Raw genomic sequence first — 71378 nt, forward strand, 5'->3', positions numbered from 1 at the left:
GCTCTCAATCTTAGTGGCCTCCTCCTTGCCCTGTCCTCAGAGCACATACCTCTGTGACACTGAACGGGGCTCCCCACAGTTTCACGGTGTGGGAGGTGGTTGGCTCCTTCTCATTTGCTAGTTTCTCTGTCTGAGAACAAAGAGAAAAGGCCACAGTGGGTTCCCTGAGGTGGTGGGAGCAGGGGACAGACTGGGACGTCACAGCTCCAGAAGCAGCTGCAGCCAGGGTGGCGGGAAGTGTTGGCGCCTGTGCCTGCCAGACTCAGGGTCTGGTCAGTGTGGACGAAGCAGATGCAGGGTCCCCATTTGCCTCTGAAGTGAGAACTGCAGCCAGGTCAGCACATCATGGGCAGGCGAGAAGGCCCCTGACCAGCAGAGGGCCAGGGCAGAGGGAGGAGTCGAGGCACACACCCCGCAGCTGCTGATTTTCAGCTGGCTCCATGCTACACGCAGAGGTCAGCCTCCTACTGAGCCTCTAATTCCACATGGATTCTGAATTTGGCACCTTTTCCTGTAATTCTGGACTCCAGATAGCTCTCACAACCTAAGATTTTGGTAGATCCTGTGGTGCTAAAACCTGCCCAGCTAGCACTCACTCCCCAGCAGAGCCTGCCGTGAGCCAACAGGTGCAGAACAAGGTCATTTCTAGTCCCACCAGAGAAACACTGATGTGCTGGGAGGGTTGCTGCCCCAAGCCTGATGGACATGGTGACCCCCAGGGCCAGCCTGAGTACAGGGGTTCAGGAGATGGCTGGAAGGATGGGCACTGCCAGGATGTCCTCTGCAGACGAGGATCAGAGAGGCCTGTGGGCTGAAGCATCCCCCCAGGCTCAGCAGCCCCCAAGGGTCAGAGCAGAGACTGGGCCTCGAACTCCCAGACTCCCTGCAGGGCACGGTAATTAGGAAGGAGGGAGGAGGAAGAGGAAAGAGAAGAGGAGGCAGAGGGAACCCCTCCCTCTCGTTGGGAAGCGAAAGACTGGTTGCTTCCTATTCAAGAATAGGCTCACACACATGTCCAAGTGCCCTGTGTCTGGAGCAGAGGACTCCCTGTTTGGGGACAATGTGGCCATCCTCAAGGGTCGTGTCCACCTGTATACTCTCAAGTTCAAAGCCTGGAATACCCGGGCTACAGCCTGAACCCATCACGGGAGCCTGCCACTTCCCTTCTCTGGGCCTCAGTTTCCTCACCTATGAAATGGAAGAACAACAGCCCTAGAGACGGTGATGACATTCCGTGATGGCAGGTGCATCACCAGGCATGTAGGCAGGACTTGTCTAAACTCACCTATCAACGACGGCTTGTTCAAGTCCGTCTGCCTTGTTACTCGACACCATGTGCGAAGCGGCCACCACCCTCACTCCTCCCAGAGGCCTGACAGGTGGCAGGCGGCCCCTCAAGGTGTGGCAGGCAGTCTGCAGTGAGAGGAGAACCCAGCAGAGGTGGTGGAGCTACACAGTCACACAGCCAAAGGGCCAGGTCTCATCAGGTGTGAAGAACAGGGTTCAGAGGAACAGCAACCTCTGTGGAAGACTGAAGAAAACTGAAAGCATTTTGCTCACATCTTCAGTGAGAATGCACAGAAAACAGGCTGCAGGGAACCAAGAGAAGGGATGGGGTAAAGAGGAAGACTGCCCAGAAGGCACCTGGGTAAGGACTGGCAGGGAACAGGAAGTTGGGACACAGGGGGATTCAGAGAAACCACAAAGCAAGCTGGGGACTGAGGTCTTCATGGAAGCAAGCAGAGCCCACTGGTAGTAGGAAAGCTCACTATAGACCTGGGATCCCATCGTGGGGCCTGCTGAAGGCCAGGGAAATTCAGAGAGAAGCTCTGTTAGACGTATGAAGAGCAGAAAGTGCAGAGAGCTCCCACAGTAACCAGAAGTCCTGCACGACTCACACAGCATGGGGAGGCTCCCCAGCAGGTGCTGGAGCATTCAGGGTAAACTGCATGTCAGCTGAAATGGAGGGTCACCAGACTGTCACTGAGGCACATGAACCAAAGCCTGAGATGCATGGACCCAGCTCTGAGGAGGTGAGTGTGGGTGCAGCCTGTGGTACAGGACCCTGTGCCAGACACGAAGCACTGAGAAAGACAGCAAGGCCTTTCTAACAGTCACAGAGTGCCACCATGAACCCACAGGACCTGAATGAGGGACACAGCAGGGGTGCTCCTAGCACAGGTGTGCAACCGTACATGCAGTTTCACCACTGATGGAAAAGCTTCCCCTGATGCCGAGGAACCCCCACTGGTTCTTTACTGCTGTGAAGCCTCAGACCTCACTTGACATGTTCTAGAGCATTTCCAGTGAGGGAGTATGGTCCTCCCTGGTCTTGCACAGTGAGAGCTATTCCTGCTGTTGGCAGAGAACTCCAGCAGAGCTCAGATCTTAGAAACACCAAGTACGGCCACCAGAGAAACCAGATTTCAAATTTACACATTTCAAGTCCTAGAGTGAAAATACATATGCATTTAGCGATAGAGAAATGCCAGAAGAATGTCGAGGAGTACTGGTGAGCCATGGCTGGAAAGTCCAGTGGAGGTGGACAGAAACCAAATATGTATTTAAAATTTTACCAGTACTGGGTGCGATGGCACATGCCTGCAATCCCAGCAACTTGGGAGGCTGAGGCAAGAGGATTACAAGTTCAGGGAGACCCTGCCTCAAAATCAAAGGGCTGGGGATGTGGCTCAGTGGTAGAGCACCCCCGGGTTCAATACTGGTACCCAAAACCACCAAACTTCACAAGGGACCTGTGTCCCAGATGGAGAATCAGTGGCCAGTGCTTCCCTAGCTTTGTGGGCACCTTGCAAAGAGCAAAGTCAGCATGTGACCCTCATTCCTGTCACACACCCTCATTTGGCACCGGAGGAGTTGGAAAGAAGAGCCACAACTGTTGTTATTTTCAACAGTAAGGTTTTCTCCTCTGCCCCTATCTCAAACAGCAAATCACAAAGAGCCAAGAAATGTGAACTCTGGTGTCAAGGTAGACAGCAGCAAATAACAATATTATGAATATAATGAATTTCTATACATCAGCAATAATTAAAAAGCTGTTGAGAATAACCACATGACATAAAAATAAAAGTCAATAAACATGATGAAAAATACCCTCTATCCAGCAATATGTTTACTGAGGAAACAAATGAAATAAAAGCACTTTCTATTCCTAGATGAACAATTCTGACATATACTGTAAGGATGTCAGTTCACCCCAAATTGACTAGCAAACCAAATGAAATTCCCATACACACACAAAAATCTTCCTGCATAGTTTTGTGAACTTCACTAATGTATATGAAGTGGGATGTGGAAGTTTCACATGGTTAAGGAAATAGGAAGGCTGATTCAATGCCAGAGACAAGGCAGAGTTCAACGGAGCAGGCAAAGATAAAGCCAAACTTTGCTGCCCTTTAGGCCACTTGCACCTTTAATCAGTGGAGACAGCCTGAACCAGAATAACTGCTCAACTGTAAACAGACAAATACATTGGACACGTAGAACACCACATATCTATACAGAATCCAGATGAATTATTACAACAGCAAAGTCATAAGAGACTAAGGAAAGAATATTTTATACATACATATCTGGTGTGGAGATGGATTTCTATAAACATGATATCAACATAGGAACACTAAGGAAAAATTTGATGGATTTCACAACCTAAAATTCTCATACCATTTTCATGTTAATAAAATAGGAGAAAATGATAAATTGGGGAAAATACTTAAAACATGCAGTATTCAAAGGCTGTTAATTCTCTCAATATGTAAAGAGTACTTGCAAATCAATAGAAAAAAGGTATCTCCATGGAAGAAAGGACTATGGATACAAATAGGCAATTCAGAAAAAATTAATAAGCAGTCCGTCACCATATAAGAACTATTCAACCTCACCAGCTGCCAAGAGAACACAACCTAAACCAGGTACAATTCTTTAAATGGTCAAAAAAGCAGATTTTCCAAAACAAAAAACTTAGGTTGTCAGCTCTGCTAGGAATTAAGCATCATTTCCATACCTCTCTGATGAGTGTGTCCTTTTGTGTGAAATCTAAGAAGAGCTGATCTTCCATGTCTCAGACGTGTCCTAGACCTTTACCTCCTTTGGATCAGTAATTCTAACTCCTGACTTTTGTCCTGAGGAAACAATCAAACAGACAAACACTAAGATTTGGACCACAAAGAATGTTAATCGTAAGTTTTAAAATCAAACCTGGGGAAAACAATGGAATCCTCATCAAGACAGTGGTTTTAAGTGAGTCGATTTAAAAGTAGTGACTACATTTACGTAAAGGGCCTCTGTATAAATCCAAAGTCCTTTTAGTAAAGCATCTAATGACATGGGAACATGCTCACGACATAATGCTAATTGAAATAGGCAGGACTCGAATTCACAGACGTTGTGATCTCCATGTCATCTTGTAAAAATGAACTTTGTCTTAGAGCCACCCTGCACTTCCTCTTCCAAGTTAATAAGTCATTTCTAACCTGGTCTGAACAAAGAATATAACGGAGGCTGCACAGAAGCATCCAGACCAGGGACAGTCTGAGAGGTGGCTCAGCTTGAGAGCCAAGTGCAGAGGAAGTTTTTCCCTCCCAGCTGACCTTGCCGGCGTGGTGCTGGGCACCTGGGCCTTCTACTGTCTGTTCACCTACATGTGCTAAATAAAACTCACTCTTCAGAATGAGGCCTGAGATCATGCCTAGCAAAGCAGCCCACAGAGGGTGGTCAGCAAGCATCAGGAGGGATGTACTTTGATGATGGCTGAAGAGTTTTAAGATGCGTAGGCACAGAGGAGGAGCCCACGCAAAGGGGGGACGTCTGGGCAGTGGGGCCACAGGAGTCCTAGTGTCCATGGGCAGGCAGGAGCTTCAGGGAGGGGTGGATCACCTGCCAGAGATTGCTGGGACCCTCTACTGAGCCAGCCGGAGCCCAAGGCGGTGCCCAGATGGCTTCTTCTGAGCTGAGGCTGAGGTCCTGCATTGAGCCCCCTGGCATATCCCAGTGTGGGTGAACATAGGTCTCTCCACCTTCCCTGGTAGAGAGCTCATATGCTCACAGGTGGGAGTGACCATGTGGCTATTGCTGTCCAGCAGTGAGGTAAGTGCTGATTTCCCCATCACCACAGGGATCTGGCTGGACACCTCCCCGGGCCATCACTGTGCGTCCGTCATTTCTGATCTCAGCACAAACTCAGCATTTCCCAGAGGCCCAGCTGCTTCTTCCACCCACACAGAGGGCATAGCTCACAACTCTGGAGGACAGAGATGCCAGCCATGGCTGGTTCAAGGGCAGGTGCTCCCCAAGGTCCCTGGCGACACCAGCTCCCTGCGCCGGTGTTGGGCACACTCTGTGCCTCCCTGCCCATCAGTTCTGGGGCTTGTGGTCTTGGCAAGGCTTGTCTTCTCTGGGCAGGAGGGTTGGCCAACACTCCTCCTCTCTTCTTCACCTGCCCGTCTGATCTCCCATTTCCCACCTGGCCCCATCTGGGGCCAGATCAGGCCTGCCACAGGTCCAGGTCCTGGCAGGGGCTGAGGTCCAGCAGAGAGGGGAAGACCCCTGCCAAAGGCAGCCAGCAGTCAGTAGGGATTGTCCAGGAACAGGAGTGGCTTTGGCTGCTTTATGCCTCCATCAACAGAGGCCCTCCAGACAGGGCCCAGGGCCCCAGCACCCCTAGTGTACTTCTGTGGCCTTGGGTCCATGGCTTTGTGCTCCAGGGAGCTCCTGGACAGCATGCCCAGTGAGGGACAGAGCAGGGTGGACTGGGGTTGTTGGACATTTTCAGCTGGCCACCCACGTCCCGTGGGCACTCTCCCTCCCACTCCCACCTGACACCCACCATCCGCTTTCTTCGGTTTGCTTCCCATCTTCTTTAAAGCTCTATAAGCTTAAAGAATCACCACATGGGGAAAGGTTTCCTGCGAGTGGATTAAACAGGAGTAACTCTGGAAACCAGGTGCCTGTGCCCCTGCACAGGTGTGGCCTGCTTCTCTCTCTTCCCTCCGCCTGTCTCCCATGGTTCATCAGTGGGCACCTTGTCCAGAAAGTGGCTTGCAGTCTCACACCTTCTCCCTGGAAGCAGTCTTCCACTCTTCTCGCAGACTGAGTGGGGTATGGTGGCTGAGGACTGAAAGCTGAGTCCTGGCTGGGGACACGCATGGGTCAAGAGCAGCCACAGACAACCTACAGAGTCCTGCAGCGCTCCCTGAGCTGGGTGAGAAGGAAGCCCAGGAGGTCTGCTGCTGTTCAACAGAGCGTGGAGGCTCCACGGGGCAGCACATCCAAGGCCTTGGAGATGGAACCGCAGGCTTCTCTTGCGAAGCTATCTCAAGGATTTTTTTATGTGAATACTTTCTTTTTTCTTGCAAGGGAATCTACATTGCGTAAGCTTGAGGCCTTCCCAAACACTTCTCTCCACTCACTATACAATTCTAGCAACAATTACACAAACACAGATCCAGACCCAGGCAACATTCTAAGGCCTGCCTGGTACAAACACCCTTTCCTCACTGGCTCTAGGCACTCTGTGCTCTTCAAGACACAGGAGTGGCAGGGTGTGGCTCAGTGCCCAGTGCCTTGAACTGCAGTTTGCTTTCTATGACATGCAGTCAGCAAGCCACATTCCTCCTAGGGCACAGGGAAGTGCTGGCTGGGTCCTGGTGCTGACAGGCGCACACTGTGATGGTTCTCTACCCTCATCTTCCTCAGGAGGAAGGTGGGTGGTGGCCGGGCTCCCTACCCTTCTGGTGGCTAAAGAGTTTCCCTCCCCATCCTGTAGCACGAGATGAAAACAAGTAAGCAGGGGCCTGTATGATGGCCACTCAGCTCAGGAGTTCCAAGGAAAAAGGTCCTTGAAACAGGTCAGCCTCCACAGCCAGCAGGGAACCCTGGTCAAACTGTGACTGGCTTACCAACCCATGACACACATTTGCTGTGTCCTTTGTGCTTCTCTTCAGTCTGAAGGAAACAAGAGCTCACAGAGGAATTGCTAACCGAGGCTGAGCACACAGAGGCCTTGCTCAGAGAGGTTGTTCTCACAGAGGTTAAGCTCACAGAGGCTGATCTCACAGTCTGTGCTAACAGAGGCCTTGCTCACAGACAACAAGCTCAAGAGAACTTGCTCACAGATACTGAGCTCACAGAGGCCTTCCACACAAAGATTGTGCTCACAAAGGCCTTGCTCACAGAGGCGGTGCTCATAGAGCCCTCCCTCAAATAGGCTGAGGTCACAGGGATCAGGCACACAGAGGCTGATATCACAGGGATCGGGCTCACAGAGACCTTGCTCACAGAGTCCAAGCTCATAGAAACCAAACTCACAGAGGATGCACTCACAGAGGCCATGCTAAGGAAGAACTTGCTCAGAGAGGCCATGCTCATAGAGGCCGTGCTAAGGAAGAACTTGCTCACAGAGGTCTTGCCCACATAAGACTAGCTCACAGAGGCCATTGTCACAGAGGCCAAGTTCACAAAGGACTACATCACATAGGGCTTTGTCACAGAGGTCAAGCTCACAGAGGGCTTGGTCACAGAGGCCATGCTCACAGAGAATGAGATCACAAAGGCCTTGCTGATAGAGGCCTTGCTCAAGATGCCTGGCTCACAGAGACTTTGCTCACAGAGAACTTTTTCACAGAGTCTGAATTCACAGAGGCCGAGCTCAGAGAGGACTAACTCACAGAGGCTTTGCTAACATAGGCCTTGCTCAGAGGCCATGTTCACAGAGGCCTTGTTCACAGAGTCCAATACTCACAGAATCAGAGCTCACAGAGCTGTGCTCAGAGAGGCTGTGCTTTCAGAGGCCTATCTAAGAGGCCTTGCTCACATAGGCCTTGCTAACAAAGGCCGTGCTCACAGAGGCCTTGCTCACAGAAACTGAACTCACACAGGAGGTGCTCACAGAGGCCATTCTCGCAGAGGCCTTTCTCACAGAGACCTTGCTCAGAGAGGCTCTGCTCACAAAGGCCGTGCTCACAGAGTCCGTGCTCACAGAGGCAAAGCTCAGAGAGGATGAGCTCACAGAGGGCTTGCTCACAGAGGCTGTGATCACAGAGTTCATTCTCACAGTCTCCAAGGTCACAGAGGCTATGCTCACAGAGGCCTTGATCATAGAGGCCTAGCTTACAGAGGCCATGCTCACAAAATTCTTGCTCACAGAGGCCTTGCTCACAGAGGCCTGGTCACAGAGAACTTGTTCAAAAAGGGCTTACTCAGAGAGGCCATGCTCAGAGATGCCAAGCTCAGAGAGGCTGAGTTCACAGAGGATGAGATCACAGAGGACTTTGTCACAGAGGCCATGATCACAGAAGCCAAGCTGAAAGAGGATGAGATCGCAGAGGCCTTGGTGATAGAGGCCTTGCTCAAAGAGACATTGCTCACAGAGGCCGAGTTCACAGAGGCTGAGCTCACAGAGGACTATTTCACAGATGTCTTGTTCACAGAGGCTGTGCTCACAGAGGCAGTGCTGTCAGAACTAGCTCACAGAGAACTAGCTGACAAAGGCCTTGCTCACATAGGCCATGCTCACAGAGGCCATGATCTCAGAGTCCATACACACACAGTGTCAGAACTCACAGAGGCCATGCTCATAGAGGAATGATCAAAGAGGCCTTGCTCACAGAGACCTTGTGCACAGAGTCCTTGCTCATAGAGGCTGTGCTAACAGATGCCACGTTCTCAAAGGCCTAGCTCACAGAGGACTAGATCACAGAGGCCTTGATCGCACAGGCCATGCTCACGGACACCTCGCTCACAGAGTCCATGCTCACAGAGGCCATGCTCTCAGAGGCCTAGCTCATGGAGGTCTTGATCACAGAGGCCTTGCTCACAGATGGCGTTCTCACAGAGTCATTGTTCACAGAGGACATATTCACAAAGGCCTTGCTCACAGAGGCCTTGCTCACAGAGGCCAAGCTCAGAGAGGCTGAGTTCAGAGAGGATGAACTCAAAGAGTCCTTGCTCAGAGAGGCCTTGCTCACAGAGGCTATGTTCACAGAGGCCTTGCACAGAGAGACCATACTCACAGAGTCAGAGTTCACAGAGGCTGTGCTCTCAGAGGCCTAGCTCACAGAGGACTACTTCACAGAGGCCTAGCTCACAGAGACCTTGCTAATATAGGCCATGTTCACAGAGGCCTTGCTCACTTAGAACTTGCTCACAGATGCCTTACTCACAGAGGCCCTCCTCACAGAGGCTGTGCTCACAGAGGCCGTGCTTACAGAGGCCCACTGACAGAGACCTTGCTCACAGAGGCCTAGCTCGGAGAGGACTAGTTCACAAATGCCTTGCTCACAGAGGCTTTGTCTCAGGCCAAGCACAGAAAGGAGAAGCTCACAGATTCCATGCTCACAGAGAACTTGCTCAGAGAGGATTTGCTCACAGATAGTGTGCTCACAGAGGACTTGCTCACAGAAGTCATGCTCACAGAGGTCATGCTCACAGAGGCTGTGCTCACAGAGGCAGTGCTCTCAGAGGTCTAGCTCACAGAGGACTAGCTCACAAAGGCCTTGCTCGCACAGACCTTGCTAACATAGGCTGTGATCACAGAGTCCTTCCTCACAGAGGCCAAGCTCAGAGAGGCCAAGCTCACAGAGGCGTTGTTCACAGAGGCTGTGATCACAGAGGCCTTGATCATAGAGGCCTAGCTCACAGAGGCCGTGCTCACAGAGGCCTGGTCACTGAGAGCTTGTTCACAGAGGGCTTACTCACAGAGGTGAAATCTCAGAGGAATTTGTCACAGAGGCCAAGCTCACAGAGGGCTTTGTCCCAGAAGCCATGCTCACAGAGGCCAATCTCAAAGATGATGAGATCCAGAGGCCTTGTTGATAGAGTCCTTGCTTACAGAGACCTTCCTCACAGAGGTCTTGCTCAGAGTCCATACTCACAGACTCAGAGCTCAGAGAGGCTAAGCTTAGAGTCTAAGCTCACAGAGTCCACGCTCACATAGGCTGTGCTCATAGAGGCCTTGCTCAGAGATGATGTGCTAACAAAACCTTGCTCACAAAGCCTTGTTCACAGAGACCAAGCTCAGAGAGGATGAGCTCACAGAGGCCTTGCTACAGAGGCCTTGTCTCAAGCCAAGCTCTCACAGATTCCATGCTCACACAGAACTTGCTCAGAGAGGACTTGCTCACAAATACTGTGCTCACATAGGCCTTGCTCACAGAGACTGTGCTCATGGAGAGCTTGTTCACAGAGTCCATGCTCACAAAGTCCATGCTCACAGAGGCCATGGTCTATCAGGCCGTGCTCACAAAGGACTAGATCACAGAAGCCTTAATCATGGAGGCTGTACTCACAAAGACCTTGCTAACAGAATCTGTGCTCACAGAGGCTGTGCTCTCAGAGGCCTAGCTCACAGAGGACTAGATCATAGAGGCCTTGCTCACATAGGCCTTCCTCACATAGGTCTTGCTCACAGAGGCCTTACAGCTGCCTTGCTCAAAAAGGCCATGCTCAGAGAGGACTTGCTCACAGATGATGTGCTCACAGAAGCCTTTCTCACAGAGGCTGTGTTCACAGAGGCTTTCATCACATTGGCTGAGCTCAGAGAGGATGAGCTAACAGAGGCCTTGCTCACAGAGGCCATGTCTCAGGCCGATCTCAAAAAGGATGAGCTCACAGATTCCATGCTCACAGACACCTTACTCCCAAAGCCCATGCTCACAGTTGCTGTGCTTATACAGTCCATCCTCACAGAGGACATGCTCACAGAGACCTTGATCACAGAGGCCTAGCTCACAGAGGACAAGCTCAGAGAGGGCTAGCTCTCATTTGAGTTGTTCACAAAGGCCTTGCTCACATCACAGTCTGTGCTCACAGATTGCGTGCTCACAGAGGCCTTTCTCAGAGAGACCTTGATCTCAGAGTCCATGCTCACAGTTGCGTGCTCATAGAGGCCATCCTCACAGAAGCCTTGCTCACAGAGGCTCTGATCACAGAGGCTATGCTCACAGAGGACTTCCTCACAGAAGCTGAGCTCACTGAGGCCGAATTCACAGAGACCGTGCTCACAGAGGCCATTCTCATAGAGGCAGAATTCATAGAGACCCTGCTGACAGAGGCCATTCTCACAGAGGCCGAGCTCACAGTGGCGGTTCTCACAGAGGATGAGCTGGCAGAGGCCGAGCTCAAAGAGGCCAAGCTCACAGAGGCCAAGCTCACAGAAGTCATGCAGAGGGGTAGGGAGTGCAGCCATGGAAGGGCGTTCCCCAAGATGGTGGGGTGAGAGCCAGGCAGTGACCAGTGTTCACAGAGACCCAGCCTCCAAATGCTCCCTGAACCCTGTGACACTTTGACCTTTACAGCATTCAAGAGCACAGGCGCAGCCACTGTTTAATAGCATCTGAAGTTTCAGGGGCCTTTCTGGTGTGGCTTGCAGAGAGAGCTTGCTATCTAGTCTGCAGCTCCCCAAATCCCTGGCCTAGACCCCTGCACCTAAAGCAGTTGTCCCTGGGGGTGTAGCTGGCGTCTGAGTGAAATACACCAAAAGTCCCTCCAACCTCCCAGGAAATACAGCCAGGTGGTTCTGCATAAGCAATCCTTGGTGGCCACAGGCATGCACGTGCACACGGCTGGGGCTGAGCAGTGTGCTGTCTGAATGATGCAGTTGAACTGAACCTTGACCTGAGTGCAAGAGGAAGATGACCACAGGGTCTGAGGAGCCATGTCTGAGCTGACAGCACGCACTGGGAGTTCTGGTGTCTAACCAAAGACCAGGAAGTGCTCTGCCCTGTTCCATGCCTTGGCAGGGCCTGGCACGTGGGCCTCAGTGAGGTAGCTGTGGTCACTGCCAGTGAGATCAGCTCCTTGGGGGTGGTACAGAACTCTAGCCATGTGCTCCCTGCAGCAATGGCTCCCTTCTCCTGCTAAGGGTCCTATTTATCCCCGGACATAGGTCTCAGCAGGAAGGCTGTCTCCTCCATCTGCACCAGATGTTCAATCTACATTCAAATACTCTCCTGCCCCTCCCACCAAGTTTGCTGCCCATCTCTGGCCCATGCTCCTGTTTTCTGACCACTGAGCTTTTCCTGTCCAACCTCCTTCCATCTCATCTCCACACAGGGACTGGAAATTGTCCTGGAGGACAAATAAGACCCTTCCCCATGTGCTGCCAGCCCTCCGACAGTCTCGCCAGACTTCAGACTGACATCCAATCCTTTAAGTGACCTTCAAATCTTGTCCTAAACACCTCCGCCTCCCCTGATATCTGCAACACACTGCACTGCCAGCTGCCCTCAGAGGCTTATACCCCCGACTCCCTCAAGTTCCACACGCAGGCCATTTGCACATGCTGTCCTCTGCTCCTAGATGGCTTTTCCTACAGTTCTCTGTGCAGGTGACTTCATGTGGGCAAATGTCAGCTCAGTCATCTGCTCCTCAGGGTCTCTTCTTAGGCCACTCAGCCCAAGGCAGCCCCGCTTTGGAAGTCATGTGAGTGTTCGGCATGATCTTGTCTTGTCTTAATTCATGGCTCCATTGCCCGTCGCCCCACTAAAGAGAGGAAGGGTCACCCCAGGCCTACCACAGTGAGTTCACAAACTAACCCCATGACACAAGCGTGTGGGTGGAAGAAGTGAATGAAAGTGGCTGTGGGGGCTCAGATGGGTCTTCCTTGCTTGGAAAACTGTTAAAAGGTCGGGCCCAGCAGGACAGATCAGGGATTGCCCCCAGTTTCTGAGGTGAAGGGCACAGAGCATGGACCCTGGTTCATGGCCTGCTTAGCTGAAGCTGCTTGAGGGCTTTCTGGGCCTACTCTGGCTTCCAGTATTCCACGAATCCAAACCCCATGGAAAGCAGCGCTCCTGGAACAGGGGGCCCACTGTGAGAGGGAGCACAGAGTGAGCCAGGGCTTGGCTTTGGATCCTTTCCAGTTCCCTTTCCAGCCCCCACGTGGCCTCAGCTCCAGGCTTCCGTTTACAACTACCTGCCCCAGCAAATTCGCCACCAAGTTTCACTATTAATTACCAGATGATTGATGTGATAAATAAATTCCTAATATGATCCTGGCTTCATGAGGGAGAAGAACTAACTCAGGACTGACCACTGTTCTCCAGCAGGAGCCTCTACCTGGACAGCCCTGCCTCCATGTGGCGTCGCCTCTGGGGCATTTCTGACACTTGGATCTGGCTCCTGGATTTCGGGTCTAAAGTTCTGACAGGGAGGTGAAGGTGTCCTGGCTCTGCCTGGTTCCCCACTCCAAGGCATCAGGAGGTCAGAGGGCAAGATCAATATCAGCCTCTCCAGGGGTGCTGCTTCCTGACAGTGTGTGTGTATTAGTCTTAGAGGGGTAACACTGGGGATTCCCATGGGGCACCCAAAAGCACAAGGTCTCTAACTACACCTATACCTCCCCTGAAGAACCCTGCATGCTAGGGAACCTTGTGAACAGCCCAAACGTGGCTCAGAACTGCAGGGGACAGGCAGTCCTGTCCCATGGTGACTGTCAGTTTGCTCTCTGAGCAGAGAGCTTTTGTTTGGGGGCGTAAGGTTGTGGGCAGTGGGCTGGTGGCGTCTGCACCTGAGTGTCAAACATACTCCTGAGAAAGAGGAGCTCACCCAGCCTCCAACACTGCGGGGCCATACTGCCTGGGAGGCCAGTCTCTGCCAAGAGCAGCACCTGGCTCCCGGCCTCTGAGCCCGTGGGATCAGCCCACAGAAAATGCTGACCTGGGACTGTGGGAGAGGGGCACATGCTGGTGCCAAGGATCCAGCCCTGGTGACCCCCATGTGCCAGTTCTGCATGAGCTCTGCCCACCATCTCTCCTTGTGCCCCTCAAGGGTTAGCAGTATGACCTGCTGCTGCACAGCCGCCTGTGCACAGCTGTCCTTCATGCCAGCCCCAGGCCGAGCACAGCCTCTTTCTGCTGCTCCTAGCTGACCAGATACCACCTAGCTCTCCACGGTAACTGACTGGATGGCAGGCTCCCGAAAGGACAGTGGACACCCCAAGAGCTGCTTCCGACACCGAAGATGGGGTGGCAAGGTGCTGCTGAGTGCTCTCAGGGGCGAGGGCAGGCTCCCAGAGGGGTAGTGTCCCTGTGGCTTGGTTTATTTGCTGCCACAGCAGCCTGAGCAGACAGAGGCAAGGGACCTCTAACTTCACACACAGAAGCGTCTGCTTAAAACTCTCGGTGGTTCCCTACCAGGCTGTAGTCCAAATCCCTGCAGGGCATAAAAGCCACTTCCTAAGCTGGAAACTGCCTCCCTTTCCACCTCCTGCCTTGGCCTCTGCCACCAGGCTGCTCAGCCCTCCCTGCCTCTAGGCCCACTCTGACTTGAAGAACCTGCCACAGCCCTCTTGGTCCTGTGCTGAAGCCACCAGCTCACATGTCCCCAGCTACTGAAGGTACCTGGGGACAGGGATCACATCTCTGGTACTCACTGCCTGGTGGCCCAGGCCAGTTAGGGAGTGAATGAGCAGCGGTCACTCGACTCCTGCTGCACCCCACCATGTCCATGAATCAAAGGGCTGCTGCACGGGGTATGTGGCTGTGATAAAGGACAAAGGATGTATCCTTGCTCATGTTCTGCAGGGAACTAGGGCACGAATGAAGAGAGGCCAGGAGCGTGAGAAAAAGACCCGGGGCTGAAGGGACAGGCCAAGTGATCTCTGCCTGCCCACTAGGTAATAGCCAGGGAGGTACAGATTAATGACCTGGTGGAATGATCTAGAAGTTCTATGTATGGGTCATTTCCCTTGTAACTGAAGTGGGAAAGCCCACAATCAGTCCTTCTTGCTGTGTCTGGAAGGAGTGGGAAGGAGGGAGACCCCGGGTGCTGATGGTACCCTGCCCGCCTACTAGGTGCACAGCTCCAGGACCACGTGACAGCCTGCGAGGCACTGGACAGCCCAGGACACATGGGCCTCTTTGACTGCACAGCAGGAGTCTCCAGGAGAGAGGAGGGGCTGTTTCAGACAAGCCTGGCCGCCTTCTCCGCTCGCAGGTATGATTTCTTCTGCAACCACTTCCTTCCAGCCAAGATTTCCATGAGTTACCTGCTTTGCTCTTCTTGGAGATGGAGCAGCTCCCCACAGTGCCCACTTTGGAAAACACCTGGAGAAGAGAGGATCATGCAGCCCCCGACTTCTGGGAGCATCCACCACCTGCGTGGGAGCATCTCCAGTCACCATGGGTGCCATCCACAGGCACAGGAAGCAGGAGGCATGCAGAGCTGACCCCAGGAGGTTGCTCACTGTGCATGGGCCTGTGCCAGGACCCACACCATCCACCCACCTAGTGACCCAGAGATGCCTTCAGATGGGCAACCGAGGGCCAGGGAGCTGGCAGTTGGGATCACAAATCTGGACATGCTGGACCTGGGCCTGGGTTGCTGAGCCAGGCTTTGAACCACTGTGCAGCCAGTTGAGCTGTCCTCCCACATCTGCCCACGGAGATCCTGGGTCATTCAGAGGTGGTGAGGGATGGTCTCTTCCAAGTAACCTGGCCGGTCCCCTGGACATCACAAAACGGCAGTTGGGTTGCTTTCTTCCTCCACTTACAGAGGGAAGAACTAGGCCTTGAAACAGCTGAGAGATCTGCCACACACCCCAGAAGCCGGTGTCAGTTCAGGGGCATAGAGTCTACTGATCCCAGGCCCAACCACCTCACTGCCCTCTGTGCCTAAAGCCAAAATAAAACTAAAAAACTATAAGTCACACTCTACTTTTCCCCTCCCTTCTCCTGTCTCCCTTTAGAGCCCAGCTAAGGCACACTCCACGTGACTCTGGCTCTGGCTCTGTCTTCAGTACCAAAGACAAACAGGTGCTCAGTACTGTCCACCAAGTGAGCGACGAGCAGCAGGAGGAGTGGAGACCCTCACACACACCAGCGGCAGACTTGTGCTTCAGGCATGAGACCCTCTACCTGGAGGATCACACTCATCCTAGTCAAACCTTTAAAACAACACAACAATGCCTCTATGACAGCCAGAGAAACCGAGGCACAGAAAGGCTGCAGGGCTTGCCCATTAACAAGGAGTGAGACCAGGATCCAGGCCCAGGAGGACTGACCCCTGACCATGGCTCCACACTCAGGTGCTGGGACAGGAGTCCTGTGATCTGGGTGTGCTTCCCCACAGCGCTCTAATGGGCTGTGAGTTCAGGATAGTGAGGCAACTTCTCTGAAGTTCCATCTCCCAGTTGAACTAGATGGTCCTGGCTGAGCCTTCCAGCTCTAGGGCCTTCAATTCTGTGGACACCCTTGAGCTGCCGTTTGTGCAACTCCAGGAAAAGCTGATCCAATAGTGATGTCCCACACCATGCCAGGAGTGACAAGGACAACACAGGACCAGAGCTGGCCTGACAGGCTCAGAGCCACCTGCCTTTGAGACACTGCTAGGGTGCGCCTCTAAAACCAAGTACATGGTATCAGTTCTTCACCAGGTGCTCCAGGGCCACGGCCATGCTACCTGCTTGGATCTGGGCCTCTCCACTGCTGTGGCTGTCCTCCTACCTAGGAACAGTCACGGCATGGAGGCAGGGTCAGTGGACACTGCCTCTTCTCTTGAACCCTTTATAGAATTTTAGAGCTCAGGGGACATTTTGAAAGGAAGGAGAATCACAGATTTCCATCTTCTGCCATCTCCCTTCCAGGACGAGTTCACAGCTGTGAGCTGTGTCATCCATTAAGCAGGAAATCTGGTGAGCATCTGTTCTGTGCCACGCTTGATTCACCAAAAGCAGCACCTCTGCTGGGGAGTCCTGGTTGGGGAGACAGGGAGCTTGCAGACCCCATCCTCTGAGTGGGAGTGACCCCTCTCCCATCCTGGCCCTGCAGTCAATGGGCTGCCATGCTCACTGGGCATCTGCCAAACCCCTGCCTGGAGCTCCCTACCCTGCCCCTCCTGCTTTCCTCCCATAGGTGCAGACTCACCTGATTCAGGTGGGGACACCCTCACTGATGAGTCTCCTGCAGGCTCCATCAGGCCACACACAGTGGTGGCATTGACTTCTGGGCCGCTCACCACAGAAGGAGTAGGGAAACTCTGTTCAAGTGCGTTTGGAACACGAACTCCCCAACAGCAGGGATGGTGTGCAGCAGGGCAGACTGCCCACCACCTGAGCCGTGCCGGACACAGAGCAGACACACTGCTTGCATCACAGCCTGGAGCATCCCCCATTACTGGTGGATACTCACTTCCCTCAGCATCTCCTCTGTGGTGTTGAAGTTGAGATTTTTAATAAACAGAGTTCATCCTGGAAGGCTCTTGTCTTCCTCTTCCTCCTCCTCCTCCTCTTCTTCTGCCCTTGGCTTGGAGGCCTCTGCTCCTTCCTCTGCTGGTTTCTTACCTTCTGGGTCTGGGGTCTCACCATCAGTCACTAACCCCATCAAAAACAAACAACCCAATTAAGTAAAATCTACCCACGAAAGCCAGAGCCTAAAGCATGGAATGCTATACCAAGGCGCTCTGCCTCTGTGGCACAGTCAGGAGGGACCAGTCAGGTGTCAGAAGCAAGAGAGCCAGGAAGAGACAAAATCCCACAGTCTGCCCCTGTTGTATTTTTTTTTTTTTGGACTGGGGATTGAACCCAGGGACACTTACCCACTAAGCCACATACCCAGTCCTATTTTGTATTTTATTTAGAGACCAGGTCTCGCTGAGTTGCTTAGCATCTCCCTCTTGCTGATGCTGGCTTTGAACTCAAGATCCTCCTGCCTCAGCCTCCCGAGCTGCTGGGATTCCAGACAAGTGCCACCGCACCCAGATGCTGCTCTGTTTTAAAGAGAATATGACAGATCTAAACCTACAAGCCCTAGATACGACTAGGCCACACTCATTTTCACTTCAAAATAAATTATGGAAACTATGTTCTTGAACCATTGAACCTAAGCAAATGTTATTTTTCCTTTAAAAACAGCACTTAGTGAACTTTCAAACTGAAATGCATCTTAAAGAGTTTTGCAAAAATTACAGAATGGGAAAACTTAGAGCAATCTAAAAACCCTTGAATATGGTATTTCAAATACCCCTTGAACATGCATGTGTGTCAAAGTGGTTTTGTCTATACACTAGGAAGTCATAGTGTTTCGTAACAGTGGAAACTGGGAAAACCCACCACAGAGTCACACACAGACCAGCAAGGTCACCGGAGGCTGGGTGGTAGGTCGCCACTGAAACGATGTGCTGAGGAATGCTGAAGGGTGCTGACAGACCCAGGGAACTGAAGGTGAAGATGAGGAAGGTGGTGCATGGTTCTGTCAGTCTGCTGGGGCGGGGAAAGTGCACATGTGCACGCAGCCGTGGGAACAGAAGGCAGGGGCCTTGGCCACTTCCGCAGCAGCAGACCCAGGCAGCTGCACCAGTACCTGTCACCAACGCCCCTGCACCTCGTCCCCTAAAGGAACAGGTTCCAGGGAGAGGGAGGGTGAACGTAGCCTTGCCAGTCAGTGGTGGTGCCCATAGGTGCAATGGGCAGAAGGGGCAGGGCCAAGGGCAATCAGGCAGGGCCCAGTGTGGGTGTCTGCCCCAGCGAGGGTGCCTCAGCCTCAGGACCATTGGAGAAACCCTACTTTAGGGAAATACGCTCATTTTGGCTTAACCTCCCCAGTTTCACCAAGTCCCAAGAGCTGGGCCTGGGGACAAGCCCATTCCCCAGAAAAGACTCAACAGCTATCCCATAGCCCCAGGGGGACAGCCCCAGGGAGGGGATTCCTCACCCCAACTCACCTTGGTGCTGAGCAGGTGGCAGCCCTGCCCCAGATTCCAGCCCTGCTTCACAGGCTGGCAGAAGCTCCCGAGGTCCCGTGGCCCAAGAGGAGCCCATGGGCTTCTCCTCAGCATGCTTTCCTCCAATAGTTCCACCTGTGGGGGGCCTAAGGGGGCTTCCGGGTGCTCAAACATGCCCTGCACTGTCATGCCAAGCTCCAGGACCCTGTTCCCTGCCTCTTGCTTGTGGACTGAAGCTTTCCAGTCCTGATTAGGTGTCAACTGCTTAGCCACTGAACAAACCTTTCAAGCCTCACAGAAACAGCTAGTGACCGACCTGGATCCCTCCCAGGGCTCAAAGAACACCTCCAGTCCTCCCACATCCTGGGTCCCAGGCCACAAGGAGAAAATCTACATGCAGGCTTCCCCTACCCAAGAAGCAACCAACAAATCCAGCAAGGGACTGCAAGTGGGGCATTGATACACAGAAACCCACTTTCAAAGGAGAGAGGAGGAAAACGCCTACTAAGGACACAGCAGCTCAGACTCCAGGTCCTGGGGGAGAATTTCAATCAAAGTGAAAGTCAAGACCATCAGCAGGAAGACCCTCTGGGTCTCCTGGCCATCCTGCATCTCAGAGATTGAAGGCCAAGGAAACAATGGCAGTAGATCTCCTGCCACATGTCAGCTGGTTGCCTTGGCTACCTGGCCTCATTCACAACCACAGAGACCACATCACAAACACAAACAGGTGGAAACAGGAGGCCTCAGGAACATTCCGGCATCCCAACATTAGATGCCAAGCAGTTTCAGGAAGGCAAGAGAGGTTCCCAGAAGACTGACAGAATTTATAGAGGGGAGATTGTTGGGGACGATGGTGTCACAGAAGGTTCATGGTCAGTGCAAGGGGTAGCCTCTCCTCAGCAATAGCCAGCTTCTGCCCCATAGGGAGGTCAACTCTGTATGGCCAGAAGTTCAGAGTTTTGAAAAGAAGCGTAAAACTCAACTTTACACGGGGAAACCCAGTTTTTCAATCTTGGCAACCTAACTCAATGGCACGAGGCTTTTGTGCCAGGCAGGAACTGGTTAACCGACCAGCAAGCAGATACCTCCCTCTTGCTCAGAGACCTCTGGCAAAGACTGATCACCTTCCCTGCACTGTTCCAGGAGTGGGAGCCCAGGACACTTGGGCAAAGCGGAGTCGACTCCACCCGACCCTGGCCCAGGAGCCTGGTCAGGTGGTCACAGGCACTGCCTGGGGTGTGGGGTTTGGGTTTAGTGAGAACCGAGCTGAGCTGAGCAGGCTGAGTCAGTGGGCACCTCAGGAACTGTGCTCAGGAACGGTCCTTCCCCGGGCAGGTCAGCCACTCTCAGCCCCACCCAGGGCACTGGGGAAAAACAGCTGGCTGGAGATAAAAGCCGTGTTCCCATGTGCCGGGCCTTTCCCAACAGCGCAGGCTGGCTAGTTCCAGAGACGTCCACGTCCCAACCCTTCAGACCCACAACGGACATCCCTGCCCCGTGCCCGAATCCTGAAATGCTACGAGAAGAGGGCATGGTAGTCTTTAGAGATCTGCTGACCATGGGGTCTGGAGACAGAGGTCAGGAGGGGCCAGAGCCATGGGACCCGCATATGGGAACAGAAGGCTGTGGGCCTGTACCGCCAAGGCTCTGCTATGTACCCACCCACGCAGCCTGGGCCAGTGACGGAGCCGCCCTGACTCCGCATCCCTCCTGAAGCCCAGAGTAAAACCACACACACACACACACACACACACACCAAACACACACCACTCCTGCACTGTGCTGAAACTGTTAGGAAAAACAAGCGTTCCACTACCTCACACAGGCCTGGTTACTATCACCGGCCGTTGGACATCAGAGTGGCTGCCCTGCCAGTGGCCTCTCGGTGTCCTGCTCCCACTTTGCCAAGCTCCTTTGACCTCATCCCTGACCTGCTGGCCTCTTCGTTGATGCTCAAGCCTGCCCAAGCCATGCTGACCACAGGCCCTTTGCACTTGCTACCTCCTGGCCCAACCAGCTTCCCTCCTGTCTTCCCAGGCCTGGTTTCTGCTTGCCCAGTGTCAGTCCAAAATCCTGCCCTCAGACAGGTCTTCCTGGTCACACTAGTAAAAACGCCACCATGTCTCTGGTGTCCTCTTTCTAGGGCCCCTAGCCTGTTCTGAAACCACCTTCCTTTACTGGTTGCATCTGGGTCCCCAACTAAAGGGTAGTTCACTGAGGACAGGACCCAGCCCTGACACAGTCACCCCTGCACCCCCAGCACTGGTCCAGAGAGGACACTCCAGAAACATCTGCAGATGGCCAACAAGCCGAGTGCTCAAAGGGAGCAGCGGGGACAGACAAGGGCTCAGGCCTCAGGGCTCACAGCTGCGTGGGCACGTCCCCACGCCCTCCACATGTGTGACATCTAGCGGTCACTAAACCCCAGGGCTTCCTCTTTTCCATATGTGAGTGGGGACCATGGTCCGAGCTGCCTGCAGGGTGACTGTGAGATGAACATTGAGGCTGTGCGACAGCCCCTGGGCCTATCCAACACCCCCAGAAGCAACACTGCACCATGAACACTGCCCCTGGACCCTGCATGTCCAGCTGGCCTGGTTGGCACCCAGGGGAGCCCATGAGCCCCTCTTATGGAAGGCAGCTGCAGGGGAGCCCAGCCCTCCTCCTGCAGGTTCCAGGCCAGACATCTGTGTGCAGGGGGACAGTGTCCCTCCTGGCCCTGTAGTACAGGCAGCACCACACAGCTTTATTATAATCAGGCCACACCACTCCCTCAGGCTCCTGTGCTGTGGCTGCCAGCAGACGGTTATCAGTTGCAAGCAGCTTTCCAGGACCCCCACATCCAGAGCCCTTTATCTGGAGGTGAGGGTCTTGGTTGTGGGGAGATAAAACACGCTGGCCCCTCCCTGGAGATTGTCAGACAGTAGAGCAGAGCACTGCAGAGAAGCATGGTCCCTCCCACTCCCCCTGCCCAGCCCCAAACACAGGGCCTGGGGCCACTGGGTCCCCCCACTCCTGTCATCCTGAGGAAGCATGTGCAGAGGGTGGGTGGGTTGCCGCAGGGGAGAGGGCACAGCTCAGGGGACCAGGGACCGGGGGTTGTGCAGGCAACACAGAGGCTCCCAGAGGCTGCGGCGAGCCCAGCGGGGCTGGACAATTCCTGGCTCTGAGGCCTCCTGTCAGTCAGTGAGCAGACACCAGCCCCTCCAAGGTGCAGACTGTCAGGACCCTCATCACTAACCTGAGCCTGGGGACAGAAGAACATTCTAACAGAGTCCAGACACTGGTTGCCGAGAAGACACTGCTCACGCCCCAGAGCAGGCCTGCGCCCAAGGCCCTCTTCAGACATGGCCATGACCAGCCCAGAAGTTCCTGCGAAGTCTGGGCCATGTCTGTGTGGCCACCCTGGACAGCAGCGGCAGAGTTACAGACGTGGTCAGCATGGCATCTCCCCCATCCTCAGGGGGGTGCGTGGGTGCCACCCTCACTGTTCAGGGCCAGAACCAGCCTGAAGGGAGGCAGCTGGCCCAGTACCAGAGTGGACATGGGACAGGGACCCTGCCCACATCACTGGCACGCATGGCCCACTCTCCAGAAGCAGCACCTCAGCGTGAGAACATGGAGAGCTTGGCACCAGCAGGCAGGGAGCGGGCCCCGCTCTGCCCTGGGGCAGCACCCTCTCCACACTCCCAGGGCCTGGCACTCCGCAGGGTGCATGGTCAGCAAGGCAGACGAGGTGCCTGCTTGAGAGGGCACCATCTAGTTCAGATGAAATCAGTCCAGCCAGATGGAGGCGGACTCCCCAGGAGGCACCGTGCCTGATGTGCCTGTCCCCTGCCTGTGCCTGAAGCAGGGAGGAAGAAGCCAGACCGGAGCTGTCTGCAAGCCTCCTGACCCCACCAATTTGTGTGCTTGAGAGGAGGGTTCAGTTGGGTCAGAAAACATTATCCAGGTTCACGTGCAGCAGCGGAACTGAAAGCCACGGTGGCTGGCAGCTGCAGGGCGATGGCTGCTTACGGACACAGGAGGACCCCACGAGGGGAGTGGTCCAGGAAGTAGGGTGGAAAGGACCCCACCACAAAGCCGACCTGGGCGGCACCAAGGAGGGAACGGAAAGGTTCACGCCTTTCACCATCCACCTAGCAGATGGGGTGCGCTCCATCCACAAAGGGATGGGCAGAGAGCAAAGGAATGGGTGCGGCTTCCAGGCAGTGGGGTCACAGATGCCCTTACAGACGGCCAGTCCTGAAGGACCCACCAGGCACGGGACGTGAGCCACAGGCAATGGAGGAAGTGACATTTAGCTAGCCAGCTGCTCCTCTGATGAGGGACACTCGACCCTACGCCTCCCTGAAGCCCGACGAGGCAAGGCCACAGATTCAAACCTTACAGGTGGCGATCAGAGGCCCCACACCCTGTTTGTTTTTTTTTTGCCATAAAACACGTTTTTGTAAATATATGAGGACAATGGAGATGGTAGCAAGGGGCTTATCTGTTTCTAAGAGGAAAATTCTCATTTTAGTAAACTGAGCAATTGGTAACCCTGTGTGTGGTGGGCCGAGGGGTAGAATCTTAACACCTGGGTCAAACAACCCAGTCCTGCAGGAGGCTCCTGAAGGTGTCTGACTACAAGGTGTGGTTGTGGGTCCCTGGAGAGCAGCTGCCTGTCTCCTGGGGCAGCTGTGGGTACGAGGCAGGTCTCAGTTCTCCAGCATCCTGACAGGAGTGAGGTCCAGGAACGTGCCAGGTCCTGCAGTCTGCACAACAGTCCTGACAAGGAACGCTTACCCTGCTCACATGCCCACTATGTGGGTCAGCCAGGGGGGATGGGACCCGCCCAGGCCGGCGTGGCCCACCACTACTCTTCCCTCTCCTGCCTGTGCAGTTGCTGGACAACAGGGGGACTGTGCCACATGCAAACAGTGCTCATCCTCACTGCTGTCAGCTCACCCAGATACAGAGTAGGGACGCTTTACTAGGCTGTTCTGAGTATGACGAGATCTAGGTTTTCTTCCCTCACCCTCAGCTGCATACCTTACACTGCCACTCACAACACTCTATTTGGTACCAGGGATTGAACCAGGGGTGCCTAACCCTGGGCAACACCCCCAGCCCTCTTTTATATTTAGAAACAGGGTCTCACTGAGTTGCTTAGTGCCTCATTACGTTGCTGAGGCTGGCTCTGAACTCACAATCCTCCTGCCTCAGCCTCCCAAACTGCTGGGATGAGCGGCGTGTGCCACCGTGCCTGGCTCTGTGATCTATTTTTCAGGGATGCTTTGCACACCTGTACAATTAGAGACCAAAGTCCGTTGGTGTGCAAGATGAACAAAGTGTTAAACCAGTGACCTGATGAACACTTCTGTGCTGCCCTGCTCTCCTCCCACATAGACCTGTTCTTACCCATTTCTGGCTCCACCACATTCTTTTCTGCAGATTTCGCTGGTGCCTCTTGGTGCTCTTTCCTCTGTGGGGCTGTGCTGGAGAAGACGCCACCTGGAACCCACTTGAGTACAGCAGGATGTGGTGGAACTGCAGAGGCAAAAGTGCCAACCTGTGGGACTCCATCTTGGGATATGGCTGGAGAGGGACTCAGTCCTACGTGCAAATGAAGAGCCCAAGGGTCAGAGGAGATGGGTGCTCCCCAGGGCAGAGGAGCCAGAAAGAGAAATGTGGCCTAGAGACCCAATAGAAAAACACTCTGGGCCCTGGGCTGCGCCTCAGGCTGCAAAGGAGAGCCCACGCCTCTGCCTGCCTTGCACTAGGGTGGAGTCAAAGTACCCCCTGCATTTATTATAGTCAGAGGATGAAAGGGGAGTGTGACAAGGGGAAGAACTGCTAGCAAGGTGCAGCTCCAGCAGGAAGTCAGTGCAGTCGCCCAGAGAAGTGCTCTTGTTCCACACACACATTCAGAGGCAGTTTCTTAACTAAGGAGACATCCCTACCTTTGAGTAGGCCAGGTGTCAGAAGGCCCTGCGCACCTCCAGGGGCTCCAGGAACTCCACTATGATGGCAGTGACACCACCCTTGGGCAGCAGCACTCGGTCCAGGCTCCCGAAGTGGCTGAAAGTCTCCCACAACTCAGCTGCCAGGGTGCCTGTGGGGAGGTTCTTGGCTAGAATCACAGTCTTGTTTCGCTCTGCTGTGGCCTGTGGAGCACACAGGACTCGTGAGAACAGCAGCAGGGGTCCAATTCTACTACCAGGAACTGTATGGGGCCCCAGGGGCCAGGTGCCTGGGAAGCAGACCCAGGATGGTACCACCCCTCTCCAGAGGGCCACGTGCTGGCTCCACAGTTGGGCAGCTCTGCTGATGGGTCAGCCTCCAGCCCCCCACTGAGTTCGTGCAGACACTGACAGTGAATGACCATACTTCTGGACCTCCCAGGTGCCCCAGCCGCTGTTCCACTGATCAGACTGGCATCTCAGTGTGGAACTGCAGGCCACCTGCTGCCACAGGCATGGAGAAGCCCCAGGAGCAGCCTGTCCCTGCGAGGGGCAGCGGAGCATTGAGCCCTCAGGTATTGATTCCAGTCACCACAGGGCCTGTCAACACACCCCCAGCCTCCCTGGAGCCCCATCCCCAGCTCTGCAGCAGCCACCAGTTGGGGCCATCAGAGTCCACAGGGAGGGCAGTGGGGACCCACCTGGCTGAAGGAGTCCAGGCTGACCCCATTGTGGAGGAGGAAGCGCTGCACCTCTTGGACCAGCTGGGTCTCCCCAGGGGCCACACGGACAGCCACGCTGCCCTTGGTCTCCTGAGGAGGGAGGAAAGGAGGCCCGTGGCCATCAGGTGGACCTGATCTGCTCTCTCCAGCCAGCAGCTAAGCAGACCCAGTGGAAGTGGGTTCAGCGGTGCCCCTCATCCAGCCACACCCACCTGACACCCTCGGGCGCCCTCTCCAGCAACGAGTCCCACACCGGCTCGGGCTCTTCCCTTCTCCACAGTGGGCAGGTATGCAGCTCCTCCTGCAGCCCCTGGGGGCTTCTACAGGGCTGACACTGACCCCGACCCCTCACACCAAGCAGTCCTTGCTCTGTCACCTCCCCGATCAGCCCAGGCTCTCCTCTCTCCACCTGTCTCCACTAGGAGGCTCCAGAAGGCACCAGAAGGCTCTAGAAGGCAGGACCCTGTCCCAGCACTACGAAGACCTGTGCTCAGGGCATTCACGGCACCAGAGCCACTGCTACTGTCCCTTGTCCTTCCCTCCACTCAGGCCAAGCTGCACTGCCCAGCATGGCATCCATGAGCCACTGGGCACCTGAGAACCCACGTCCTGCTACACATGGAATTCAGTGGCCTGGGTGGGAATGAGGGAGGAGAAACACCCTGTGACTACGCTGGGTGCAGCGAAGCAATGTTCCCTCAGACACATTAGCTGAAGAGGGCGTCTGTTAGAATTAATTTTTCTGCTTCTTTTTAAAAACATGGCCACCAGGCCATTCAGTTACACGTGGGCATGCCGTCCACCTCCACAGACAGGCTGGCATCCAGTGTCTTGAAGGGCAGAGGACCATGGAGAAAGCAGCCAATGGGCAGAATCAAGGGATGTCCCTTGACACGTGGCTGAAATGTGCTCCTGGTTTTGCCCAGAAAGAACCCCGCAGGGGTCCAGTCCTGGACAGATTTGCCAAGAGGATCTGCGGACATGAAGCTCGCAAGTCATGGGTCACTCACGTGGTCCAACACTTGGCTCTTGGTGGCACTATACTTCTGTACGATGGCATCAGCCACAGCATTGGGCCCCATGAACAGCGTGTTCCAGTTGTGGGAGCTGTGGGCAGGGGCAAAGCAGGACAAGCCACGCTGAGACCCATGGGCGCTCTCTCGCAGACACATAGCCTGTCATAAGCCTCCCTGCCTTCCTAGCCCTCCCGCCACCTCGCCTGACCTGGGTGGGCTCCCCACCCACAGGCAGCAGGGCTGACAGATCCAACCTCTGGTAGTGCCAGCAGCCGGCCTGTGCAGGGCCCAGCAGGTGGCAACCATCCACTCGTAGTGGACGCAATACCTCAGAGTGTAAGTGAGCTCAGCACCGCTCTCCCCATCCACAGTGGGGAAGCCAGCTCAGAGGTGAGGATGAACCTCAAGCTATACAGCAAACCCTATACAGGTGGTCGGGAAAGGCAGAGAGGGCAGCAGAGCCTGGGCGGGGCTGGCAAGGACCTGGAGCTGCTGGCTTTGTCCTTGGATGCCGCCTTCTTCTTATAGGATGAGCCAGGAGTGTCGGCATCCTCACTGGCTTCCTTCCTGATGGCGGACGGCAGCACGTGTAGCATCCTGCCCTGCGGAGGACAGGGGAGGAAGTGGGTGAGCTGCCCGCCCGCCCTCCAGCCCCGCCCTCTAGTGGGGCCTCCTGTCTAGTGGGGCCTCCTGTCCTAAACAAGTTGGACCCAGGGCTAGAACTGCAGAAGAACAGGGACAGCAGCCGGAGCAGACGCATGGTTACTCTCGGACCAGCTGGTACTGGGGTCCCCGACATGGCCATACCAAGGGAAAGGTGCCCCTCTGTGACACCCCACAACCCCTCACACTGTGCCCCCAGACCCTGCACAGGGAGAACATGAGCGGCCGTGGGTGGGCCAGGTCTGGCCTGGAGCCCACAAGGTCCATACACTGTGAATGAAGGTGCACTGGAGGGAGGTGGCCTGGACACATCGCAAGGTGACCCTGAAGAGCAGAGCTCCCTGCATTCCAAAGGGTCATCCCTCCTCTGTCACCAGGTTTGGTGACCCCGGCGGGCCTATAAGCAACCTCACCTGGAACACCTGTCCATCCACTGCCGTGTAGGCCTTCAACGCATGCTCAGGGAACAGAAGGTGACGAAGGCAAAGTCCTTGGGTTCCTTGGTCATGCTCTCAATGGGGTAGTGGAGCTCTGACAGGGGACCTGAGGACAGGAGAGTGTCAGTCACCTGGGTTGGAGCTGGGCCCAAGATCAGGGGAAAGTGCTGGGCACTAAGGGTCAGACACATGAACACAGAACAGCTGCTGTGCACCGGCTATGCCCACTCAGTCCGAGGGAAGGAGGGCGACTGCCAGCCACAAGGTCCACCTCCAGGTAAAAGGTGCCATTTCCCAATCCCCTCGTGCCCACCCTAAGAAACAAGGAGGAAGGTGCCAGGCTGCACCTGGCTCCAAGGCCTGCTGTGCACAGCCTGTCCTGGGCAGTGGCCTCACCCACACAGGCCTCCTCCTCTCACCTGTGCATGGCACAACAGTTGCCACACACACAGTGGCCTCAAGGGTCCAAAAGTTAGTGTGCAGTCACTACCCAAGGCCTGCTGCAGTTAGTGCCACATAAGTGTTTGTGACACTGTCCCTCTCAGAGGACACTGTCTGCAGTGGTTCCACTCTGAACACCAGGTGTGGCCACATCCCAAATGGATACCTGCAGTCTATGGTCAAGCCCCCTCCCATCCACTCAGCACTGCCGTGTGGCCAGGACACCAGTCCATAGGAGGACCTGGGGAGCAGGACAGCATGGAGAGACCTTCAGGTCCCATCACCTGGCCTGAAGCAGGTTCCACTTGGGACCTCTGAGCTGTCCTTGGCCCAAGCCACACTCACACAGCCTCGCTGATCCTCCACACCCAGGCCAGCCTCCTGGGAGATAAGGGCACCAGTAGCATCTCCACAGCACAGTATCACCTGCACTGTGAGCCCACCTTCCTCCCCTCGACAAACAGCCCCTGTGACCAAGCTCAACTACAGGCCTGCAAGTTCCCAGCCCAAGAAGAAACAGCAACAAAACCAAAGACAGCCCTGGCTGTTGCCTCTTCTCGGAAGCTGGGTTTGCTTGGGAAGACTTGAGAAAGAAAAGCATTCCCAGGCAGGAGCACAGTGGGAGGGGAGGGCTGGGCGGCTGCTGAATTCCAACACCAGAAGCCAAGAAATCTCAGGAAAATGCCTCCATCGCTCCTGCTCTGCATTTGGACAGTGAGAGCTAAGGAATCAATTTCTGCTGGGCATGCTGGCTTATGCCTGCGATCCCAGCGACTTGGAAGGCTGAGGCAGAAGGATCAAGGCCAGCCTCATGGACTTACCAAGACAGTCTCAAATTAAAAGATAAAAAAAACTTGGGATGTAGCTGGGTGGCAGAGCGACCCTGAGTTCAATGCCCAGCACCATTAAAAAAAAACAAAGGAATCCAAGTTCAAGTACAGAAAGCAAAAATGCCACTGGATCTGCAGTGGGAACAGCAAGTCCTGTTTTCAGATGAGGAGACCAGCTGGAGTCACTGCCCAAGGTCAAGAGCAAGTGGGAGGCAGATGGGGCAGACCCAGCCAAGTGGGAGCCAGGCACAGCAGGGGTGCATGGCCAGGAGCAGATCCCTACCATAGGAGGAGAAGAGCCCCTCCAGCTCCTCCTCGGTGCTGGCGTTGGGCAGGTTGCCCACAAAGAGCCTCCTGGAGTCAGCCAGGTCCTCCTCCTCCTCATTCTTCCTGAGTGTCCGACCTTGTCAGGGCTGCACACTGTTCTGCAGGGTCCCCTTGGCTGTGGGCACGTGCTTCTCCCTGAACACCTTGATGCAGCGTCCACCTGCAGGAGGAGAGAGTCAGGGCTCTGGGGAGCCTGGGACTTGACACACCTGGCTGGGGACCCAGGCTCTGGCTGCAGGCTGCCAGATGCTCCAGCTGGGAAAAGCGATGGGCCCAGCAGCAGGCTCTGTAGTGGGGCAGCAGCCTGAGCCCCTGGGACCTCACCCGGCCTGCCAGCATGGCCTCGTCCCTTGGAGTCTGCTCCCACTGTCCCAGGCCAAGAGACAGGTCCTCTGAACTCTGAGCCTACTCTGGCACTGCTGGCGGCTCTGCCTTGGGAAAGGTCTCATGTGACAGCTGGACCCTGAACAATCACCTGCTGGTGAGCAGGTTGCAAAAACCACCCTATGTGCCTAACAAGGCCACAGGGATGGCCTGCCTCCACCCTCACTGCCAGAGGTTGATGGAATACCTTCCACCTGACCTGCCAGCAGGACTCCCGGGGACCCTGTCTACACTGACACAATGCATCTCCAGGAGCTTTGCTTTTCTGTTCTTACTGATGACTATAAATCAACACATTAAGTCTAAATAATAAAAGGAAGGTTGCAAAGAATTTTCTTGCGTTCAGATTCTGGTGTGCTCAGGGGATCCACCTGTGGGGCAAAGCTCAGCACCAGCTCGGCAAAGGCCTGGATGCTCCTAATTCTGCCTGACACTTCTATGTTGTCCTTCAAAAGGCATGAAAATGTTTATTGCCAAATGTGAAAAATGTATGCCACTTTGGCAAGTGAAAAACCTGAACTTGCAGTTTCAATTTTGTTTTTAATAATTATGAATAAATTCAAGCATCTGTACAGGCCACCTGAATTCTTTTTCTTCAAAAACCTCTTGTCCTTTCTCCATTTTTCTGTTGGGCAGGTCATATATCCTTCATAAGAATCTGTGTAAATTAGAGAAATTGTTGCCTCTTACCTGCTGTTCAGGCTATGGATTCTGCAGTCCAACTTCTGACCCCGTGGCAGCTGTGGCCTTACAGGGTTTCTGACTGGTAGGCAAACAACACGTCCATTTTCTGTTTTTCCATCAAAGTTTGCAAATTCCTTAGAAAGAAATTTGTTCAGCTCAAATCCTTGATGTTTCTGAAACTTTTCTCATTATGAGGAGTATTTTTCCCTAAAAAAATGTTAACTAGGATGGGTGTGGTGCACGCCACTTTTCCCAGCAGCTTGCGAGGCTGAGGCAGGGGGATCATAAATTCAAACCCAGCCTCAGCAACTTAGTGAGATCCTAAGCCACTGAATGAGACCTTGTCTCAAAATAAAACATAAAAAGGGCTGGGGATGTGGCTCAGTGGTTATATACCCTGAGGTTCGATCCTGGGTACCAAATTTAAAACGAACAAACAAATAAAAAAAACAAAACCCAACTGACCTCGATCTCAAGGAACTGCTTCAGTATTTCTAATAGCAAAAATTTTAACTCCCATTTCCCCATTTAGGAGACCAGGAAAGTGTATCAAAGTGTCCCTGAGCATGGAAGAACATGCAAGAAGGAAAATGGCGGTGTCGCAAGCCAGTCCTCACAGAGGGATGTGGAAAAAGCAAACCAACGGCAGAGGTCAGCATCAGTGCACAAAGAAAGAAGGTTTGTCCCTTTAAGAAGGTTTGTCCCAAATGTCAGGGATTGTCACTGGGTGGGACCCAGGAATTGGGGCGGGACAGCCCAGTGTGCCGAGGACAGTGGGCACCTGTGGATCACCTCCTGTCGTCGGACCTGCAGCGATGATCACACCTGCATCCTGGCACTCCCTCTGGCTACACCCGCTCACAGTCACTCACACGGCCATCCCGGTTATAGGTGACTTTCATTCTTTTTATTTAGCTGTGTCTTCTAGGATCTCATATGGGGAACCTCTATGGCTGTCACGAGGTGGGCGTGAGAACAGGGTCCTCTGCTAAGGCAGCTCTAGGGCCAGTTAGCTGCAGCCATGGTGCCAGCCGGACTGTGGCCTGTTTCTGAAGACAGCAACACCTCCACACTCACAAGCACCTACAGCGGCCACCCACTGCGAAATGGGGAAGGACTCTCCACAGGGACCGTCTGACCACAGGCCAGCCCTGCTGTAGGTGAGGGAGCAGAACAGGCCTCCTCCTGCTCGAGGCAGCCATCGCAGTCCCTCCTTGGTGATGCCCAAGATGCCATCGGTCAGCCTTTTTGGTCTGTGACTCCTTCCAGCTCTCAATCTGAGTGGCCCCCTCCTCGCCCTGTCCTGAGAGCACATACCTCTGTGACACTGAACGGGGCTCCCTGCAGCTTCATGATGTGGGAGGTGGTGGGCTCCTTCTCGTTCCCTGCTTTCTCTGAGAACAAAGAGAAAAGGCCACAGTGGGTTCCCTGAGGTGGTAGGAGCAGGGGACAGACCAGGACGTCCCACCTCCAGGAGCAGCTCCAGCCAGGGTGGCAGGAAGTGCTGGCACCTGTGCCTGCCAGACTAAGGGTTTGGCCAGTGCAGAGGCAGTGGATGCAGGGTCCCCATTTGCCTCTGAAGTGAGAGCTGCAGCCAGGTCAGCACACCATGGACAGGCGAGCAGGCCCCTGGCCAGCAGAGGGCCAGGGCAGAGGTAGGAGCCGAGGCATCTACCTTGCAGTCACTGATTTCAGATGGCTCCATGCTACATGCAGAGGCCAGCCTCCTACTGAGCCTCTAATTCCACACGGATTCTGAATTCGGCACCTTTTCCTATAATTCTGGACTCCAGATAGCTCTGCACAACCTAAGTTTTTGGTAGATCCTTTGGTGCTAAAACTTGCCCAGCTAGCACTCACTCCCCAGCAGAGACTGCCGTGAGCCAACAGGTGCAGAACAAGGTCATTTCTAGTCCCACCAGAGAAACGTCAATGTGCTGGGAGGTTTGCTGCCCCAACCCTGCTGGACACGGTGACCCCCAGGGCCACCCTGAGTACAGGGGTTCAGGAGATGGCTGGAAGGACGGGCACTGCCAGGATGTCCTCTGCAGACGAGGATCAGAGAGGCCTGTGGGCTGAAGCATCCCCCCAGGTCCAGCAGCCCCAAGGGTCAGAGCTGAGACTGGGCCTGAACTCCCAGACTCCCTGCAGGGCACAGGTAACTAGGAAGGAGGGAGGAGGAAGAGGAAAGAGAAGAGGAGGCAGAGGGAGCCCCTTCCTCTCCTGGGAAGCAAAAGACTGGTTGCTTCCAACTCAAGAATGGGGACACACACATGTCCAAGTGCCCTGTGTCTGGGGCAGAGGACTCCCCTGTTGGGGAACAAGGTGACCTTCCTCAAGGGTCGTGTCCACACGTATACTCTCAACTTCAAAGCCTGGAAGACCTGGACTGGGGCCTGACCCCATCATGGGAGCCTGTCACTTCCCTTCTCCGGGCCTCAGTTTCCTCACCTATGAAATGGAAGAAGAATGGCCCCAGAGACTGTGAGGATATTCCGTGATGGCGGGTTCGTCACCAGGCACATCGTCAGGGCTTGACTAAACTCACATATCAACGACGGCCTGTTCAAGTCCATCTGCCTTGTTACTGAACACCATGTGCAACACGGCCACCACCCTCACTCCTCCCAGAGCCCTGACAGGTGGCAGGCGGCCCCCTCCAGGTATGGCAGGCAGTGAGCTCAGAGGGGGCAGTCTTTCCTCCATGTGGCACCCCAGTAATGGGGCCGCAGGACCACGTGGACATGCTCAGAACCCCTCCCTGTCCCCCAGAGGCACACACCTATGCTCCGGGCTCCTGTGGCCTCCTATTCCCAGGCAGGGCCCCTGTGCTTCCTCGCACCTGCTGGGTCTCAGTGGTGGATGACTCCTCTGCCTCACTCCTTTCATCACAGCTCACTGCTTCGTCCTCAATCTCCTCCTCTGAGGACGACTCGGCGGCCACCATCTTGGACTTCAGGTACTCCCTGTCCAAGAGTCCCTTCTGTGCAGCTGTATTTGGCTCAAGTCCTTGCTCTGCTGAGAGAGCCGGGGTGGAGGAGGGTCACCTTCCTGGGCAACCAGAGACCTGGGAAACATAGGGCTGAAAACCTGGAGGGCGGCTGAGGTGCCACAACCACCACGACCAGGGCCCCTGTGTCCAGTGGCCCCAGGAAACCCTATGATGGGCAACGAGAGGACGGAGCTCTGCAGCTCTTATGATCATGCCACACACCCAGGGTGCCACGGCTTCTGCCAGAGCCTGGTTCTCTCCTGTACGGCCCTCCACAGTCACTGCTGACCCGCCTAGCTGGGTTACGTCCAGGCACAACGTGTTAGAGAAGGCATAGGTACAACCAAGGCCTTACCATAGAGGAACACACTATGGCGTCTGTCACCACAGAGGGCCGCCTGTTCCATCCTGGGCAGGGGCAGCTCTCATTCATCTGAACAGCAGGACGGTGCCAAAGCACCTCCAGCACGTCACTGTCAACATGCTTTTTGCTGCACTCTGGACGTCCCTATCCTGCTACCTGATGCTAGACATGCTGTATAATGTATGAGGAACACTTGGTAATATGTCAGCCACTGAGGAGCTACGGACGGGGAGCCACGGAGGCCGAGGAGTGTGCAGGGTGCCCCCCATGCTCGCAGGTTGCTGGGACTGTGTTCTAGCCTCTCACACCCGGCAGGGGGCCCTGGAGGCTGAGGAAGGAACCCGTCTCCCCTCCCAGGCCTGTGAGCCCAGCAACTTTGGCTCCTCCCTCCCTGCTTTCTTTGGCCCACTCAGGGCCACGTCCGCCCCTCTAGCCCCTGCTCCCTCTCCTGAGCCCTGAGATGCTGCACCCTTGTCTGTGACCCCTTCTCTGTCCCCTGCTACTGTGTCCCCCCAAGTCCTATGAGTCCTTCAGATTCCAGCTCAGCATGGAAACTCTGCCAGACCTACAGCTCACGCTGTCTTCATCTTTAAACCAGCCCTGACTCGGACCCCCAACCAGAGCTACCAACCTGTACTGCAACTGGTTACTCACTACCATTAGCTGCCCCACACTGACCTGTGGGGACAAAGGCTCACCCCCAGCAAGGCCTTCCCAACAGCTCCCCTTCCAAGCCTTCCTGTCCTCTCTGTCACCAATGATGTGATCCAGGGGTGCTTATCTGAAATTGCTTCTCCCCTCTCACCAGGAGGACAGCTGATGGTTCCGTGGGGGAGGGGCTCCTCTGCCTCCTGCTCACTGCCATGTCATCAGTGCCTAGCACACAGCATGTGCTCAGTCAATCCTGTTGATTACTGACTGAGCAAGTGACCAGAACAGTCGCAGCAGACTTGCCAACTAAGAGCTCAAGAGGCGTGTTGGTCTGGCCTGTGCCTGCAAATAGGCATGGTGAGCGTACACACAGGGCAGGCAGGCTGGGCAGGACAAAGGCGCACAGGCACGGAGGCCCTGGCCTCACCTGCTGGCTCCTCGGCCGCCTCCTCCTTGCTCTCCTGCCCAGAATCAGAGTCGAAGTTCAGGTAGTCGCTGGTCAGCTTGTTCTTCCCTATCAGGGTCTCTGTGTCCAGGGCATTGTTTGCCCATGTGGCCACCTGGGTCTGCTTCTGGTGAACTGACAGAAACTCCTGTAACTCACTACCTTCCTTCAGCTGGTGGCACTGGAACCAGGGTGGCAGGGAAATGGGGGGAGAAGAGGTGGAGGCTGCTCAGGTGTGGCCCGGCCATCCTAGCTCTCAGCAGGACAGGCACCCTCCCACCTCTTGTGGGCCCTGAGGGTCTGCAGGTCAGCAAAGAGGCAGAGTGGACTCTGCAGGATGAGGAGACCAGGAGTCCACAGGGACAGGGACAGTGGAGAGTGGGGCACTCTGCTTCCTGGACCAGCCCTCACCCTTAGACCTGCTGCCACCCGCCCTCTCCATCAATGGGACACTCACCTTCTCCAGCTCACTAGGGACCTTTCTTTTCTTGTCATCCTTAAAGCAGAAGGCGCAGATGATGAGGGTCGCACGAAAAACAGGGAGGTGACCCCACAGTGCCCGCAGTCCCCCCAGAAGCTGCCCAAGAGTGAGGCTCAGCTCCCACACGGCCACCTGCATACTTTCTTAATTTCCGGGGGGACAGGGCCTCGCACAGGCTTCTCAGGCTGCCTCGGTCTCTGGGCATGTCTGCTCCAGGCTCAGGGTTTCGTCGGGTCCCCAAAAGACTTGCAGAACTCCACCTGCAGGAGAACAGGGCCATTTTCACACCTGACGCAACAGCCAGCAGCCCTACTGGTGCCCTTCAGCACCTGGGGACCTGGGCTTCACAGAGGCAGCTGGCACTGACTTGCTGAGCTGAGTGAATGACTACCGCTCCAGTCTTGGCTGGTCCCATATCACTACACTGGCTACCATTTACTGAGGTGTCCCGCACACAGGTGCTCTCGAGTGCCCTGCAAGGACTGACCAGCTGAGTCCCTGACAGTGGGCAGCAGAGCTGCAACTCTCCCCAGACCCCAAACCAGAAACCGGGAGCACAGAGATGTGAGGGAGCATGGCTGGGTGACCAGCTCATAGGTGACAGAGATCTCAGGTGCCTGGGGACCCAGGAGCCTGAGGTTTTAACCATCCATGTCAAAGGATGGCTTAGAGGATGACATAAGATGCAGGCCACGTGCACAGCTGGGCAGGGGCAGGGACGAGCGACGGCTGCAGGGTCACTAGTGAGTGCGAGGCAAGTGCCACTGGCCTTGGAGAACAAGCATGGGTAACAGGGAGCCCAGGGTGGGCGCAGGGCATGGAAGGGAGCTGAATCCATGGACCTCTCCAGACCCAAGGCCGCCTATACTGAAGGTGACTGTGGAGAGGGCTGGTCCTGCTGGGAGCCCAGGGTGACAACTCCCAGGCAGTTAAGGTTGCCCAGGTCACCAACCCCTCCCCCAAAGAAAAAGCCTGCCATCTCAGGTCCATCCTGTGTGAGGACGTTCAAAGCAGTTGCTCCTATAATAACGGCAAGTCTGTGGTGCCAAATCCAAATACCAGAAAGTCTCTGTGAAGGTTAGAGGGAAATGACTCCGACTGCTGTCATCAGAGAGCACCATCAGCCTCTGGGTAAAACCCGTGCCCACCCCACGCCAGACCACGGGATGCGGCTGCCTCGATGGGCTCTCGTGCCCATCACTGGTTTCTCTTTCTCAGCAAAGCACTGGGGACATTTTATCATGTCAGTGAACATTTTATCATGTGGGTGACCTGAGTGGGACCTCCTTCTCCAGGAAACTTCCCGACCCCTCCCTGGCCAGGGTAGGTCCTTCTCTGTCTTCCCAGGGTCTCTGATGCACTGACCACCCTGACCACAACAGCCTGTGCAGAGGCAGCAGGCTCATGAGGACAGGGACCAGGGAATGGCTCTCCCGAGAGTGCGCTGACAGGCAGGATGATGCCCACCTGTGGCTCCCAAGTGCCCTCTCAGTGGGCAGCACAGGTGCCACCCGAGGCTTCAGACGTGCCTGTTCTCATACCTGACAGCCCACCCTGGGTCGAAACTCAGGACAGGCCAGCCACAGTTTGACTCGTTCTCAGGAGATTCTTACGAACACAGAAGAGTGGGACCTGGTAAGCCGGCCAAAGGCCTCACAGCCTGAGGAGGACAGCCCTGGGACCCACGTGCTGGGCAAAAGGTGGATGGTGGGTGTCACTCTGGACAGGCAGGTAGGGTGAGCCTCCTGCCCACTCACTGTGATCCAGGATGAGTCGATAAAGCTCTTGTTGAAATGGCTCAGTGAGGTCTGAGCCTCTTCCTCAGACTTGAAGCCCATGAAGCCAAACTTGCGGAACTTGCCGTCTTTGGTGAACTTGAAGCTGCAGTCGGTCATCATGCCAAAGGCGGCAAGCAGCTGTCTGAATCGCTCTTCCTTCATCTAGGATAGAAGGTGGGGAGGAGCTGGTGAGGCCTTATAGCGAAGGGACAAATGGCTAGAAACCCGGGGCTCCAGGATTCTCTAGGGGTGGCCAGAGATGAGGAGGTGGCAGCATGTGCTTTGCTAGTCAGGCCAGCTCTGACTCTAACACTCACTAGCTACGTGCCCTCTACTCACATCAATGGTGAAGAAATGAGAATCCCAAGGGCCATGTGATGTCATCATACCCTATGGGGCTGCTACGAGGTCAAGACCAAGTACAAAATCACCATTATGGCACTGCTTAGGAGACACTTAAAGAGGCTGGTCAGAAGAAATGAGAGAGTGAGCATGCAAGCTCTGTGTGCCAACTGTGGTGGAGGATGCCGCCAACTCCCAAGGCGGCCACACCCTAAGCCCTGGAAATGCTGGTCACACACCACACACGGCACATGGGATTTTGCATATGTGATTTGATTAGGAGTCTTGAGATGGGGAGATGATCCTGCATTATCCAGGTCCAAAGTAATCACAAGGGTCCTTACAAGAGGGTGACAGGGGAGTCAGAGTCAGAGAAGGAGATGTAAAGATGGAAACAGAGGGAAAGAAACTGGAAGATGCTGTGCTACACTTGAAGACAGAAGTTCAAGGGTGTGGCTTGGAGTCCAGGGAGGCAGGCAGGCTCTTGAAGCTGAAAAAGCGAAGAAACATATTCTGTCCTACAGCCTCCAGAAGCACAGCAACCCACCAACACCTTGATTTAAGATGTCTGACCTCCAAGACTGTAGGAATAAATAGGCACTGTCGAACCTCCGAGGTGTGGCAAGCTGCTCTGGCAACCATGGAAATCTGACAGGCTGACGTTGTTACAATCTTGTCAAGTGGCCCCCATTCCAGGCAGAACTGGCTCCTGGCTTCCAGCATTCTCACGACCCCAGGACCACCCTCACAACTTAGCAGAGAACTATGTGGGTGGTAGTGGTACTAAGAGGCACCTGGGGGCCACAGACAACCTAAACCAGCTTGAAAACACAGAAACCCATAGGCACTGGTGGCCCAGGAGGAAGAAACTTTCAGAGGCAGCTTTGTAGTAACTCTGATCTCACCCAAATGCCACACTCACCAAGTTAGGAGTTTTTATGTACATTTTAGAGAGGAGAAAATGGAATACTCGGAGGATAAATGACCTGCCCAAGTTCTACAGAATCAAGGGCTGTGTCGGCTCAGATGTATAAGTGAACTCATGCCCCCCATTGCACAGGGGGCCTCGCTGAACTCTGACCCCATCATTCCGCTGCAGGGACTGTCAGCTCCTCCCTGTTCCCACAGGAAGCCTCTCCAAGATCCCGCACCGTGGGTCAGTAACCAAACCCCGCTGGGCTCCCACAGTACCTGCCTCATATTTCAGTCCCTGCATTTTGATATGGTGTCTGTTTCCTCTGCTACCCTGCAAACTCCATAAAAGCAGGGACCAAGTCTTGTCCACTTCTGTCTACACTGTCAGCAACACCAGAAGCACTCATTACTAAATGTTCATCTGTTGGAAAATAATTAAGTGCATGCAATTATGCTAAGAGAGACAATAGGGGTACTGGTCAGAATTGCAGTTCTAGAACCACACTCCTCAATTCAGTCCCTCTTGTATGAATTATCACCTGTGAGTGACTTCAGGCCAATAACTTTGCCTTGATATGCCTTGGTTTCTTCACTTTTAAATGGATATAAGAGTAGATCCTGACTTGCAGGGTTATGTGAGGATTAAATGAGTTACTGTATCTAACGCATCTGGAACAGTGCCCAGCACATAGTAAACTCTCCAAGGGCTAACTACTGCTGTTACTGTTTGTTATTAATTCTTTCATTCATCAGGCAAGATGAACAACAGAAAGAAGCCGCCACACTGAGGGGCAAAATGAAACTAGGAGAGTAAAGAAGGGTAGCATGCCAAAATTCTCATCCAACTAAATGAAGCATCCGGAGATGCTGTTTAAAGTTGATGGATGGATCAATAATAATATCTTAAAAGTATTCTACTTAGGGTAAACAGCAGGATAGTTAAAAACAAAAATACTTAGAAGTTGGCGGGAAGGAATAGATTATCTAAGGTCCTCCTCTTTTGTAGTAGAGGGAGTCAGCAGTTAGTCCCTGGGATAAACTACAGGGATGAGCAAAGTACCTGGGTCCACAGAGAAGCCTATGGAGAGCCCTTTTAAAAACAAACCATTTGAAGATGGGTACTCCCAGAGAGTTGGAGCAAGACTTTACTTCTCATTTTATATACAACTGTCCTGTTTTCATTTTTTAAATCATGTGGCATAAGTCCCTCCCACATGACAAAGAGGAAAACAAAAACCTAAAAATCCATAATAAATGCGAAATGGCTCCTTGAATTCTCTTTCCAGGGAAAGAGACTCCCCAGAACAGAGGCAAGAGTTCAAAAGACATTCTCACACCATCCAAATGGCTCACTTTGTACTGGGGTCATGCGATTCCTGGCCACGCAAGTGGTGTGGGTGCTCTCTATTCAAGAACTACAGTGAAAGAGGAAAGATGACCACTTCAGTCCATTGCATCCAGAAAGACATTGCCACATCCATTCATCCATTTCTTCGAGTGAGGCTCTAACAGGACAGGGTCGAAGGGGGATCCCTGGCGGGAAGCTGAACACCGAGAACAAGGGGTGCAGGCACTGAAACAACAGCTCTTCGCACTAACTCTTTCCTCCTGTTCAGCCAGAGCATCTGCCTTAGAGCCCGGCAATTGTCCGCCACCGTCCACACATCCCCGAGGGCCATTCGCCTCACCTGTGCATGCAGCACCCTGCGCTCCTTGTCCCCCTGCCACGATGAGCGAGTTTAACACTAAAACATCCCCAGCAACCAACCAGGTGTCTGGCCCAGAAGAGAAAGGAAAGCTGGAAGTATCAAGAAGTCTGAGGAGGAGGAGATTGATATTGATCTGACGGCACCAGAAACAGAGAAGGCTGCCCTTGCCATTCAGGGCAAGTTCCGATGATTCCAGAAAAGGAAAAAGGATCCCAGCTCCTGAATGACTAGCCTAGGCCTTCACCCTGCTACCTTCTTGCCCTTTCTCTGTAGCCCTGACTCCCATGTATCTTGTCTCTCTATTCCTCTGGCCTCTCATTGAAGCAAGTTCAACCTTTAAATATTCTTTTCTCTGAGCCTCTCAAGACATCACAGCAGTAGAGGTACAAGGGACACAGAGAAGATGAAGATTTCAGTTAGCAGCCTCTTGCTGGAGGGTGGATCAGTTTTTCCTTGGGCTTAGGCTCTCTCATTAGTATATACTCTTGCCCTGTGGGGTTGGAGAACAAGAGATTTTGAGGTTGAGAGAACCCCCCTGACAATGTGGGAAGGAGGAGAAAGCCTTCAGAGTAAGGTGCCCAAGGATGGGACATAGGCACTGTTCTGCCAGTTGTAACATTCATACTTAAGGTAACATTTCTTTCCCATTCAAATTCTTCTGCACCAACACCTCCAACCTCCCTTCTATGATCAAAGCCACAACAGTGACCTAAGCCTGCTTTCCCCCCACGTGGGCCTAAATCAAACAGCTTACCACATTAGTGCATGCTGAGTAGATTAGTTCCAAGGAAGGGAGACTGGGACTGGTAGAGACAGGGAAAGGTTTCCTTCATCTTCCAGTCTAACACCACAAAAGGCACAGGTAATAGAGGTCCCAGGAGACATAGGCAGAGGAATGAAGAGTAGGGTGGTTCAAGGGAGAAAATAAAAGTGAAGAAGGGGAAATCTCTGAAGACACAAGTTATTGCCAGTAAAAGTGTACTACAAGGACAGTTTCATCAGAAGCCTACCAAGTGCTGGGTTCTGTGCTAGGCTCTAGGCAGACAGGAAAGTGCAGCTGGGATAAATGGTTTAAAGTCCTTGGCGGATATTCCTACCTGTCCCAAGGGGGTTGTATGAGGGTGGGGATTAAAACACAGGTCCTCGGAGCCATAATCCCCACAAGCCTCCCCAACAGACTCCTGAATGGGAGGGCATTACAAGTACCATGATGGTTGAGACACTGAGCAACAAGAAAACGTGATCATATAGAGAGACTGGGGAGCGGCACCAGGCAAAGGTTGGCATTTCCCTAAAAAGAGGGTTGTCGGGATTGGAGTCAGGTACCCACGGACTGGTTGGGAAATCTTGGGCAGTCGCTATTTCTCTTTCCCAGCAGTCAAGTGGGAATAAACCCAGGATTCTGCCCCTTTAGGGTTTCGAATCCTCCCAGAGTCCCACCGGAGAGCGGAAGCCCCTCAATTTTCTCCAGGCAATTCTTCCCCGCAGCTCCCGGCGGGCCCCACTTTCAGGGTCCCCAAAGCTGGCTCTTTACTCACCCCATTCGGAGGTTCTTCACCATCAGTCGCGACATGGCAAGTCCCGCTGTTTTGATACCAGCCCCAGCGGATAGCATCTTCCCACAACTTTCACGCCGCGGCCGTGGGCGCCACTATCTTCAGCACGCCGGAACAAAGTCACGTGGCCTCGTTGTTGACCCGCTCACCTGGAAGTAGCGTGGCCAAAGCCGGACCTGCTGGAGGAGGTCACACCCCTAAGAGGCGGGCCTGTGCGCTTGCGTTTTGCGCAGGCGCAGGATCTGGAGCGGCTCCCGGAGCCTGCAATGCGGCGGTTCAGTCGGCAGGGAGCGCGTGTTCCCAACACCCACGGGGAATTGCTCAGGACCTGCTCTATGCGGAGCGCTAAGCAGGGCATGTGGTTTTGTGTCCCTTTCATATTTTATTTTACTGTTGATTCCTAAGACAGCCCTGAGAACGGGGGCTAGATTAGGGATCCTTGCCTCCCTTTGGAAGTTGGAGAAATAGGCTTTCTAAACCCTGCAGCGTCAATGGTGGAATGTACACATTGGAAACAAAATCCCATTTTGCAGGCGGTCAACCTGGCACCCGAAGAGTGAAGCTATTCCATAGAAGAGCGGAGATTGGAGGCAGAGGCCGCCTAGAACCCTGCAGTGAGCACCGGTATCATCAACTCCAGTGCCACAAGCAGATGCCAATTCTGGCTGAGCTTCTAAACCCTCGCCTGCCAATCTAGCAGGGAGTTCTTGACCAGACTAGCCGGGAGTCTTTGCACTTACTTTTGTAAAACTGGGGTAGTTCTGTACTGTTAAGAAGGGAACAGGTCCTGGGTGTCATTCTACTGCTTCTCTGAGCATCCTCATACCACTGTTGGAGGGAGGAGGGTGGCCTGTGAAAAGCCACCATTTCCTCTCCAGAATGACCTGCACTTCCTGGCCACTTCCCACAGTGCCTTGGCATCCCTGACCTGATTTCCCCAGCTTTTGTGATTTTCTTCACTTGAAAGGCCCCCTCATCCTTTTGGTTGTGATTGGCGTTAGCAGCTTTACTGCAGTATAGTCCACACCCCATACAAGTCGCCCATTGAAAGTCACAAACCCTGGTCTTTGTAGGTTTGCCAAGTTTTGCAGGCGCCGGCATTGCCCTCAATATCGAAATGTTTGTACATCCCCCAAAGAAATCCTGCACCCTTCAGCTGTCACGGGCCAATTCCTGCTCCCTTCACGTCCTGGAAACCACAGGGATTGACCTTCTGTCTAAACGGATTTGCCCACTGGACATTCCATGCAATGGGATCATGTGACTCGTGGTCTTTTGTGACCAGCCTCTTTGATTTAGCACCATGCTTTCGAGGTTCACCTGTGGGCAGCGTGTGTGAGTGCTTCCTTGCGTTTCTTGCTGAGGAATATCTCCTGTGAATAAAGAGCATTTCCTCATCCATTCCTCTGTGGACAGACATCTGGGTGGCTCCTACCCGGTGGCCACTGTGGATGACGTTGCTATGAACTTTCCAGTGTTTGTGTGGAACGGTGTTTCCATTTCCCGGGGGTAGATTCCTGGGAGAGGTATTGAGGAGCCACACCCGACCTTTCCAGAAGCGAGCTGTTGTCCACAGCAGCTGCACCTTGTCCATTCCTGTCAGTAACACATGAAGGTTCCAAGTCCCCATCTCTTCAATTCTAGCCATCCTAGTGGGAGTAAAGCCGTATCTCACTGGGTTTGGGTTTTCAGTTCCTTGTTGGCTCCTGTTGTTGAGAATCTGTTCCTGAGCTTTGGACTGTTTTTGTATCCTTCTGAAGCAACCCCCTCTCGTTCTCCAAGACCAGCTCAGATGCAGTGTCCTTGAACCCACCTCTTCCTCGCTGAGTTCCAGATGCCTGGACCTCACGCGTTCGCCCTACCATGAGCACACAGAAGTCGCTACCAGAACGTACTCGGCTGATTCAGGGCTACAGATGGGGTCCCTTGGTCTTGCCACGTCATGGTGCCCAAGGGGCCTGAGCAGATCTGTCTTTGCAAAATGTCACAGCAGGCACCAGGAGAAGGCAAGTGTTCATCAATGAAGGTCTGTAGATTCCCAGGGTCCACGCAGCTGGTGAGAAGAACCAGATATGCGTCCTCAAAGAACACGCACCAGTCAGCATGAAGCAGCTGTCTTAACCAAGGGGACCTCCCTGGACACAGTCTCAAGAAGCCATGTTTTAGAAGAGTGAAAAGTGGGAGAATGGAGTCCCCATCATGTCTCTGGCACCTATGGATGTCACCCTACTTCCTGTTTCCTGTTGCGGCCACCCCTAGGCTGAGCCAGCCATAGACCAGAGATAAGAGTGCCAAGGAGCACACAGGAAGCTCCCAGGCACAGGGCAGGGCAAAGGAACAGGGACCCGTCGGGAGACTACTCCCTAGAGAGTGACCAGCACCCAGGACAACCTTCAAGCGAAGAGCCAACCCGTGTGTGATGAGTTCTGTCACTGGGTGGATGGGGAATGGGGTGTGGGGTCCCGTTCTTGTGTGCTGGGGCAGCCCTACCTTTGGGAACCATTCACGGTCAAGGTTGGGAGGGCCATTCCTCCTGGGAACAGCCAGGGTGAGTCTGCCCCTCCTGTCCCTGGCTTCCCGAGGTTGGCAGGCTCTCTTTGGTATTGCCTGGGTCATAGATGCATCACATCGTCTTGCCTACAGAAGCACCATCAGGACGGCGATCATGTTGGCCTAAGCCGTCCTAGCGAGCACATGTCAACCTCACCATCCTATCTCCAAATCATGGTGCCACGAGGGGCACTGGCAGTTAGGACTCTCTCCTCTGAGTTTGGGGTCATTCAGCCCACAGTGGTGACATAAGCCAGAATCATCTCCAAGGCCCCAGGGAAGGGGGGGCACCCAGGAAGTGGGTGTCTGGCTGGAGGGATGTACCCTTTGTGTTGAGTAACCTTGGGTAATTTGGTTTTTTCACCCCAGAACTCCAGAGACAGCACATATGGCCCCGGAGCAGCCACACTGGTAGCTTTAAGTGAAAGGGCCGTAGGGTGGCAGGTTCCCGGGAGCTGCTGTAACAAATGACCAGAAACCAGGTCTCTTAAAATAACAGATATTTGTTCTCTGATAGTTCTGGAGGCCAGAAATCCAAAATTCAAGCTGTGGGCAGGGCTGTGCTGTCTGAAGTCTGTGGGGGAGGACTCTCTGGCCTCTTCCAGCCTCTGGGGACTCCAGGGCTCCTGGGCTTGTGGCTGCCTTGCCCCAGCCCCCCTGTCTGTCTTGTGGCCTCTCCTTTCTGGTGACTGAGTCCACCCTTCGTTCCTCCCTGCCTCCAATTAGATACTTGCCACTGGCTTGAGGACACTTTCAATCCAGGACGATCTCATCTCAAGATCCTCAATTCCATTTGGTGACGTTCTTAGCCAGGGATTAGGGTGGGAACCCGCCTGCTTTGTAGCGGGTCACTCTGAAGACCAGACTAACCCTCTCTGCGTCATAGATGTCTGTTCCTTTAACACACAGGCACGCCTAACTGTGTACCCCTCATGGCCTGGTACACAGCAAGCATCTATTCCGAAACAGCCAGGAGAGAGGATTCACAAAGAAGTGATCCATGTTCCAGGTGGTGGATAAGTCACTTATCTGAGGACACAACTCTCCTGAGTCAATTAAAAAGAATTAAATTTAAAAATATACCCTCGACCCTGGCAATGCAAGGGGTCGTCCATCATTTCAAAATCATTCATTTATTCAACAACCATTTTTATTTATTGATGCATCTTTAATTAAATGTCCGTGGGGGCTTCTGTGCCCCGTGGCCCCGTCAGGGTGCCCTTGGTGGCCGATCTGGGCATTGGCCTTGGACTAGGACAGTGGGGCTGCCCCAGGACCTGACTGGCTTCATTAGCTCTGTTTATGATTCTCGTGAACTGCCTTTATTTAAACCTGCAACTAAATATAGCCTTCCCTGAAGACATTCGTGAATGAGAAGGTATTTTAAACGTATTAAAAGAAAATGGGAAGCTCTTTACAAGAATCTCCACATCCCAAGCTGGCCCAGGAAATGTGGCTGCCACATGTCAGGGGCAGATGGTCTGCTCCTGGGCCCTCATTAACCCCTCTGCATTGTAGAGCGTTCTTATTAGCTCAACAGTTCCCCTCACATCTGGGGGTCCCAGGACCCCTGCAGGCTGGCCTCTGGGACTGTGCCTGGGGACCAAGTCAGCCACAGAGATCTGAGTCGGCTCCCACCACCATGGAATGTCCCGAGGTTTAGAGTATTCGGGGCCCCCCAGGGAGCTCATGTCCCAGCCAGAGAAAGGCCAGTGGCAGGGATAGATGATCCCAGGTCTGGGAGGAGGTGGAGGCAGAGATGGCCACTGTTGACTTCTGCCATAGGTTGGTGGATGAACAGGACCACCATTCCCCAGAAACCTGGGCACTGTCCCAAGACCCTCTCAACCCCTCAGCCCATAGAGTGCACCAGCCACAAGCTCATCCCCTTCCCATCTTCTCCGTGGTCACTGTGACCCAACCTCATTGTGGGAGTTTCACCCACAGATTTAGTGGCTGAAAGTCATGGACATCCAGAACCTTCAGTTCTCCAGGCAGAACCCCAGACCAAGGGGAGGGCAGGCTGCTTCCCCCTGGGGCTCCAGGATGGCTGGGTGCTTGCCTTTCCCAGCCTTGTGGGGTGCCTGCCCTCCTAGCTCCTGGCACCAACCTCCCTCCACAGAGCCAGCAGTGAGGGAGTTTGATGCTCTCCCTCTGTTCTCTCGGTCCCTGCTTTTCACTCCGGTGCTCTTACAAGATCCCTATTGACCCCACTGGGATCAGGGAGGAGATGTCTTTGGGGGTATTATTCAGCCCATATTGTCCCCACAGCATCCTCTTTGGTCTCCCTGTTTCTTCCTTCTGTTTCCAGTCTTGTTAAAACCAAAGCAGGAACTGTGGCTTCTCAGCCTCAACCTTCCAGTGCATCTTGTTTTGGACCCAAAGCAGATCTCACTTACTCTGTCCCTTGGTTTCAGCCACTCCTGCCTCCCAGTTGGTCCTCAGTGCCACCAAGAAACCTCCTGCCCCAGGGCCTTTGCAATTGCTGTCTCTGATGCCTGTACTGTGCTTTATAGGGCCCCTCCTCACTCTGCTCAGTCTCTGCTCCAGGTTCTTACAGCGAGGCCCTCACTGGCCATCCTACATGAATGGGCAATCCCAGCTCATCCAACCCCACCCCTCAAGGACACTAGGGGACAACTAAGGGAATCCGAATAGACCCTGGACCTTCATGGCCAACAATGCAGCCACACTGGCTAATTGTGAGGAAGAACCAGAGTAATGCCAACGACACTGCACAAGGGGTGTACCAGAACTTTCCATCCCCTTCTCACCACTTTTCTGTAAATCTAAAACTTACTCAAACACGAAGTTTGTTAAATGTTCTCAGAAGACATTTTAAGTGCAGGGAAGGCGGGCGCAGTTGGTCTGTGTGTCTAGATGTGGGTGAGTCGCTAAGGAACATTTTGAACCACCACCAGGGCGGACTCTGCACCTGGCCTTATTTTATTTCCTCACCAGTTCGCCGACGAGTCTTTGGCTGTGAAGTCAGCTCGTCTCCAGGGATGGTGAAGACCTCCGTGGGGTGGTTGAGGGGTGTCTGCGGGGCTCTCTTCTGTCACACGTTTTCCCCTTTGCCATTCATGAGTCACGCATAGGTTTTTGGAAATTTTGCCAGTCTTGAGGAAGTCTCGGAGACGGCCACATTTGGAATTTTTAGGTGTAGAGAGATTCCCGGGGCAAGCTTCTTCCTACCCATGGACACACAGAGGAAGAGGCTCAGAAGGAGGGGACCACTTGGCCAAGATCACACAGTGGAGACCAAGGCCAGGCTCAAGCTGGGCCCCTGCCCTTTCCTACCTGAGGCCACCCTCTGGGTCAGGAAGTAGGAAGGGTGGAGACAGACACTGGAGATGGTTGTTCTGGGGTGTCATCACCTGACCCCATCAGTGTGGCCCCAGACTTCCCTGCCCACCATCCTAGGAGGTCTTCCAAACATCAGTCTCCTATTCCTGGGCACCTGCAGGGTTGCCTTGAGGGGTCCTGGTGGCTAGGACAACTTGTGACCAGCTGTGTGGAGATCAGACTGCTTACCTGGGGCAGCTAGGCCTTGATCTCCCTGCAGGCCCAGCGGGGGCTGAACAGTGATGTGGGGGCCCCTCCTGCTCTTGGCAGTTAATATAAATATTCATCTGGAAAGTGCAGAAATCATCACACAGGGTGTGACTGGGGAAAAGTCCAAGTCATTCGGTTTTTGGCACCAGAGATTGAACCCAGGGTGCTCTACTGCCCCAGACCTTTTATTTATTTTTTTATTTAGAGACAGCTTCTCACTAGGTGCTTATAACCTCCCGGAGGCTGGCTTTGAACCTGCAATCCTCCTGGCTCAGCCTCCCAAGCTGCAGGGATTACAGGCGTGCACCACCATGCCTGGCTAAGCCAGACTCATTCTAAGAAGACAAGCGGGGCTGTTGTCCTGGGCTGTGGAGGGTGCAAATCCCGGTGCCTCTGATCCTGGCTAGCTGGGACAGCCATCAGGGATGAGACAGGGTTTGGGGGTTCACTGCTCTTCCTGTTTACAGTTTCCATCTGCTGGGGCAGACGCCTCTGTCCATCCATCCATCCATCCATCCATCATCCATTCATTCAGGTATCTGTGGGGTTCCTGCCCTGTGCCAGCCACTTCCGGCCACTAGGGAGATGGCAGTGGTCAGGACAGACGAGACCTTGCCTTCGTGGGTGCTAGTCTAGTGGACAAGCCTGAAGTTCAGACAGGATACTAGGATCGTCGTTGAGTATGTTGATTGTGGGCCAAGCACTTCATCATGGTGGGCACCACACTGGAAGAGAAGGTGACCATGTCTCCAAGGTCACATCTAAGGCTGCCCCCTGCCTTTTCTTTTGGAATAAGCAATGCTGCCATCTACCCAACTGTACTCTCCCCTCATGCTGCCGAGGTGAACCCTGGAGAACCACGACAAGCACTAGCTACTCCTGAGATCCTCAAGGACATGGAGCCCTGGAAAGAATGTGAGTAGTTGTAGGACAGACCTGGGTTCAAATTCCAACACTGACATTTTGTGCTGTGTGACCTTGGGTAAATCAGTCACCTTCTCTGAATCTCTTGACTCACTTGTAAAGCAGGACCAGCAACACCCACTTTTGGGGTGGTGGTGAGGATTAGAATGTATTGGTACTGTCCACCACAGAGCCGATAACAGTAACCACAAAATGACATTTTTGTTGGGTCACACAAACCTCATACCAACCCAGGGATATAGGGACAGCTATTATAGATGAAGCGGCCTGAGCACAGAGAGGGGAAGTGACTTACCAGAGCTCAAGGAGCTGGAGGTGGTAGGCAAGGGTTTGGAACCTACCTCCTGGCCGCTACACTACAGTGTCCAAGCTGCTTATGGAATGGACCGGTTAGTTCCATGCCTCTTTGCTCACTTTAGGTTTTTGTCTCCGCTGCAACCCGCAAAGACCCTTCTCATTTTCTCTGCTTCTGATTGGCCAGGAGGCATCTGCACTCAGACCATCTTTGTGCATGTTAGGAAAGCATCCTCCAGTTCCTTGCATTGGCCAGTATGAGGCGCCAGAGGATCACGGATAAGCCCAGCAGAGCCGCAGATTCAGGACGCAGCTGGGAGGCTGAACCTCCTGCCCAACCTGGCCGGGTCACAGTGGGTGAGGCTTATTCCTGATTTTGCCCCTGTAGGGAGACAGAACCCTGCTCCCTTGCCAGAAGGACTCTGCTCGACGTGGCACCTAGCTGCATAGTTGGTAAATATTTCTGCTTACATGAGTGGATTTGGACCTGTGAGCAGCCCGGGGAGTGTAAGAGCAGGTAGCTCAAGACAGGGGTCTGCAGGGAGACAGTGCTGCTCAGGGGTCCAGGCAGGGAAGCAGCCATGGAGTTCTAGGGGATGTGGCTGGAGGATGAGCCCAGAGGCACAGGGAGAGTAAGGAAATGCCAAGGCACAGTGACCTGGGACAGCAAGCCCGGAAAGTGGCCCCCATAGGATGTTCACGCCCTAAAAATAGTGTCTTTGTGGATGTGATGAAGTTCAGGGTCCTGAGTTGGCAGTGTCCTGGATCGTCTGGGGGTCCCTGGAGACTAGGCCCACACAGGAGGATGCTGGTCATAGCCCAAGAGATGCAGAGCCTCCTGAAGTGGGAAGATGCAGAAGACGTGAGCATATAAACGGTGCACCCCCTCCCCTCTGGCGGGGGATGCCCAACGGGACTCAGGATCTCTGGGTTCTCTTTTTAGGGTTAGGCCCCTGCCTCTTTGGGGCAAGGAGGAGGAAGCCATTAAATTACTATGATGTCACCAAGCCTGAGAATTGAGTCTCTGGGCTCCTTGGGGAGAAGAGCCAGTGAAGCCAGGCTGGGGGAGTTTTTCCATTTCTTGGAATCCACTGTCCTCGCAGAAGGGTGTCCTGGCATCTCAACCCTGCAGGGTGGTCTGCCTTCTCCACCTCAGTGCCTCCTGAGTGGGTGGAGTTGGTGAGGCTTAAGGGAGGCCATTAGGTTCAGGGGTTCAAAGTCCAGATGCTAAACTTGGAAGCTGGGTGTCTTTTGAGTAATTACTTAACCTCTCTGAGCTGGCATGAGAAGTTATCCCAGTACTCTCTCCACCAAGATATCAGAGTAGTGCCATGAGGACAAACCTCTTGAATCAAACCTGGGTTTCAACGCTGTCTCAGCCATTAGCCAAACATGTGACCTTGGGGAAGTCACTGCACCTCTCTGAGCCTCGGTCTGCTCACCTCCCTTGACTATTTGCTGGGGGCTAAACCGTGTTCTCCCCAGAGAGATATGCAAGTCCTGATTCAGAATATCTGTGTTTCTGTCCTTAGTTAGAAACGGGGTCTTTGCAGATGTGGCCAAATTCCGATGAGTTTGTGTTGGATTAAGTGGGCTCTCGGCCCGTACAGCTGGTGTTCCTTTAAGAGACACTCAGGGGGCTCCTCATGGCAACAGAGGCATGGATTTGATCCACAAGTTCCTGTCTGTGGCCAGGTCAGTCAAGGACCAACAGCAACTGTGATACTGAGAAAAACACAGACTAGTTTCTCCCCAGAGCCTCCAGAGGGAGCATGGCCCTACAGACACCTTGGTTTTGGACTTCAGGCCCCCAGAGCTGTGGAGAATAAACTTCTGTCCTTTTAAGCACCTAGCTTGTGGCTCTTTCTTCTAGTAGCCCCAAAAAGAGGACATGCTGCCATCCTAGTGATGAAGACTTGTGTGATGAATTATCCCCAAACCTGTCGTGTCAGTCAGCCTTCCGGTACTGTGATAAAATCCCTGAGAAAAGCCATTTAGAGGAGGAAAGATGGATTTTGTCTCATAGATCCAAAGCTTTCAGGGCCACAGTCGACTGCGGCTCCATTGCTTTTAGACCATAGAGAAGCTGAGCAGAAGGCCATGGAGGAGGAAGCAGAGGGAAGAAAGGGGTGAGGGACAAGATACACCCCTAGGGCACATCCCCGAGGACCCACTCCTAGCTAGGTCCACTGGTGAGGACAGCCTGCGTGGTCCTGTCACCCAAAGCCCCACCTTTCAACACTGCTGCATTGGGGGCCAAGCCCTCAACACATGAGCCTCAGAGACAGTCCAGGGTCACACGGTGACGCCTGTGTAAAGCATCCATTTATATGCTCACGGATGCACTTGGGTCAGAGGTAGTCCAGCTTGCCTCTCTGCCCAGTGTCTGGGCTTCAGGGACCGCCCTGCTTCTCCTCAGGTCCCTCCTGGCAGGACCTGGCCTCCCAAGGCGTTTTCCCCAGGAGTGATGTGCAGGAGCAGGGCCCGGCGCAGTGGGGTTGGTGGTCATACCCAGGGGCTCAGGGAGATCTCCCTGTGAGGCGCTCCACGCTCCTGAGCACCTTGTTCTTTGGTGGTGGGCTGCTGGTTCAGAAGCGTCATTTTTCCCTTGGTGAAGTGGAGGATGCATTTTGAGTTTCTGTGAACTGGAAGCACATTCCATTCCCCTCAGATGGACAGGGGATGTGGACACTCCCCTCTGGCTCCTCCTCAGCCAGATCCTCTGCAGGCCCTGCTTGTGGGAGGAAAGGCCAGCCTCTGTTTGCAGCCTCCCTGGCTTCTCTCTGGCTGCAGGAGCATGCTGCCCATGGGCTGGTGGGGTCCTGGTGCATGTCACACTGTGTCTCCCTGGCATCCCCACGTCCCCCTGCTCCTGGGCTCAGGCCTGGCCTTGCAGTGGGTAGAGGTCAACTTTGGCTGCTGTCTTTTTTTTTTGGTGAGAGGGAGTGCTTTCTCCTTTTCCCTGCCAGCGATGCTGTGGATGTATGTATCCAACTGTCTGCATAAGAGGGGACAGCGGGGGTGGACTGTGGCCCCACCCTGTTTGTAGGTGGAAGACCTGGCCCCCGGTGTGGCTGCATCAGGAGACAGGGACTTTATCAAGGTAATAGAGGGACAGTGAGGTCACAGAGTGGGCCCTAATCCAGTAGGACTGGTGTCCTCATACAAGGAGGGTGACAGAAGCCCTTGGTTCACATGGAAGGAGTTCTGGGCCACTTCAGCCATCATCCCCACATTCCAGACAGGAGAGAGGAGGAGGAAGAGGAGGAGCAGACGCCCTGGCTGCAGGTGGGATCCCTGCAGAGGTATCTTCAGGATCTCTTTCGAGGGCGTGTCTCCCAGCAATTTATACCTGCTCACCATTGGCCAGAACTCAGTCACATGACACTGTAGCTGCATGGCATGCTGGGAAATGTAGGTCTACAGGCAGGCAGAGGGCCTCCCCCACAACACACCAGGGCCTGAGGGAGGCGGTGGGTGAGGTCTTTTGTGCATGAGGGTGTGTCAAAGGGTCTGCCAGAGGCGTCCAGGGAGAAGTGGCTCAGATCTGATGGTGGCAGTGGGGGTGGAGTGGACGGGCATCAGGGTCTCAAGACTGGTGGGGAGTGTCCCCAAGGCTTTCTGCCTCTGATGCTGAAGGCAGAGGAGCAGGGCAGGACCAGAGGCCCCCTCCAGCCACCTCACGAGGCCAGGACGGGCCCTATTCCACAAAACGGGGACACTATTGAGGCTGCCAGGAGGAAAGGGGGGCTTAGGACACCCACTGTCTTCAGGGCCACACCCAATGCTGCATCAGAATCACTGGGTGCAAGAAATAATCCCAGGAGCCAGATGGGAAATGGAGGAAAAGTTGGAACCATCTGTCCTTGGATGACCACAATGTGGGGCTGCCCCCCTGGGATCTTGCTTCATGGCCTCCTCCACTCTACCCGGCAGGAAAGCATATCCTTTCTGTGCTTCTTTTTTATTTTATTGTTACCCTTTTCTGATAGGAATCTACTCAGAGAGGTTGGGGCAATAGTTGTGGCCACACAGTAGCTGCTATTGCTGACCACACTCACAACGCAGGCAGTATTCATAGAGCGCGCCAGGTGCTGAGGTATGTTCCAAGCACTTTAAAGTACCACCTTAGCTCCTTTAGGGAGAAACTTATGATTCCCATTTCATGGATGGGGAGACTGAGTCTCAGGGGAGTTACCCACAGTCCATCATGAGGCTAGGCAGGAGTGCTGACATCTGGAACATTCCAGTTATAGTGTTACTCTGCCTCTCCTGGAACACAGGCAAAATATTTGTCCATTCAAAGATCTGTTAGGTTCCTGCATTATCTCGAGCTCTTTAAGTGCATGATCCCATTTACTCCTGTGCAAGCTACTAACATCAAGAACTGTTATTACGTCTATTTCACAGATGAGGAAAGTGATGCCCAGAGAGGTTGAGTGACTTGCTGAAGGTCGCACAGCTGGAGAGTGGCAGAGCCAGGATTTGAACCCAAGACCTTCTGACACTGGAGCTTGGGCTATTGCTCCCACTTTGGTCTACAAGTATGGCATGCTGGGGTGAGGTCTGGGATGAAGTGCCAAGTCCAGAGGGCATGAGAGTGACCAGCCCAGCCTGCCTCCTTCCCATGTTCTCTCTGCCCCATGGACTTGCCTCACTCCCATGTACACAGCTGCCAGGGATCAAAGTCCTCTCCAAGATGTATTTGCTGTGACTTCTAAACAAACGGGTGTTACAATGTAGCTAAGAGAAACACTGAGAGGACACAGTGTCCAAAAATCAAGAGTCCATTAAAGTCCTGGTGATGAATCAACCCATCTTTGGTCTCATTGCTCTCAGGGGCAGGAGGCGCAGAGCGTGGAAGCAGAGCTGCGGGTCACATAGGGGCACTTTCAGAGGCCGCACCTCCTCTCCTGCATCCATCCATGCTGGGAGAACAGTCCTTCAGCCCATGAGCCATAAACCCACCCACACACACACACACACACACACACACGCACACACGCACACCCACGCACACACAAGGGACAAACAGGTGCTGTCTGTGTATCCATCCTGAGGGGCTCATAGGCACTGTCCTTTGAGCAAAGTCACCTGTTTGACACACAAGGCTGAGGGCACAGAGCAGGTGACCAGAGGAGCTTTCAGCACTCAGCAAATGCCCATCCATCAGGGCAGTGGGCAGGGACTGCCCCAGGGGTGACTGGTAGGGAGAGGGACCCTGTGATCCTGTGTGATAAAGGGTAGAACTGGGCCGAGCAGAGCTGAGGCTCTGCCATGGCAGCGAGGGTGGTCCAGCCCTTGGTGGGAATGTCCAAGTTGGTTGGAGGATTGCGTTCCAGTTGGTTTTGGGGGGTTATTGCTCCTGCCTGCTAGCTGATGGAGATTCTGACCGTCAGGATTGGTGGTTTATGTGACGGTTCTGAGACAGAGGCTGCGGCTAGCGAGGGAAAAGAAATCAGGACACCTATGAATTGGCCTTCCTCTCGTCTTGGCCCTTCTTTTCCAAAGGCAGGTGGCTTGTGTAAAGTTTGACTGCAGGAGATAGAAAAATAAATGGGTTTCCTTTAGCATATTTCCATGTCCAAGCCTCTGCGGTGGAGAAGACACGAGATCATGAGCTTAAAGCGCTTGCTCAGTAAGTAGAGTTATAATTCTCAGATTCTCAGCTACATGGTGCAGCTCTCGGCTGCAGACCCTGGGAAGCTGGTCTGCACCCCTCATTCAGGGATAAATTCAGGGTTGGGACCTTTGTTTAAAGCTTGCCTGTATTGCTGGTTGTGGTGGTGCACACCTGTAATCCCAGGAACTCGGGAGGCTGAGGCAGGAGGATCATAAGTTTGAGGCCAACCTCAGCAACTTAGCAAAAACCTGTCTCAAAATAAAAAATAAAAAGGACTGGGGGTGTAGCTCAGTGGTACAGCACCCCTGGGTTCAACATCCCAGTGCTGGGGAGGGAGAGCTTGTCTGTGTCAATGTGCTGGTCATTATGCACTGTCTGGTTGAATCAAATTATTCCACACAATTTCAATACACTCAATTTTTATTTGGCAATTTTAAAAAGAGCTTGTAGTATCAGGAGAACAGGATCCAGTTCACACCTTTCACCTAAAATAGAATGCCCCATTGCTGCTCACGTGACATTTACATTTCACTTCTCTGTGTACCAGGAGGGTTCGGTACTGGGTGGCTTGGATGCCAGTCTTGGAGGACAGTGTGGGGCTCTTCCTGGGGTGGGGTGATGGAAGTCCACCTAGGCCTGAATAAGGAGTGAAGGTATTTTGAATCCTGACCCCCATGAGCTATGGAGCATGCTAGTAAATGCTGACCAATGGTTTTCCAGGAGACAGGGACATATGTGTGTCGGGGTGGGGGTTACTACTGTATGCATCAGCCTTTTTTGCTGCTGTGATGAGAAGACCCAACAAGAACAACCTAGAGGAGAAAGTTTATTTGGGGCTCATGGTTTCAGAAGTCTCAGTCCCTAGATGACTTGCTCCTTTGCTCTGTACCTGAGGAAGGAACACTGCTCAGGACAGGCCCCTCAGGAGGCAGAGAGACCTCCACTCCACAGGGACAAGCTATCCCCTCCACAGGCATGCCCCAGTGTCCTGCCTCCTCCAGCCACATGCTACCTGCCCAGGTTTATCCCTGGCTAGTCCACTCCTCTGGATTCACACACCAATTAGGTTAAGGCTCTGGTGGCCCGACCATTCACCTCTGAGCTTTCTTGGATGATCTGACACACAAGCTTTCGGGGAACATCTCGTATCTAAACCCCAACCCTGCATCATATCGATCGCCCGTTCCCGTGGTGCCAACATGCATGCTCCAGCCAGGCAGGTGCCCGGCCAGGAAGCTGCATCTCTGGCCTTATCCATTAAGGTGTGATCATGGCCACGTTCAGCAACTGTCTCTGGAAATTTCTGAGCATTCAGTGAGCTGCCATAAGGAGCTGGTGGGTTCTTCGTGCCTCAGTTTCTGCACCCAGAGAACCCAGGACAATTCTACTTTCCACAACTCCTGTTGTGCGAATGGCTCAGCAGAGACACCCCAGAAAGGCAGTTGCCGTGATCCCTGGGGCTAGTGGGGCATGGGACACCACCCTTCAGCACATCATAACCCCCCCTTTTGCCTATGGGAAGCAGAACCAGGAGGAGAGACTGTGGGTGGGTTTTCCACCCGCCAGTCAGGTTACAGGTACTGGGCTCCCGGCCTGTTCCAGTTTGGTATCCATCACCTCTGGGACTGTTTATGTAGTTACATTGCATCTGCTAAAAAGTCAGTGTCCAAGTAGGCATGCTTTTAAATTTTTTTCCAATTAAAAAAATTTAATAAAAATCACATACATTAATTTTCCAAAATTGAGATAAACCTCTTTCTGGAATCCAGTAAACCTTGAATACATCTTAGGTACTATCATTTGAGAATCTGCCTATAAATTGTGCCAAATTAACCAACAAAGGCCCAGTCACCGTATTGACCCCTGCATAATCTTTTTTTCTGCCCTCTGTTCTGACGGTGTTTTAAAGATGAAATCTCATGAGGTCATCTCGTCTATGCTGCTGGGAGCTCTGCTTTTTATGTAATTATAGCAGGAAAGCTGACCCTTGAGCACCTGGGAGGCCAGGAGAATGCTGGGGGCATGTGAGCAGAGGGCACCCTCACCACCAGCAAAGCTCTGCTGGCCTCCTCGCCCACCTCCAAGGGGCTGCCTCTTGGCCTGAGGCAGGCCCAGGGTCCCCGGATCTAGCTGAAGCATGTCCTGAGCTGAGCACCAGTTTCTCTGCCATGACTGGGTCCTCCTGAGACCTGCAGCAGCAGGCAAGGGCCCTGAGCCCAGCTGGCTCCCTCCCTCATACCACCCAGTGGAGCCCCACCCAGAAAGGCTCCGTTTCACATCCCATGTCTGTCCCATCAGGCTCCTGTCCTCTCCAGAGCATCTATAATGGTGTGCTCTGGGGAGGGTCCAGGCAACAGCTGCCTTTGATCAGCCCAACATCTGGGCTATCTGGTGATCAAAGATGGGAACTCTATGACAGCCCAGACTTGGCGGGGACTCAGCCTGGCTAAAAGCACTGGTGGGGGAGGGGAGAAGAGGGCAGGGGTGAGGCTGAGCAGGAAAGGGGATGCAGGGCCAGGGCAACCCACCCCAACCCAGAAACCCACCAGGAAGGGCAGCAGCTAGGAGCATGGACCATGGTTCTGTGACCTTGACTCTTGAGGCCTCAGTTTCCATTTCCGTAAAATGGGGATAACACCATGTCCAAGTGAATGAAGAAATGTGAAGTGCTTGTAACAGGGTTCTCTGTGCTGTTACTGATCTTCCTCGAGCTGGTGGGGAGAGAAGGGCAGATGGTGGTCTTCCCAGATGCTTCAGTGCCAACTAATTTTGGGTGAACCCTTCCTTCCAGGCCTCCATTTCCCCACCAGTAACACAGAGAACCAGAGCAGACTTTGGAACCAGGCAGAGATCATGTCTTTCCTTTCAATGGCTGGAGGAACCAAGGTCTCGCTGGGGGCGATCATGCAGTGAAAAACCAACTCAGCATTTACACCCTGGGAGTGGCGCCCCATGGGAGACCTGGGCTCTTGCTCAGGGGTGTTGAGTGATCCAGGGCTCCAGGCAAGGCTGCTGGAGTCTTGGCATGAGCCAAGAACTCCTCCAGCTTCTCCTACAGCTTGGAATCGATTCCCTCACTGAACAGCAGCAGCAAGTGATCTTCTATTTTGCAGGTAAAAACTCTTTTAAAGAATGGCACACAGGAAGAGTCCACACAGCCACCTCTGAGTCACAAACCAGACACTCCCAGGAGCCAGCCACCTCAGTGGAGGATCAAACATGACCAGCCCCCTGCCACACCCGGGTGTTCCCCTCTGGTCACTGCCCTCCTTGCCATTAGGATGCCCATTGTATAGTTGAGAATACTGAGACCAAGAGCATAAGCCAGTTGTCCAAGGCCCCTTGCTGGCAGGTGAGGCTTCAAAGCTCCAAGCCCGGGTAACAGGTCAGGAGCACCTGCTCAGGTAGGGCTCCTCTTAGGCTGGCTCAGCCCCAGGGATGCTGCCCTTATTGGGATGGGGCTCCTGGGAGAGTACCTTTGTTTTTTTGAGGAGGGACCACCTGTTAGGGAAGTCAACTTGCAAATACTAGCTGCAGAAAGCCTCGGGGCTTTGGGGAAATAGAGCTATTAGGTAGCCCAGGAGGAGGTCCTCTTGAGCCCTTAAGCCCCTAATCCATCTGGCTGGCCCCCAGCTCTTAGGAACTATGAAGCTGCTCCAGTCCCTGCCCCCCTCCTCTACACACCCTCCCAATCTGTCCCCTGGAAGTTTTCTTTGTCCCCACGAGAGGTTGGAGGAGGGTAGATGTGCTGTTGGCACCAGGCAGAAGCCCACTCCCTTTCCCCTGTGGAATTGCCCAGAAGGTATTAGCTCGAGTCTGAAAGCAGAGCCTGAGGCCAGGGTTCATGCACAGAGAGTAACCTTAGGAACTGATCCACTGAGCAGGACAAAGGTCAGAGTAGGAGCCGGAGGACTGGCCACACTGCAGGCCCAGTCACACTGCAGGCCCAGTCACACAGCAGGCAACTTCTCAGAATGTCAGGAGTCTTATGACATGCATTTCAGAACTGTCTGCCAAGGATCTGAGGAGAAGGATCCATCAGTTGACTCCCATGTCTGTTGGTCAAGGTGACCCTGTGGCTATTGATCTCCCCACTCCTAGGAGGAGTGTTGTCATGGGTCTTGCCTTGTCCAGGGTCTCCATGAACCTTGGGACAGAGTCATCACAGAGTGACCACAACACAGTTGGGCTGTTACCTGCAACAAGCTGGTGGCAGCTGACCTGGAACCAGGGCCACATCTGTGTGTGCATGTATGGTGGTGTTGGGGCTGTAAAAGGCTGGTGTGAGCTGATAGGAAGAGGTGCACAAAGGGGTTTGGAGTCCCTCGGTGCCACTGGGAGGCCCTGCGGAGGCTGTCGGCCAAGGCTGGCTCTGGCTCACCAGTCAACCTGTCCCTCCATGCCCAGCCTGCCTTCCCCTGCCTTGTGAACACTCCATAATCATTCCAACAGCACAGGATGGCAGCTGGTCCTGCCAAGAGACACCCTTTTAGAGACCAAATTGCATTTCCCAAATATTCATCTGCTGAAGTCCTACATTCCGGGGCTGGGAACAGGGTCCTTGCAGGTGTAATGCCGTATTAGAGGAGCAAGCCCTAAATTCAATATGGTGGGTGTCTCACAAAAAAGGAGAAATTTGGGCACAGATACATGCGTACCAAGAGACCCCCACGTCAGGATGAGGCAGAGGTGGGGCAAAACATCTCTGAGCCAGGTCTCCCAACCAACAGCAGAGGCGAGGGAAGAGGCCCTCCCAGCCCTCGGGAAGAGCGACCCTGTGCATGCTGTGATCCCAAACTTCCCTCCTCCAGAATGGAGAGATGATACTCGAAATTGCATCAGCCGCCCGACCTGGTGTTCCATTGAAGCAGCCCTTACCAGGTAGGGAACCTAGGGATGCAGCAAATTCCATACCAAGGAGGGGTGCTCTGGTCTTGGCATTTGTTTTGGGTCCTGGTCCTCCTGGATGATCACACTGAATGGACAATCCTCTCTTCAGTGAATGAAGGTCCACAGCAAATTTTGGAAAGAAATTCTGCAGCTCTCAAAGTGCCTTCCAGCTCGCGTGTGGCTTACAGAACATTCTGGGGATGGTTAGCTTCTCAAAGAGGCAGAGCTACTTCTCAGGGATTGAAGGAAGAGCCCGGCGGATGAAGCCCAGCAGATTGGATGCACAGGTGTTCTTTCTTTAATGAACAACCTTGGAGACATATAAATCACGTGCAGGGAGAGAAGTCTGCAACCTTTTATGAGGCCAGGGGAAGGTATGGCCAAACCAGTGGTGAGGATTTGGGGTGAATAAATAAATATCCACCAAGGTCACGCCAAGCTTCTAACTCCTGGTGGATGCTCAACCCACAAGGGTCCTCTTCTGGGTCCGGGGAAGAAGGGACATCTGCATGGGATTGGCACTTTGCAGATCAGAAGGCATGTGGGTTATTCATTTTAACCTGATTGACCAGCAGATTCGCACTGTTGAGGCTCCATGCAAATTCCCTTTCTTTTACTCCTTCTGGGACAACATCCTAGCTCTGTGAGCTCTTGCATCTGTGGCTGCAGCTGTGACTGTGTTTGGAGGTCGGCTCAGAAATTTCAGGATGCTCTGCCTGTAAGCCCAGGAGCTGACAGTGTGGGAGCATCTGGACCCAACACCGCTCTTGTGGGGAAGCACAGCCAATGGCCAATCAGTGCAGGAGACTCGAATGTTGGGACAGACTCAGAGCTATAATTTACATGGCAAAGCTCCCCTGAAGAATCAGGCTAAGCCTTGGCTTTGCTGAAATCTCACCCTGGGTTGGCTTCTTCTTCCCTCCTCATCTGTTGGATTCTATGGGTGCATTTCCTCAATAAATCACTGGGGAGGCTCCTGGGGTAGTCACGGCTCCTTCCGACCTGCAGAAGGCAGGAGGTTTGTTCCCTTAGGAGCATCCCAAGTTCCTTCTTGAATATCCTGGGTTGTCTTCTCTGGTCTCAACGGCACTTGCTGGTGTGAGGAGAGAGAATTGAGATTTATGGGAGGGAAGCAAGAGGGACGGTGTCTGCCAATCAATCAGGCAATAGGGAAGATGATGCCATATTGAACAGGGGCTTCTCCATCTTGGAACTAATGACATTTGTGGACCATCCTGGGCACTGTAGGATCCTGAGCAGAATCCCTGACCTCTGCCCACCTGAGTTGGGGAGCATGTCCCCGGTCACAACAGCTGAAAACATCTCTAGACATGCCCAGTGTCCTCTGACTGAGAACCATTGCATTAAACCAAGGCCCACAGCCCTGTAGTCTCCATCTCCAGCTGACTGGCTTGATTCAGCCCATGTTGGTTCTCCAGAGAAGGTAAATGAGGCACTGGCAGCAGCTAAGTGGTGGGTGCATTGGGGGTTAGAGGTGAGACGGGGCAGGGGTCAGCATCTTTGACAGTGTGGACCTTATTGATAGGACTCATGGTGGTTCCTGGCAGGACTGACAGTGTGGACTGATTTTGGCAACTGAATCACCAATATGTTTGAAAAGACCCTGGGTGAGCCATGTGTGTGTGTGTGCTGTGTGTGTGTGTGTGTGTGTGTGTGTGTGTGTGTGTGTAGTTAGGATGATTTACCAGCCAAATTGTTTTTCCAAGAACAAACATGTATTTCAGCGTGCAGGACTTCAGAAACCAAAATCAGCAGAGTCCCAGGTAAGCTGGGACAGTTGGTCCACTACAAGAGGAATACAGCTCATTCCACCTAATGTGTGAGGATCCCAATGCCTGAGCATGGCCTCCAGATGGTAGGTGGCAAGCTTCACCAGGTGGAGTCCTGATGTTTACGTGGTGATAAACAGGCCAGCTGAATGAAGCATGCTCCTAAGGACCTCCTAAGTGTATTGGAAGTTGCCAGTCAGTGACAGTTGACTTAAGCCCCAGTCTGGAAGAAGGGGAGACTCTGCTTGACTTTCTGTGCTTCAGTCACATGGCACATTAACAGAAGCCCCTGCCTGTCTGCCTCTGCTGTTGGACACTCTCTGGAAGTACAGAAACCCTGGCCTCTAGCCTTCCTGCACTCCCATCTCCCTACCCCAAAATCTCTCTCCATGTTTCCAACCCACAGAGGCTCCAGCTCCCTGGGAACCTACCCTGACTCTCTTCTGCATTAGCACCAGAGATGCAAACACACTTCTAATGACAGGACTATTTTGAGAACTCTCCTCGCTGACTCTGCCAAGACACAAGGTGTCTCCACCTTTCCTCTGAGCCTGGTGCCCAGCTGTCTGGGAGAGAACAAGCCACTTGTGAGCCCTATAGGGAGCCCTGCCCACGGTGGTCCATCGGCATCTCTGCAAGATGACCTCCTCTGCCCTGGGCTTGGCCAGCCCCACCCAGAGCTGGCCAGACTGTCCTGGGCTCCCTGTGGCTCAGGGAAGCAACAACACTTCTGTCTCTGATCAGGGTTCTGAGTCTTCTCGGAAACGTTCAGTGATGATATTTCAAAAACCTTATTCTACTTTTTTTCCAAAAAATAGCCCATAAAACAAATCTGAGAGCCAAAGGAAATGCGTATTGGTTGGGGACTGCCCAGGTATGGGCAGGCTGACAAGGAGTGACCTCTCTCTCTCTGATGCTTGTAGAGACTCTGTGGCAACTTGGTTTTCTGTTCTCAACTTTTAGGGAAGATTATTGTTATTTTTCAACTGTGTCACTTAGTGATCTCTGAATCCCGGGAATATCCCATTAAGTCCCCTCCTGTCCCCTTAAGATTATGTAAAATCCACTCCCATTCCCAAGGGATCTGGGAAGAGGAGTCCGTCGTATCCACTGCTGCTTGCTAGTTTGGTGAAATTGATAGTGTGCAGGCTGGCCCAGGGCTCGAACCCAAGCATCCTGGACCTAGACCCTGTGATGTCCAGAACCACTGGCTTTTTGCCTATTTTTAAAAGGGACAGGAGCAGGGGTGGGGGTGTCTTCTATCTTAATAGGAAAACTTTGAAATGCAGGGCAGCTCAGGAAGCAACCTGGGCAAGCCTGGGCAAGCATGGCATTCAGGAAAAAGCCTCAGCCCCTGATGGGCAGGGGTGGGGGGCGCCTTGGGCTGACTCCCTGGAAGCAGATCTGGAGACAATGGAGGGAGGGAAAGTGGTTTGTGTTGGAGGGGAGCCCAGGAAGTGCTGGGAAGGGAGACAGTGAGTTCCTCAGGCCCAGCCCTCTGCAGGAAGTCATTTTTAGGTCTTATTAGGCTCAGGTGTGTTTGGCACGAGACTGATGTGGTGCTGTCAGCTGTGGGTAGTGAAGGCTCCCCATGACACAACACCCAGTGGCTGGCTCCCATTAGCACCACCCAGGGTCAAGTTTTAGTTGAAGCTGATTAATTAAGTGGACACACACCTCAGGGAAGGCTTGCCCACCTGTAGATGAGGGAAAGAGTACCCCATCCTTCTGGTTAGCAGCTGAATGAATGAGGGTACAAGACACACCTCCCAGCATCCCAGACCCCACTGTCCAGTTCAGGGACCAAGGGTCTCCTCAGACATGGGGTGTGACCACTCACCAAGATCAAAAAAAGAAATCGATATGACAAAATGCAGGACTTGAAGACAGAAATAATTCCCAGAGGTTGGGACAGGGGAACCCGGGAAGGCTTCTCAGAGGCAGTGATGGCAGAGGGAAACACTGGGGAAGGATTCAACATATTCAGGGAGGAAGGAAGGAAGTGGGAACAGGGGCTCTCGGACCTCCAGACAGCATGGCGGAGAGGTCAAGAGGTTGAGAAGCATTTTCCTGTCTGAGAAATGGGCACATCTGACCCATGCAATCCCACTTCTTGATACTTATCAAATAAAAAAAAGTGAAATGATAGTGATCTGTGCACGCCCATGTTTAATGCAGCACAAGTCACAATGCTCAAGTTATGGACCCAGCCTATGTACACATGATGGTGTTTTACTCAACCCTAAAGAAGAATGGAATTCTATCAATTGAAGGTAAATGAACAGAACTGCAGAACATCATGCTAAATGAAATTAGCCAGACCCAGAAAGTCAGGAGTTGAATGATTTCTCTCCTATGTGGGAACTAGAGAGGGTAATGTGGAGGAATATTTTCTTAAAAAAGAATGATGTTTTGGTTTTGGTATGAGATATCCCCTAAAAGCTCACATGTGAGATGATGATAGAACATTTGGAGATGAAATGACTGAACTGTGAGAGCTGTAACCTACTCAGTGAATTAATCCTTTTTTTATTGTAAACAAATGGGATACATGCTGTTTCTCTGTACATGGCATAAAGGCATACCATTTGTGTAATCATAAATTTACATAGGGTAATGTTTGATTCATTCTGTTATTTTTTCCCTTCCCCCCTCCCACCCCTCTTTTCCCTCTATACAGTCCTTCCTTCCTCCATTCTTGCCCCCCTCCCTAACCCTAACTCTAACCCTAACACTAACCCCTCCCACCCCCCATTATGTGTCATCATCCACTTATTAGCGATATCATTCGTCCTCTGGTTTTTTGAGATTGGCTTAACTCACTTAGCATGATATTCTCCAGTTTCATCCATTTGCCTGCAAATGCCATAATTTTATCACTCTTTATGGCTGAGTAATATTCCATTGTATATATATGCCACATTTTCTTTATCCATTCATCAATTGAAGGACATCTAGGTTGGTTCCACAATCTGGCTACTGTGAACTGAGCAGCTATGAACATTGATGTGGCTGTATCTCTGTAGTATGCTGATTTTAAGTACTTTGGGTATAGGCCAAGGAGTGGGATAGCTGGGTTAAATGGTGGTTCCATTCCAAGTTTTCTAAGGAATCTCCACACTGCTTTCCAGAGTGGCTGCACTAATTTGCAGCCCCACCAGCAATGTATGAGTGTACCTTTCTCCCCACATCCTCGCCAACACCTGTTGTTGCTTGTATTCTTGATAATCGCCATTCTAATTGTGGTGAGATGGAATCTTAGGGTGGTTTTGATTTGCATTTCTCTTATTACTAGAGATGTTGAACATTTTTCCATATGTTTGTTGATTGCTTGTAGATCTTCTTCTGTGAAGTGTCTATTCATTTCGTTAGCCCATTTGTTGATTGGATTATTTGCATTCTTGGTGTAGAGTTTTTTGAGTTCTTTATAGATTCTGGAGATTAGTGCTCTATCTGAAGTATGATTGGGAAAGATTTTCTCCCACTCTGTAGGCTCTTTCTTTGCATTGCTGATAGTTTCCTTTGCTGAGAGAAAGCTTTTTAGTTTGAATGTATCCCAGTTACTGATTCTTGCTTTTATTTCTTGTGCTATGGGAGTCCTGTTGAGGAAGTCTGGTCCTAAGCCGACATGTTGAAGCTCTGGACCTACTTTTTCTTCTATAAGATGCACGGTCTCTGGTCTGATTCTGAGGTCCTTAATCCATTTTGAGTTTAGTGTTGTGCATGGTGAGAGATATGGGTTTAGTTTCATTCTGTTGCATATGGATTTCCAATTCTCCCAGCACCATTTGTTGAAGAGGCTATCTTTTCTCCATTGCATATTTTTGGCCCCTTTGTCTAGTATGAGAAAATTGTATTTATTTGGGTTTGTGTCCTTGTCCTCTATTCTGTACCATTGATCCACCTTTCTATTTTGGTACCAATACCATGCCGTTTTTGTTACTATTGCTTTGTAGTAGTGTTGAAGATCTGGTATTGCTATACCCCCTGCTTCACTCTTTCTGCCAAGGATTGCTTTAGCTATTCTGGGTTTTTTATTCTTCCAGATGAATTTCATAATTGCTTGCTCTATTTCTGTAAGGTACATCATTGGGATTTTAATTGGAATTGCATTGAATCTGTATAGAACTTTTGGTAGTATGGCCATTTTGACAATATTAATTCTTCCTATCCAAGAACATTGGAGATATTTCCATCTTCTGATGTTCTCTTTAATTTCTTTCTTTAGTGTTCTGTAGTTCTCATTGTAGAGGTCTTTCACCTCTTTTGTGAGATTGATTCCCAAATATTTTATCTTTTTCGAAGCTATTGTGAATGGAGTAGTTTTCCTAAATTCTCTTTCTGAAGATTCATCACTTATGTATAAAAATGCCTTAGATTTATGTGCATTGATCTTATATCCCGCTACTTTATTGAATTCACTAATGAGATCTAAAAGTTTTCTGGTGGAATTTCTTGGTTCCTCTAAGTATACAATCATATCATCAGCAAATAGGGATAGTTTGAGTTCTTCTTTTCCTATTCGTATCCCTTTAATTTCTTTGGTCTGTCTAATTGCTCTGGCTAGAGTTTCAAGGAAGATATTGAAAAGAAGTGGTGAAAGAGGGCATCCCTGCCTTGTTCCAGTTTTTAGGGGGAATGCTTTCAGTTTTTCACCATTTAGAATGATATTAGCCATGGGCTTAGCATAGATGGCCTTTACAATGTTAAGGAATGTTCCCACTATCCCTATTTTTTCTAGTGTTTTGAGCATGAAGGGGATGCTGTATTTTATCAAATGCTTTTTCTGCATCTATTGAAATAATCATGTGATTCTTGACTTTAAGTCTATTGATATGGTGAATGACATTTATTGATTTCCTGATGTTGAACCAACCTTGCATCCCTGGGATGAAACCCACTTGATCATGGTGCACTATCTTTTTAGTATGTTTTTGTATGCAATTTGCTAAAATTTTGTTGAGAATTTTGGCATCGATGTTCATTAAGGATATTGGTCTGAAATTTTCTTTCCTCGATGTGTCTCTGTCTGGTTTAGGTATCAGGGTAATATTGGCTTCATAGAATGAGTTTGGGAGGGTTCACTCCTCTTCTATTTTATGGAATACTTTGAGAAGTATTGGAATGAGCTCTTCTTTAAAGGTTTTGTGGAACTCAGCTGAGAACCCATCTGGTCCTGGACTTTTCTTTGTTGGTAGGCTTTTGATGACTTCTTCTATTTCATTACTTGAAATCGGTCTATTTAAATTGTGTATGTCCTCCTTGTTCAGTTTAGGCAATTCATATGTCTCTAGAAACCTGTTGATGTCTTCGAAATTTTCTATTTTGTTGGAGTATAGATTTTCAAAATAGCTTCTAATTATGTTTTGTATTTCAGTCGTGTCTGTTGTGATATTTCCTTTTTCATTCCAAATTTTAGTGATTTGGGTTTTCTCTCGTCTTCTCTTTGTTAGTGTGGCTAAAGCTTTATCAATTTTGTTTATTTTTTCGAAGAACCAACTATTTATTTTGTCAATTTTTTGTATTGTTTCTTTTGTTTCAATTTCGTTGATTTCAGCTCTGAGTTTAACTATTTCCTGTCTTCTACTACTTTTGGTGTTGGTCTGTTCTTATTTTTCTAGGGCTTTGAGCTGTAGTGTTAGGTTCTTGTTTTGTTGAGTTTTACTTCTTTTATTAAATGTGCTCCATGAAATAAATTTTCCTGTAAGTACTGCTTTCATACTGTCCCAGAGATTTTGATATGATGTTTCTTTGTTCTCATTTACCTCTAAGAATTTTTTAATTTCCTTCCTAATATCTTCTGTTATCCATTCAACATATAATAGCATATTGTTTAATCTCCAGGTGTTGGAGTATTTTCTATTTTTACTCTTTCATTTATTTCTAACTTCAATTCATTATGATCTGATAGAATACAAGGTAGTGTCTCTATCTTCTTGTATTTGCTAACATTACCTTTGAGGCATAATATATGGTCTATTTTAGAGAAGGATCCATGTGCTGCTGAGAAGAAAGTGTATTCGCTCTTGGTTGGATGGTATATTCTATAAATGTCTGTTAAGTCTAAATTATTGATTGTGTTATTGAGATCTATGGTTTCTTTGTTCAATTTTTGTTTGGAAGATCTGTCCAGTGGTGAGAGAGGCGTGTTAAAATCACCTAGTATTATTGTGTTATGGTCTATTTGGTTTCTAAAATTGAGAAGGATTTGTTTGACATACATGGATGAGCCACTGTTTGGGGCATAGATGTTTATGATTGTTATATCTTGTTTATTTAAGCTTCCCTTAAGCAGTATGAAATGTCCTTCTTTATCCCTTATGACTAACATTGGCTTGAAGTCCACATTATCTGAGATGAGGATGGATACTCCAGCTTTTTTGCTGAGTGCATGTGCATGGTACGTTTTTCCCCATCCTTTCACCTTTAGTCTATGGGTATCTCTTTCTATGATGTGAGTCTCTTCCACGCAACATATTGTTGGATCTTTCTTTTTAAGCCAATCTGCCAGTCTATGTCTTTTGATTGATGAATTCAGGCCATTAACATTCAGGGTTATTATTGAGATATGATTTGTATTCCCGGTCTTTTGGTTCATATTTAAAATTCTATTTATTTATTTATTTATTTATTTTTTGACACAACTTGGTTCCTCCTTTATTTGACAGTTCCTTTAGGATAATTCCTCCCTTTGCTGATTTGCTTCTTTGTTTTTTATCTCTTCCTAATGGAATATTTTGCTGAGAATGTTCTGTAATGCTGGCTTTCTTTTTGTAAATTCTTTCAGAGTTTGTTTATCATGGAATGATTTTATTTCATCGTCAAATTTGAAGGTAAGTTTTGCTGGGTATAAGATTCTTGGTTGGCATTCATTTTCTTTCAGAGCTTGAAAAATGTTGTTCCAGGCCCTTCTAGCTTTTAGGGTCTGGATTGAAAAATCTGCTGATATGCGTATTGGTTTCCCCCTGAATGTAATTTGGTTCTTTTCTCTCACAGCCTTTAAAATTCTGTCTTTTTTTGTATGTTAGGTATTTTCATTATAATGTGCCTTGGTGTGGGTCTGTTGTAATTTTGTGTATTTGGAGTCCTGTAAGACTCTTGAACTTGATTTTCCATTTCATTCTTCAGATTTGGGAAATTTTCTGATATTATTTCATTGAATAGATAGTTCATTCCTTTGGTTTGTTTCTCTAAGCCTTCCTCAATCCCAATAATTCTCAAATATGTCCTTTTCATGGTATCCCATAGTTCTTGCAGATTCTGTTCATGATTTCTTACCATCTTCTCTGTTTGTTCAACTTTGTTTTCGAGGTTAAATATTTTGTCTTCAATATCTGAAGTTCTGTCTTCCAGCTGTTCTATCCTATTGGTTATGCTTTCTATGGAGTTCTTAATTTGGTTTATTGTTTCCTTCATTTCAAGGATTTCTGTTTGTTTTTTTTTCCATATCCCTAACTCTTTATTGAATGATCTTTTGCTTCCTGTATTTGCTCTGTTAACTATCGATTGGTGTGATCATTCAATGCCTGCATTTGCTCTTTCATCTCATCCTTTGCTTCCCTGATCATTTTAATTATGTACATTCTGAACTCCCTGTCTGTCATTTCTTCTGCCATGCTGTTGTTGGATTTTATTGATGTAATATCTAGATTTGTTTGGGGTATTTTCTTCCCTTGTTTTCTCATATTGTTCAGGAATCAGTGGGTCATTAAGATATTGCAGATTTCCTCTATTGACTTATACTGTCCCTGAAGATTGATAGTATATTCCCTCTTATCCTTCAGTAGCCTGAAGTCTTGGAGGAAGTTGATAATGTGGAGCTCCATGAAGAAGCTGCCTCTCTAGGGGTGGTGACACTCAGGTTGGGTATATTCCCTGCTAGTGGGCAGATGTGCCTCCACTTGTTGACCAATGGTCATCCAATGGGGAACTAGGCTGTGGGCTGAGGCAAGGCCTGTTTGGGCCTGTGTCTCTGGTTTTACCGTCCTTGTGGGAAAACCTCACCCGGCAGGGAAGACTCACCCGTGGGGAGGTCTCACTGGTCAGTTCCCCTCCTAGAGGTTCCCCTCAATCTACAACTACCGCCTGGCCTGGGCTGTCTTCCTTTGCAACATTCCCAGGGGCCCAGACCTACCTCCTGGGCCTGGGAGCCTCACCCTTTGCAGGCAAGTCTCCCTAGGCTGCCTCTCCTCAGAGAATCTGCCCGCAGTCCTGGAAACTTCGCTCCGCCCCTAGGCATGTCTCTGTGTGGCTCTTCCACCAAGAAGCGGGTCTTGGGACCCTGCTCTGGACCTAATCGCCTGGCCATGCGGCCCCTCCTCTGAGCCGCCACCTGGAGCCCCGTACAATACTCCGAGACCCAGAGACCTGCCACAAACCTCTTCATCCGGACAGCCGCCCAGTGTTCCGACGCAGTCACTAGGAGTCCAAGCAACTCACTTTGCATCTCCTCCTCCCACCAACCGCCTGTAGCCCTAGGCAGTCACTCTGAGTCCAAGTGACCTGCCCTGTTCCTCCTCCTTGGGGTAGGTCCCCAGGTGTTCAGGAGCGGTGGCTCCGAGACCGAGTGACCCACCGCGCTCCTCCTCCAGGTAGGCCACCGTTGTTCAGGAGCAGTCGCTTTGAGTCCAATCAACTCACCACTCGCCTCCTCCTCTGGCAACCGCCTGTGGCTCTGATGCAGTCACTCCTAGACCAAGCGTCCTGCCACACTTCTCCTCTTCCTCTGGGCAACCCCCTGGGTGTTCAGAAGCAGTCGTTCTGAGTCCAAACAGCTCACCAAGCAGCTCCTCCTCAGGCAGCTGCCGGGAGCCCCAGTGGTCGCTCCAAGTCCAAGCACTGTGCTGAGCCGCCTCCTCTACGATGATCACAGTGGTCCATGTTTACTGCTCCAGTGGGGGGGAGGGGCGTCTCGCCGAGCAACTCTACTTCACAAAGTTCCCTGCATTCCGGGGCTACCGCCCCATCTGGGCCGCCTCCCCAACGGGAGAGACTCACCAGGTGGCTTTGAGTTGATCCCAAGTCTCTCACTATCTCCTCTTTGAATCCTGCATCCTGGAGCAACATGAAATGCAACCACCCTCTAGTCTGCCATCTTGAAAACCAAATTAATCCTTTGATATGAACTGGGTGGTAACCGTAGGCAGGTTACCTACGGGGTGTGGCTGGAGGAGGGGTGGTCCCTGGGAGAGTGCCTTTGGGGGTTGTATTTTGTCCCTAGTGAGCAGAGTGCTCTCTCTCTCTCTCTCTCTCTCTCTCTCTCTCTCTCTCTTTCTCTTTCTCTCTATCCTGTGTCCCATGTCCTAGCCACTTTTCCTCTGACATGATATTCTGCCTCACCATGGGCCCAGAACTGTGGAGTTGGCCGACCACGGACTGAATCACTGAAACTGTGAGCCCAGACTTCTCTGAATTGTTCTTTTCACAGAAAAAAAAAAAAAAAAAAAACAGACTAAAACCGTCCATTTGTGCTGCCATAAAAAAAAAAAAATCACAGCCTGGGTAGTTAATGAACATCAGTGTATTGCTACAGTTCTGGAGTTGGAAGTCCAAGATCAGTGTGCCAACAAATCTGGGCTTGGTGAGGGCTGCTTCCCAGTTCACAGGTGGCACCTTCTGGCTCTATCTCAAGTGGTAGAGGGAGGGAGGGATCTCTCCAGATCTTCTGATTGCCATCTGCAAGGACCCCTCCCTGACCAAATCACCTTCAGCAAGGCCCCACCTCCTAACAGCATCACCTTGGGAGTTAGGGTTTCAAGTTGTGAATCTGGGGGACATAAACACTTCGACCATGGCAGGGAGCCCTCCTGCTTCATGAGCTCTAGACATCCTTGCAGCCTTGATCTCACCAGCACGTTTATATCATCTTAGATCTGATCCCACTAAGGAAACACAGCCACTAAATTCACACTAAAGTGTTAGTGACTGATAAAATGGGAAGGATAGCTCTTTCTTCTTAGTGAAATCTTGTCCCTTGGCAGTGAGAGATTGAACCTTCATTTTGATGTGAGAAGTTTCCCATGAGGACAGAGGAGAAGTCCATTGGGGGTAGGTTGCCTGGGAGCCAAGAAGCCCTGGCTCTTAGCCCAACTCTACCAATGGACATTCTGTGACCTTCACAATGCCACTGCTTCTCCTGGGCCTCTGAGTTCCAAACCTTCATTTTGTCAGTGAGAATTTCTGGTTCTCCTCCAGGTGTGGGTGCTCACCACTGCAGGCATCGTGGGCCATGAGAAAAACACAACAAAAGAGGAAGAGTTGGGTCTGCCTTCATCTGTGTCTAGCGGCACTGGTTCCAGTTTCGTGGTATACTTGTTTCAGGGCAGCAGGCTGGGGACTGAGACAACAGAAACTCACTTTCTCACTCTCCTGGAGGATGGAAGTGCAAGTCTCAGG

General features: G+C 52.3%; 2 pseudogenes; one reads left to right on the forward strand and one right to left on the reverse strand.

The window, feature by feature from the left end:
* Positions 1–12711: 12711 nt before the first annotated feature.
* LOC124974518 (probable RNA-binding protein 19) lies at positions 12712–41374 on the reverse strand (annotated as a pseudogene).
* Positions 39822–40024, forward strand: LOC124974531 (Purkinje cell protein 4-like protein 1; annotated as a pseudogene).
* Positions 41375–71378: the final 30004 nt, after the last annotated feature.

The sequence above is a fragment of the Sciurus carolinensis genome, unplaced genomic scaffold (assembly GCF_902686445.1).
Source record: "Sciurus carolinensis unplaced genomic scaffold, mSciCar1.2, whole genome shotgun sequence".
NCBI lineage: Eukaryota > Metazoa > Chordata > Mammalia > Rodentia > Sciuridae > Sciurus > Sciurus carolinensis.